Source organism: Vicia villosa, unplaced genomic scaffold (assembly GCF_029867415.1).
Source record: "Vicia villosa cultivar HV-30 ecotype Madison, WI unplaced genomic scaffold, Vvil1.0 ctg.000150F_1_1_1, whole genome shotgun sequence".
NCBI classification, from domain to species: Eukaryota; Viridiplantae; Streptophyta; class Magnoliopsida; order Fabales; family Fabaceae; genus Vicia; species Vicia villosa.
In genome coordinates, this window is record NW_026705040.1 from 1,883 (window position 1) to 73,971 (window position 72,089).

At 35.1% G+C, this 72,089-nt stretch overlaps 4 protein-coding genes across 4 annotated transcripts; all 4 read right to left on the minus strand.

Moving 5' to 3' along the window:
• Positions 1 to 20,293: 20,293 nt before the first annotated feature.
• On the minus strand, positions 20,294 to 21,166 carry LOC131624712 (non-specific lipid-transfer protein 1-like). Its single transcript, XM_058895633.1, has 2 exons — positions 20,801 to 21,166; positions 20,294 to 20,432 (listed from the first exon to the last, which is right to left on the minus strand). The coding sequence occupies exons 1-2, from the start codon at positions 21,136 to 21,138 to the stop codon at positions 20,423 to 20,425; spliced, it is 348 nt and encodes a 115-aa protein (XP_058751616.1). The 5' UTR covers positions 21,139 to 21,166; the 3' UTR covers positions 20,294 to 20,422.
• Positions 21,167 to 25,789: 4,623 nt separating this feature from the next.
• LOC131624723 (probable serine/threonine-protein kinase PIX13) lies at positions 25,790 to 27,328 on the minus strand. Its single transcript, XM_058895642.1, has 5 exons — positions 27,035 to 27,328; positions 26,807 to 26,942; positions 26,563 to 26,705; positions 26,345 to 26,468; positions 25,790 to 26,252 (listed from the first exon to the last, which is right to left on the minus strand). Exons 1-5 carry the CDS (start codon positions 27,326 to 27,328, stop codon positions 25,912 to 25,914), a joined length of 1,038 nt encoding a protein of 345 aa, XP_058751625.1. The 3' UTR covers positions 25,790 to 25,911.
• A 6,156-nt stretch (positions 27,329 to 33,484) lies between these two features.
• On the minus strand, positions 33,485 to 34,532 carry LOC131624713 (non-specific lipid-transfer protein 1-like). Its single transcript, XM_058895634.1, has 2 exons — positions 34,177 to 34,532; positions 33,485 to 33,658 (listed from the first exon to the last, which is right to left on the minus strand). The coding sequence occupies exons 1-2, from the start codon at positions 34,512 to 34,514 to the stop codon at positions 33,649 to 33,651; spliced, it is 348 nt and encodes a 115-aa protein (XP_058751617.1). The 5' UTR covers positions 34,515 to 34,532; the 3' UTR covers positions 33,485 to 33,648.
• A 16,301-nt stretch (positions 34,533 to 50,833) lies between these two features.
• On the minus strand, positions 50,834 to 52,457 carry LOC131624724 (uncharacterized). The gene is made up of 5 exons (XM_058895644.1): positions 52,425 to 52,457; positions 52,090 to 52,239; positions 51,796 to 51,951; positions 51,054 to 51,152; positions 50,834 to 50,842 (listed from the first exon to the last, which is right to left on the minus strand). Exons 1-5 carry the CDS (start codon positions 52,455 to 52,457, stop codon positions 50,834 to 50,836), a joined length of 447 nt encoding a protein of 148 aa, XP_058751627.1.
• Positions 52,458 to 72,089: the final 19,632 nt, after the last annotated feature.

The following is a 72,089-nucleotide window of genomic DNA, read 5'->3' on the forward strand; positions in this document are numbered from 1 at the left end:
ATATATATAAAAATATCCTGGTAGATTGAAAACCTGAAAGGGCAATCTAGGCAAAAATTAGGGAGTAATGACAAAGTAACTGCATCAGTCCATACTTCGTCACCTGAAGAGTCTGTACTTCATCAAAGGATCTTCGATCAAATCATCGCCAATCTGAAGCGACAAGCACAGTTGGAACTCAAAGTTGTTAGGGAATAGTGGTTATTGCTTTCAATGTAGCCTTTTCCGCATAATTACCATTTCCAACTTTTGTAAATACTCCATGGAATCACGCCTTTAGCGGGTTTCCATCCTATTAAATAAATTTGAGCCTTGTGCCCATTTGTTTGCAATCTTTAATTTCTTTCAGCTTGCAAAATGACGCTTTAATTGTGTTATTCACTTTTGAAACAAAAAGAAAAAATAAGTTTTAAATGAATTTACTTCACTTTTCTTTTTCAAAATAAAAGCGAAATTTTCCTTTGAGTTGTGAACAACGGAAGGAACATCAGCAGTCGTCTCCATAGGATGAACAAAAGGATTCTCCCTGAAAAATTGTTGAGACAACGGTATTCTTGTCCCAGAAAAGAATTCTTGAAGCAATTATCCCTCGAGGTAAAAAAGCTCTTCTATCCCCAGTGAAGAGGATCTTTTATCCCTAGTGACGAAGATTTTCCATCTCCAGTGAAAAGGTTCTTCCATCTCAATGAGAAAAGATGATCATCTTCCCCAGAGAAGCTAAAAGCACGCAACACCATTCATCACCTGTGTTATCTACACCGTATTGAAAAACATTTGCCAAGTATCTGGTTGTATTGCGACGTCGGTCCCTCTCCAGTATACTTCTTTGTCTGTCAGTATTGTCGGCATGCATACTACATTCATGACATTCATCATTCATACATATTTGCATCATTTATGCATTCTTGCATTTTTCAATAATTGCTTCGAAATCACTTGTTCAGGATATATCTATCCCAAATAAAAAAAAAGAAAAAGAAAAAAAAAAAGAAAAAAAAGAAACAAGTATGGGCGTGTCATCTCTCCAATAGGTTGTCACCCATAAGCAGAAATAAAATTTTCTTTCTCCAGTTCCCCGCTGAGATCATTCCTCGTGGAAGAAGGTTTCTTTAGTTTTTCCTCTCAAAACAAAGGAGAAAATTCCCTTTCGAGTTCATTCCTCATGGGTACAAAGTCTTGTTTGACTATTTCTTTCCAATTCATTCTTGGTTAGAACCTTGTCTTTACCAAAGATTCAAATTCCGATTCCTCAAACAGAGTCGTGAAAAAACAGACCATAAACAATAGCCTCATCATCTGAGCAGTTTATGTTTCTTTCAAAAAGATTTTTCCTCTTAAGGAAATCAATCATGAAGACCATTTGACAATCAGGGCCTTATTACTGTTCACAAGGCTGAATAACCAGTAATGTCCCTAACAAAGTCTCCAGAATCATTTTATCACTCGGCTGATAATTGATCATGTCTTCAGAACCACTATCACGAGGCTGGTAGTCGGTAACCCTTTTGTTCTGGTTATATTATTAACATGTCTATCACCATGCTGATAGTCGGTAATCTAGTTTCACACCCTTCACCTTCGCATTATTAAACAAGTCTATCCCCATGTTGATAGTCGATAATGTCGATAGGTAAGCTTTTCTTACAAAGCTATCATTCCCCGGTGAAGCATACACTTGCTTTCCCGATAAAACGGATTCTCTTCCTAAAAACGGATTGAGATATCCTTCCCGATCTCTTTTCCCCAGTGGAGTCAGTTCTTGATATCCCTCGGTAAAGATATCCTTGCATCATTCGCAATTTTGGTATCTTAGGTCCAAAATTTGCGTCTTCTGATATTTAAGTCTCTTCCACCCTATCAAAACGAAGATTTTCAATCTTCATGTCTCAGGTTGAAGAAACTTAAATAGGGGCATCTGTCATACCCCAATTTTTGACCTAAGATACCACCTCATATCATTGCATATGCATCATTTGCATCTCTAACAAATTGCATAGTTTGTGTTTGCTACTTGTGACTCAGCAGGGTTAAATCAAGAAATCACTCATCAATACAAGTAACAATCAATTAGGGTTTTGTTCTCCCTCCATCTCAAAAGAACTATCTTCATCAACAATCAACATTTGGTCCTCAGAGATTCACTTCACAAGCTCAACAGCTTTGGATCGACTGAATTAGGGTTTTGACTGAAGGCAGCACACTCCTGGCTTTTGCTCAGAATTTGACCTAATGGCTTGGGACATGATATCAAGACCTCAAGTGCATTATCTTGATCTAATTTATTGGCTCAAGATACCTCCTACACAAAGATTGATCAGACAAATCCTCAGATCAGGGTTTTGAACTATCAGGGACTAAAATCAGGGATCACATTTGGGAAACCCTAAAAATCTCCAGGAAGTCAATCAAAGGTTTCAATCATCCTCAAATGATCCCTATGACAACATACAATGGAAATTACACCTCAATTCAAGACCTACAGTCATCAATTTCATCAGGTCGACAATTAGGGTTTTTTGACCTAATTCACTGAACAACTGACTTTTTAATCAGGACATGGTGCCACAACTCAAACCATGGCTCAATATCCTCTAATGCCTCAATGTGATCCATTCATACCATTCATTTGGTGAGGATAGCCTGTTTCAGTTGAAATCTCCAGAAACGCGATTCGTCTGAAAAAAGTCAACTGTACAAGATCACCATTGACTTTTGGGGAATTTTGGTCAACCATGACTTTTGAAGTTTTAAATCATCAATATATGATATGAGAAGTCATTTGATCAAGAAAAATCAAGAAAATCAATCAAGAATCAAAAAGTCAAAAGTTTGACTTTCATACTTGAAAAATTTTTCTAAGTGTTTTTCATGGTTTTTTCCAAACTTTGGAAGGGAATAACTCAAAATTTCACCTACAAACTGAAAAAAACTTCCAACATGAAAGTTGTAGATTTTGATCCAATAAACAACTTTGACACATATAAATTTTTTCCATAAGATCAACCATTTAAGAGATATGGAGCTTCAAAGTTGGTACTTTTTGAAAATTTCACTTAAAACTTCATTTTCTTCAAAGTTCATGGATCTTTTTCACCCATTTCCTTAAAGGTCTTGAAGAAACTTTCAACTAGGGTTTTGAAGTGTGTAACATGAGCTTTCTAAAATGTCCAAGAGCATGAAAAAATATGGAGTGTAGCCATGGTTTTGAATTTTGACATTAGTGAACTTTTCACTTGAAATTTCATGCCATTTTCACTAAGTTATGAACCAATTTGCCAAATGATCCAAGTAATGATACATAGAGGCAATAATTGGAAGATATTTTCTGATTTGAGATAGATGGGAAAGAGATAAGAAGCATAGCCAATTTTAACCATGGTTTGGTAACTTTAACCATATGCATTTAATGGTAAGATTCCTTTCTATCCCTTAAGTGCCAAATCACCAATTCTTGATCAAGTTGCAAAGCTCTGAGTTCAGACACTTTGGCCTATAAATAGAGGTCCAAACTTCATTCAAATTCACACCAAAACCTCACAAATTATAGGTTTTCTCTTTCTTTCTTGAATTGCAAGTTTTAAGTTTCAAAGAGAGGTAGAAAACTCAACCTCCAAACCCTTGAAGTTATGGCCAAAGTGATGGTTCTAGCAACTCATAAACATCATATGGGATGTGTTTGAACCACTCATGTAACACCCTTCTAAACCCCGCGGAAATTAATAAAATAATTCAGAGTAAAACATGAAAACAAGGGTGCCACAATTCAATTTAAAACAAACTATCATAAATCAATTGTCATGCTTTCACTAAGGAACAATCTGTCATAATACATAAACATCTCATGTTTACACAACGGAAAATTAATCAACAGATAAGCATAACATCATCTATGCAATATCTCACAAAATTACTCCAATAACAACAAAATAGAGTATCATCATCAACTCTAAACTAGCGTTCCCCCAGTGTTACAATATCAGAGCATGACACCGACACTATACTTAAACAAACTGGCCTATGAGCTATCCTCACCAAAGCCAAAAGCCGCTACTCGCCAATCTGAAATCATCAAAGTAAGGGTGAGTCTCATTCACAATTAACAAATGTTATCGAATCATAAACAATAACACGTCATAGTCACATTATTCATCCAATTTCATTATATTCAGATTGTCAGGAAGTACTCATCAACACATAACAACAAATAGAACACACTACCAAGAGACAACACCATAATTCATCCAAACAAACCATAACCATTACACATTCATCACATATTATAACATTGGACAATCTTCCATTCATGTTATAATAACACAAGTAGCCTAATGCAAATGCAACTATATGCATGTGGTACCAAAATCTGGGATAACCCAACTCACCGATCCACCATCGTCAAGGATACGGCAACACCCACTCACTAATTCCACACAATGGGAATTAGCTACCACTGATCCACCATCGTCAAGGATCAGCCACATAATGATTATGAATGCATGTATCAACCATAACATGCTCATCACCCACATAAATCAGCCAAATGTCATAATCATCAACCACCACAATAATCAATAGCCATACACAGTTATGCTATTTCTCAACCACAATAAAATACATATTTTACATCAACAATATATGTATAACAAACACCAATTACAACCACACATCATAACAGGTAAATCATTCATCATACAGTGCAACAACAATAACACCCCTCACAATCGTGTACCAAGTACGACAAAGCAACTCATCAATTTACCTCATCATTCCTCAAAACACATGATAACTACATTTACCATGAACAACACCCATTTGCACAATTAACAGAAGCAACCACATTATCACAACATACATCATTGCACGTATTCAATTATGCACACAACAACCATTGCACCTCATCAGCTATGCAAAATCAGAATAACCACATTTGAAGAAAATGATACTTTTTAAAATAAAATCAAGTTGTTATTGTTTTATTCATTTCATATGGTAGAACATTCAATTTAAGGAACAACGTCCAAAACGGCGTCTAAAACGGACTTACGGTTTGAAAGTTACACATCTTTACATTTTTCAAAGAAAACAATTATCGCTACAGCACGCGGCGCCACCCACAGTCCGCGGCGCGTAACGAATAGAAAACACGCCTTCGCGGCGCAAACACAGGTTCGCGGCGCGGAACGAGAAAAAGTTACGCCTTCGCGGCGCGCACCCACCTTCGCGGCGCGAACTGGCAAAAACCAGAGATCTCACATCGATTGACAGCATTACGGGATTCATCCCAAAATCCCCAAAACCCAAATCAAGTTATATCATGAACCTCAAATACCACCATATCAGCCACATACATGTTATAACACAAATATAACACACAAAGAGGATCATTTAATCATCATAACAGTCATATAATCATACAATTCATCACGTCAAACAATTCCCATCAAAATCATCCCAAAACCCCAACCTAACATATAACCAATTGACACAAACAATGCATCTAAATCAGTCCCATCATCTATAATACGATAAAAGATGTTAACCGGAAGAGTCCCCCCCTTACCTTAGCCAAAGATCTTGATTAGCCCTCTTCCTCTTCTGTTCCTCTTTCATGTATCAGCTTTCCAAACTCTCATCTCCTCTGCTCTGCTTTTCACGTTCCTTTTTCCTTCTTCCCAATTTTCCTTATTTCCTTTATTTTATGAAAACATAAAATAATTAGTAACGGGCTTACTCCCTTAGCACCCCCATACTACTAATCTCACCATTCCAGCCCAACTCCATAAACCATCCTTTTCCAATTAAATCCCACAAACCACATATAATTCTAATTATTAATTAAATTTCCATTTAAATTAAAAATTAAAATATACGGGTGTTACAACTCTCCCCCACTAAAAGAGTTTTCGTCCTCGAAAACATACCTCAAGTAACCAGCTCGTATAAGAGTCCTTTACCTGAGTCTCCAGCTCTCAATTAATATTACCATCGGTCAATCCTCAAAATCCATCTGACATCACCAACAGGGAACATGTTTCATACATTCAAATCTCAGTTCTTACGTCGCATTTGACCATCAAAAGTTGTACCACTCATTAAATCTCTAAAAGGTTAACAACAACAGAACATTGAGGTACAACCTATACAATACGCTCAACAACCGAGTAATACAATTACACAATGTATAGTATGATCACACTTGATCAACAATACAGTAATGGATCCCTTCTACCGAACATACCAACCTTAGACACGCTTTTCCATCTGAGCGATAAGGTAATACTTACACTTTTCACCAACCGCTTCCTTCAAGAAACTCAATACTCATATTCCTTTACCATTGAATTCCAATTATCTGACTCCTCTTAAGTCACACCAGTAATTATCCAACACTTTACATTCTGTTTCTTCCGCACTACTCTGACTACTCATCACAATCATCTATACCCAATAGATTTCTGAGTTTTACCCGATTCCGACTCTCTTTACTCATTCGTTTCAAGAATCATTCTTCATCATTCATGGTACTAATCTACCATTTAGCAATCCTTACTCGCATCCAACGAAAACCAATTCCTGATTTACTTCCTCTATTTAAACATCCTAACCATCAGAACAATTATACACACAAGTAATTATAGTCACTCTCATTAGCACCAATATACTGTCGTTTACAAAATAGCTCAAACTGAGTCACGCTCTCTACTAAGAATCAAATCAACTTCGTCCTTCATAGAGTATAATTCCTCATTATATCTGGAATCTACAATACCACCTTAACAACGAAACAAAATTATTACAGCATCATATAGTATCAACTCGTCATCTTAACTTTGCCAAATACATACTTGCTAACCACGTACAACCATAATAACACATTCGTCGTCTCAACAATTATTCGAAAGATTTATAATTCTCCGACACTACATCCTTACATCCATTGGATTCTAAATCCAACATATAGATCAATACATATTCTCTATGTAGGCTTCCGACATATTAATTCCTTACTTCCAATAAGTAGTACTCATAATACTACTCCACATCGTATTTTCGCTGCGCGACTCTGATTACCCGTCTTAAGTTATTTTCCCATCATGTCGCACTCTTCCATATTCACCTCTTCATAAGTCCACACAACATAGTGAGTGATTATTCTTCACGGCTTAGTATTCATCACATCTTATACCATTAAGGTAACAAAACAAGTTCATCTCATTTATATGATTTCCGTCTACTACCAACAAGAGATTAAGGGTGATCAAGTCCTCAATTTGTCAATAGATAGTTAAAAATCATATTTAAGCATAAACTATCGTTACTACATAACAGTGTCCTTTTTCTGGAATATTCTTCCGAAGCTCAAAACATCAGTTACACAAATCAACGTCAAGTCTCAACCTATCGATCAACTCAACGTCATCTTCCTGACCTTTTCTAATCTCGTCAAGAATGCCACTAGTCATCTTTAGCATACCCAAGCTAACATTATTAGATGTGCCTTCACATACCAACTCAAGTCTCAAAATTGTCCAATTCAATCCAACTCATTCATCATTAGCACCGACATATTTAAAGACTTCCTACGCAACACAATAGCACAACATTTTCCTCATTAGGATGGTAATTCAAACCAGAATCCTAATCCAAAAAAATATATACTCTAACCATCTCTGCTACCTCATATTAAGCCCTTTCTGATCGAAGAGGTACATTCAACTCTTATGATCACTAAACACTTCGAATCTTGAACCATACAATTAACCTGCAAGACCAAGACAACATTCATAACTCTTGGTCCTACTCCAAATTTTATGACATCTTTCGTGCCTAATTATCATTCCACTCGACATCTCAACAAAGTCTTCCTCACATTCAATAGGTGTCAGAAATCCTCTAAAATTCTTCTTTTATACTTATCGTTACTTTGCCATCACAAATACAATTCCAAGGGTTCTAAAGTTTATCCCATCTTTACTACTAATTCACTCTTCACTAAAATTCATCGGCACTCAAACCATCTTTATTGCCGAACATCTCATCAACAACATATTCCACTCAATTCTGTTTCAAACAATCACGATAGTAGGCATTCCTATTCAACAAGTTTCACACTTCCTTAACCGACTTCACAATATCTCCTTATAGGATCAATCTATTGTATTTATAACTCTCCCATAAGGTAGAACATAATTTCACCTCTTCGTAGGCTCAAACGGCACATTAATCCGACACTCGGAACTCAAGATATGAATTTTCCAATCGTTATCCGAAATGCAACATCGACATCATGCAGCGACGCTCTATACGGTATTCCCAAAACTCTTCGAATGGTACATCCAATTCTTAAAATTACTTCTCAACAAACCTTCTAATTATTCCTTCGATTCATTCAACACTGACACTGACATCCCGTGCAGTACCAATAAACAAGTCTAGTTATAAGAACAAGAGTAACCGTAACTTCACCTCTTTCCAACGTAATCCTGTCACAATTAATTATGTTACAGCTGCTGCAACCATTTTTATAACAAAGTTCATCTCGTTAGCTTTCCGACGCTTCAAACGGAACTCAATTCGGATGTCCAGAACTCCAGTTATGAATTTTCGAAGTTCCGCAGCTATTCAGCAATTTTCCTGCGTTTTGCTTACGAAAATCTCTCTCCAAAACTCATTCTCTTCAACTCTATCACATTCCAAACAGCCCCTTATCGTATCTCTTCACTTCCAAACATTCCTATGACTTCAGCAACATATCCTATCGCCGAAGTGCGATTTCTGGAACATTACAACAGCAATCCTCTTTGCAAACTTGCAGCTGAATCTCTTCCAAGACGTAAAGCTACTCAACTGACATCTTCGCAGCACACCAGCAGAGCTGACACATTGCAACTTTCTAATTTTCCTCTCCTACAATAACTGTCAATTACCTCTAATCATCTTCCTTCAAGATGTTCCAACTCAATTCCCAGTGAAGTCTTAATTCCATGTCACCTTCAACTCGGGAAACAACAAACTCCAACAACGCTCGCACTGTTTCCAACAACAGCCTACTGAATCAATCTTCTCCAACTGAAACATAACCGAGAAGCGAAGCTTCTCCCCCACTTGTTTCAATCCCACACCTGCAACAAACAACCAAGTACCGACAGTGATTCACTCACATGTCGCATACCAAGGAATAAAAATGCCGACAGTATTCAACCGTCGTGCCACTCAACTGACTCAACAATTGGCCGGACGGACCGACCTGCTCTGATACCACTATTGTAACACCCTTCTAAACCCCGCGGAAATTAATAAAATAATTCAGAGTAAAACATGAAAACAAGGGTGCCACAATTCAATTTAAAACAAACTATCATAAATCAATTGTCATGCTTTCACTAAGGAACAATCTGTCATAATACATAAACATCTCATGTTTACACAACGGAAAATTAATCAACAGATAAGCATAACATCATCTATGCAATATCTCACAAAATTACTCCAATAACAACAAAATAGAGTATCATCATCAACTCTAAACTAGCGTTCCCCCAGTGTTACAATATCAGAGCATGACACCGACACTATACTTAAACAAACTGGCCTATGAGCTATCCTCACCAAAGCCAAAAGCCGCTACTCGCCAATCTGAAATCATCAAAGTAAGGGTGAGTCTCATTCACAATTAACAAATGTTATCGAATCATAAACAATAACACGTCATAGTCACATTATTCATCCAATTTCATTATATTCAGATTGTCAGGAAGTACTCATCAACACATAACAACAAATAGAACACACTACCAAGAGACAACACCATAATTCATCCAAACAAACCATAACCATTACACATTCATCACATATTATAACATTGGACAATCTTCCATTCATGTTATAATAACACAAGTAGCCTAATGCAAATGCAACTATATGCATGTGGTACCAAAATCTGGGATAACCCAACTCACCGATCCACCATCGTCAAGGATACGGCAACACCCACTCACTAATTCCACACAATGGGAATTAGCTACCACTGATCCACCATCGTCAAGGATCAGCCACATAATGATTATGAATGCATGTATCAACCATAACATGCTCATCACCCACATAAATCAGCCAAATGTCATAATCATCAACCACCACAATAATCAATAGCCATACACAGTTATGCTATTTCTCAACCACAATAAAATACATATTTTACATCAACAATATATGTATAACAAACACCAATTACAACCACACATCATAACAGGTAAATCATTCATCATACAGTGCAACAACAATAACACCCCTCACAATCGTGTACCAAGTACGACAAAGCAACTCATCAATTTACCTCATCATTCCTCAAAACACATGATAACTACATTTACCATGAACAACACCCATTTGCACAATTAACAGAAGCAACCACATTATCACAACATACATCATTGCACGTATTCAATTATGCACACAACAACCATTGCACCTCATCAGCTATGCAAAATCAGAATAACCACATTTGAAGAAAATGATACTTTTTAAAATAAAATCAAGTTGTTATTGTTTTATTCATTTCATATGGTAGAACATTCAATTTAAGGAACAACGTCCAAAACGGCGTCTAAAACGGACTTACGGTTTGAAAGTTACACATCTTTACATTTTTCAAAGAAAACAATTATCGCTACAGCACGCGGCGCCACCCACAGTCCGCGGCGCGTAACGAATAGAAAACACGCCTTCGCGGCGCAAACACAGGTTCGCGGCGCGGAACGAGAAAAAGTTACGCCTTCGCGGCGCGCACCCACCTTCGCGGCGCGAACTGGCAAAAACCAGAGATCTCACATCGATTGACAGCATTACGGGATTCATCCCAAAATCCCCAAAACCCAAATCAAGTTATATCATGAACCTCAAATACCACCATATCAGCCACATACATGTTATAACACAAATATAACACACAAAGAGGATCATTTAATCATCATAACAGTCATATAATCATACAATTCATCACGTCAAACAATTCCCATCAAAATCATCCCAAAACCCCAACCTAACATATAACCAATTGACACAAACAATGCATCTAAATCAGTCCCATCATCTATAATACGATAAAAGATGTTAACCGGAAGAGTCCCCCCCTTACCTTAGCCAAAGATCTTGATTAGCCCTTTTCCTCTTCTGTTCCTCTTTCACGTATCAGCTTTCCAAACTCTCATCTCCTCTGCTCTGCTTTTCACGTTCCTTTTTCCTTCTTCCCAATTTTCCTTATTTCCTTTATTTTATGAAAACATAAAATAATTAGTAACGGGCTTACTCCCTTAGCACCCCCATACTACTAATCTCACCATTCCAGCCCAACTCCATAAACCATCCTTTTCCAATTAAATCCCACAAACCACATATAATTCTAATTATTAATTAAATTTCCATTTAAATTAAAAATTAAAATATACGGGTGTTACAACTCACACACCCCAAATCACCCCAAAACTCAGATTCACTTTTTAACCTCCATATGAACATGAAATGAACCTTATCATGCCAAAATCCACACAAGCTCATTTCTGTCCAAACTAATGCTTCTAACACCATCCATGTACCATATATGAACTATCCCAATCATCATCCATGATCTGAAACATCAAAATCATCAAATTCGATCCTCACACTAAAGCTCTGCAGATCGGGTACCACAAACTGATCAAGAGGTTTTCAGTTCATTCCAAGACTTCAAACATGTTCCATAAGGTCCACTGAAGGTGTTCAGATCAATAAACAACATCTGAAATCCCTCATTTGCAGAATTCGATTTCCAGTTTTGCCATTTTTAAGGTAAGCTCTCTTGAACTTCAAACTCTATCATACATGCATCATAAATAAAAAACTGCCATACTATCTTGTTTCTGCACATGCATGGATCATTAACCCTCAATCAATTGCCAATTATCTTGCACAAACACGATTTCAGATTGAATCATAGAATTAGGGTTCTTCGTGTTCATCAGAAAATTAATGATCTTAGAGTGAAAATAAATGAAATTAAAGACCACCATCATGATCCTTGTGAAAAAACGAGTGAGTTAGACCCTTCACTTGATCAATTTGGTTCAGTTTTCAGAATTTTCAAAATCAAATGGGGATGGTGTTCTTGGCGCCATTTTTTTGTTCAGAAATTCAAATACTTGTTTTTAAATATAATTAAATGAACGTGTATCATTAACAAGCTGCGCGCGCAGCTCAGTTGGTTGTTGTTTTGGCTGATGAGCATAAGGTCACGGGTTCAACACCCTTAGGGACCAAAACTTTTTTTTTACAACTATTTTTCTTTCATTTTTCTTTTACAACTTCATTTAATTATTTAACACATCAAATTAATTCATTTTTCATTCATTTTTTGTACACTCTTTATTTAACACATATATTTTGTGAATACCAAAAAAAATCATCAAAAAAGATTTATTTGATACATTTTTAAATAGGTTTAAAATGACATGTTTTAAGTGTTTTTTTTAATACTTTAAAATATTGTTTTTCATTTAATTTTTAACCTAATCACTTGTAAGTATTTTTTGAATAAACCCTAATCATCTAAGTGTTAATTGAAGACAATCTTTTTGTTTATCTTGATTAATTTGACTCCTTTCAAAATTCAAATCATTTTAAAACAAGCGATCACGATTCATTTCAAAGACAATAAACCATTTCTTTTTGAAACTATTGATTAAATCTTTTTAATTGATCAATTGATTTTCAAAATGATGTGGGGCCTCTCGAATATTAGAGAGTATAAGACCCACTCCTTTTTTTTTACACAGTCTTTTTATTCAAAATAAATAAACTTTCTTTCAAAACAAACTTTCAAACCGTTTTTCAAACGACGCGTCTGTTAACAAAACAATTTCAAAGCTTCTCAAATATCATGGGCCTCCACGTAGGTATAAGTCCCAAGCCCCTTTTGTACATACCCATTCCAGTACATGAAATTAGGTATTTCATTGTACGCCTTTTGTACATATCTCAATCAATGCGGTTTTAAACTTTGAATAACAAACCAAAAATGAAGGTTTTCTTTAAATCTTCCCAAAAAAATACCATGGGCCTCCATGTAGGTATAAGTCCCAAGCCCTTTGTGAATACCTGTTTACATAGCTTTGAATAAATTCAAGTGGACCTCTCCCCGAGTGTGAGTCCCGAGCCCCCGTGTATGCAAATGGATCATGCTTACAGGTATATTTCCTTCATAAACTCCATTATATACACACACTTTGTCATATATATAATTGTTCATACCTGTTCATGTTTGTTCATACTTGTTCATGTTTGTTCATATGTGTGATATGTGTGCTTGTTCAACTTAGTACAACACTAGGTTCCCCATAGCCTCCTATTGGGCTTCGTGCAAAGAATCTCCCTAGTTTAGGTTAGGACATAGAGTATGGTTTCCCGGTGAAATCGCTCTAAGAGCTCAAACCAACTATACCATGCCTCCCCTTGGGCTTTGTACAAACGAGTGACCCTCCCATAGCCTCCTCTTGGGCTTACAATGCAAGGACCCTGGATTGTCCCTCCCATAGCCTCCTCTTGGGCTTACAATGCAAGGACCCTCGGATAGCCTCCTCTTGGGCTTCGTACAAGGACCCACGGGCTTCTTATAAGCATCCCCAATATCCAAATCAAATACCCTAGGAGATTAGACATTTTTCATCTCTATGATAGGAGTATCTCTTCTATATCATCACAAACAATCAATCAATCAAACTTTTTGCCACAAGGCTGGCTAATCAATCAAACTGTTTTACCACCGTACTGGATGATTAATCAAAGTTTTTGTCACAAGGCTGACTTCATTGAAACTTTTGCCACAAGGCTGGCTGATTAATCAAAGTTTTTGTCACAAGGCTGACTTCATTGAAACTTTTGCCACAAGGCTGGTTAAACAAAAAACATCTTTATCATTCTAAGCACCCTAAGTGGCATGGCCCCGGGCTTATAATGAAAAGATTTTCAAACAAAATCAAACAGATGTATGTGATGATATAGATTAGATACATCTAGCATTTAGACGACATTTGTCTATTTTCCTTTGCTTCCACTAGCATAAGTGGGAACTACGATTGCTCTGACTTTCTCAACATCCCTTTGAGAATACGTAGGCACAAGGTCGATCCTTGGCGAGCAAAACAAAACACAAAAAAAACCATTCAAACCTTAGCACCCGTAGACCCCGAGCTACAGATGCTCTGATTCCCTCTAAGGGATATGTATGCAGAGGATCGCGATGATCTTTGCGAGCATAATCAAACAAACACCTTAGGTCCCACCTATTTCACAAGAACCTCTCAATAACATGGAATGAAAAACAAAGCAAAGAAACCTATAGAGTACTATAGATACGTTGGGTGCTAATACCTTCCCTTCGTATAACCAACCCTCTTACCCAAAGATCTCTCCCCCCACCTTTTAGGTTATTGCAGCTTTTTTCCTTTTCCTCCTTTGGAAATAATAAAAAGTTTGGTCGAAACAAAAGAAAAATCATTTTTTATGAGCACTCGAGCCCAAAGAAGGCATCAGGTGTCTCATCCACAAAAAAGAGGAACAAAACGATTTTTCGCCCGCGACAGGAGCGTTTGTAAGCCCAAAGGGCATTACAAGGAACTCATAGTGTCCGTCGAAAGTACGAAATGCCGTTTTATGTGTATCCTCCGATGCCACTCGGATCTGGTGATAGCCCGAACGTAAGTCTAATTTGGTAAAAACTTTAGCAGAGCCAAGCTCGTCTAGTAATTCATCAATCGTGGGTATGGGAAAAGGGTCTTTAATGGTGACTGCGTTTAGAGCGCAGTAATCGACATAGAATCGCCATGTCCCATCTTTTTTTTTACTAATAGGACCGGTGATGAGAAGGGGCTGTGACTTGGGGTTATGATGCCTGTTTTGAGCATCTCATCAATGATAGTTGTCATAACAGTCTTTTGAGAGTGTGGATATCTATAAGGTTTAACACTGATTGGAGGGGTATTTGGGGAAAGTGGAATGTGATGATCGTGTGGTCTAGGAGGTGGAAGGCCAGGTTGGGATTGAAAGATGGAAGGGTACTGAAGGAGAAGTTTGGATACTTGAGGGTCAATGGAATTGGGTAGTTCGGGTATGAGAGAATCAGGTGGTATGTTAGGAGGAGATTGTGAGCAGGGTTGAAAAATCATTAAGTGAAGAGATGCGATGGAATTTGTGTGGATAAGGTGTTTGAATTGGTGAAAGGTAATAGGGCTGGGTGTAGAAGCGGTATCCCCTTGTAAAGTGATTGTTGTATTGTTGTGGTTGAATGTGATAGATGGAATGGAAAAATCAACTTGGATGGCTCCTAAAGTCCGCAGCCAAGCCATGCCAAGTACAACATCTTCCCCCTCTATTGGAAGTAGGTAAAAAGGAAGCGAAAAGGGTTTATCCTAAAGGGTTATTTGAACATTGTTGCAGATTCCCTCACATTGTAAGTGGGATCTGTTACCTACCATAACAAAAAAGTGAGGAATGGGGGTCGTGGGAAGGTTGAGGTGATGGGCTATGCGGGGCTGAAGTATATTATGAGTGCTTCCGGTGTCCACTAACACCATAACAGGCATGCCTTTAATGCAACCTTTGAATTTGAGGGTTTTTGGGGAAAGTTGGCCGGTGAGAGCTTGGGGGGAGAGTTGGAAGTAAGTGTCTGTGGGGTCATTCACGACCTCCTGTTCAGCAGTGTCTTCGTCAATGATTGCTGCAGTTTCTGAATTAGAATCGTCACATAGTAAAATTAGGAATCTGCCAGCAGCACATTTATGACCCAGAATAAATTTTTCGTCACAATTAAAACACAAGCCTTGGGCCCTTCTTTCCTGAATTTGGGCTTGGGATAATTTTTTTATGGGAAGTCGTGGTGGGGTGGGATGAGTTATGGGTAAGTTAGGGGCTGGGGTGTTGGGTTTGATAGGACTAGTAGTGGAATTGTGGGTCGCTGGTTTGTTGGGTAGGGCAGAAAATGGCTTTGAATATCTTGGTTTGGAATCTTTAATCTTTGCTTCAATTAATTTGGCAAGCCCAATGGCTTGGGTAATATCCATGGGCCGATGGATCGCCATCTCATTTCTAATTTCAGTATTGAGGCCCGAAATGAAACAATTGAGGATGGCATCTTGAGGCAACCCAATAACTTGATTTCCAAGTTGCTCAAACTTGGTTTGGTATTCAACCACAGTCCCCTCTTGCTTTAATTTAAATAATTCCGCTTGGTGGTTTTCATACGTTGATGGGCCAAAACGCAACTCTAAGGCCTTTGTAAAGGAATCCCAATCCGTTAATAAATGGCTTTGATGTAACCACTTAAACCAACTTAGGGCATCACCCTTCATGTAAAAAGACACTAAAGCTAAACGGTTTGCAGCGGGTAATTGGTAATACGTAAAAAATTGATCGGCTTGAAAAAGCCATTCTAAGGGGTTTGTACCATCAAACGCAGCTAATTCCAATTTAGGGGTGCGAATGTGAGGTAAAGGGGTGTAGGTTTGGGAGGTGTTAAAATGGTATGGGTTAGCCCACGTAGATGTAATGGGCTGGGTAGTTGTGTATATAGGAATTTGTGGGGTTGTTAAGAGTTGGGTATGTGTGGGTGTAAAAGAGTGAGGTCTGGTGGAAGAAAAGGGGGGTTGGGTGGTGTTTAGGGCAGAGGTTTGGGGGCGAAAGGGAATAAAGGCAGAGTTGTGAGGTGAAGTGAAGCTAATGGAGAATGGAAGGGTGTTAGGTGGGGAAGCTTGGGAAAAAGTTAGGTTTTCTCTAGTAGGGGTAAAACGGGTAGTGCTTTGAGGGGAAGAAATAGAGTGCTGAGTTATACCTGAAGAGTTTGGGGTTGCTGCGCTGGTTGCTGCAGATTTTGTAGTCGCTGTCGGCTGTTTGCCTTGCTGGATGGCGATGCTGTTGATGGCTGCCATCAACGAGTCATAACGAGAATCAGCCAGCTGCTTCTCCGAATCAAGCCGTGTGTGGAGCTGTCCCACCGTATGTTTCAGCTCAGTAGCAGCTTTGTCAAAGCGGTCATCAAGCTGCTGTTGGGTTTCATTCATGGCATTATCAAGGTGAATGTGGGCTGTTTGCACAGCTGCTTGGACAGCTTCTTCAATAATTTCTTTAGAAGAGGGATTGGGTGGTTTGGGAGGAGCCATGAGAGACAAGATGAAAGCACCAAATGATAGACTATGCTAGGGCTAAAGTAAGATCTAAGAGGCATAAAAGGAAATTGACATTAAAAACAATTCATACTTTCTTCATAGAAATTCAGTCAAGAGTTCTTACATTTAAATAGCTAGGGTTGTAACCCATAAATGGGCTTTTGGGCTACTATAAATAAAACAAAGCATAAATCAACTAAAAGACTTCTAACGACACCCCCTTTTAATAATAAAAATCTTTGAGTAAGATGGATGTTTTCTTATTTCTAATGGGCCTAGTGGGCTGCTTCATATCAGTTTTGGAATCGTTCCCAAATCTTCTATTTTACTATCCACTGTGTGTAATATATTTATCCAGATTGTTCCATTGTTATCTGTATGAAAGTCTATAAAAACAATTTTTTATAATGCTCATAATATTCCAAATAGTATTTGATTCGTGTTTACAGTTTCTGTTTTGTATTCCAGTGAATCATGGCATCTTTTGATTCGAATTAGAACCTTGTCAATAAAAGGAAATTGAGGATCTTGAGATGCTTCAATTGGATTCTATTAGATTCAGCGGTATAATATTATACTATTTTGTTCTTATATTTTTACAGTGTATTTATAAATCTAAAAATCATATTACAATACTTAAATAAGAAAATGAAATATGTATAAGCTTTTGTTACACAAATATACAAATATGTATTAGCTTTATTAATATATTTTGTTTTTTTTATGGTTTCATTATTTATGAAATTGAGTATTATCTTGCAGGTTTTTTCAATGGATTCTCATGGAAATGTCCCAACATCTATTGATTTATTGACAATTTCTTTCCTATATTATTGACAGTCTCTTTCATATATGCTTGATTTTGGACTTTAAATTATGTTAAAGTGGTAGATAATATAGTGATGTTGTTTCTTATAATTTTATTTGATACTTTATATTCCAATATGTTGAGAGGGAACTTAATTTACTTTATAAATATGATATATAGTGTACCTAAATTAATTATTATATTTCAGTTTCTTAATTTTCTTTTCTATTTTATAATTACTTGATCAGCTGTATCATAATTTTTACTTTTTTTGGTTTGTCTTTAAGTTGTAACATTATAGCTACTATACATATACCATAATTATTATTGGTACTCAAAAACATAATATTCAAAATTGATCTCTTCTCTATTATTAATCATTATTATAAAGATTATGATATGTAATTTCAAAAATTCTAATAATATAGTTGATAAAGCTTTATCCAAATCTTTTTGGTTTTTAAATGGTTACTGACAATATTCATCTGTTAAAAAAATTGCACACATCTCTTTTATTTTTATTTTTACATAATATTTGTGATATAGTAAATGAGAAGATGTGAATATATGCATCCCATTTTTAACCATCATAAATGAAAGTCCCAGATGCTAAATAGGTAGTACTAATTAAGTGTGCATAATGTATCAGCTTCCAAAAATAAATTAACACTATACTTATTTGTACTATTAATTACATGTCTATATTATTTGTACTATTAATATTACTCTTCATATTTGTATTTATTTTCATTATAGTATTTTATAAACCTTTATTTATTTGTTATTCATTTAATTTAATTTTGTTTATAAATTTTAATTATTGTTTAATAAATAAATCATAATAGCTTTAGATTTGGTCTTTTATTTTCCTTTTAAAAAAATAATAATAAAATAATGATTAAACTTTTTAGAACCCTGAGCGCCCCTTTCCTCTTTTGTCCCGTGCCTCGCACGGGTATACACACTAGTATGGGTAATGACAAAATAAAATTCAAATAACGTGTTTCAAAAATATTATAAGATGGAAAGTATCTTATTGATAATTAATTAATTATGATTTGAATTATGTGCAACCAATGGTCCAACTCACAAAATATTGGGAAAACCAATGATTCAAAGTAACAATAAAATCTGCAAATTAATTATTAAGTAGACATTATCGGAATTTTGTTCTAAAATAAAATAAAAAATAATTAAAAAATAAATTATAACAAATATAGTAAGATTACCTAAATTAGAAAATTTTCAAATAGTAAGGTGTCTAAAATATTGACACTTGGCAAACTTGCCCAAATTTTTATTTTGCTTTTTTCTATTGTATGATATATTATTTATTAACTTTTTACTTATTTTCTCGATTTTGAAGCCCCCAATTTTTTGAGGCCGTGGGCCAGGGCACTAAACACTTTGATGATTTTGAATTCAGTTGATCTTGGCTTGATTCAATGCTTACAATTTGTTCTTCTCCTCTTTCTGTACATTACCATCTAAACTATTATACTTTAAGTGCTCAACAAGTTTTATGAAACTTTTGAAGGAATTGAAAGATATGCAAAAAGTTTCAACACTTAAAAATGAATCAACACTTAAAGAATTAGTTTGAATTGAAATTAAAATAATTTTAGAAAAAGGTAAAATAACCTTTTGAAATGATTCATAAGTTTAAAATTGAACCATGAAACATTAGAATGAGTTACATTCATTTTGACTTTAAAAAAATACAATGTTTCATGCTGATATAATCGAATATCAATATATGGTAATCGAATGATGTTCATATTTTTTTAAAAAAATTACACAAATATGCGAATACTACAATATGATATTCGAGTATTGATAAATAAAATTCTATTTCTGTACAAATTAGTTTTTAATTATTACTGTAATAAACGAATAAATAATATTTGAAAGTATTTTAATTATTTTTAACAAAATAATATACAATATTAATATATAAAAGATTTTACTCCTAGTTGTCAATTACAACCGTTTGATATTTTAATATGTTCGACTTCATATATATATATATATATATATATATATATATATATATATATATATATATATATATATATATATATATATATATATATATATATATATATATATATATATATATATATATATATATATATATATATATATATATATATATATATATATATATATATATATATATATATATATATATATAGAAAGAGAGAGTGCATATCTAATATATAATATCTTATTAAAGTTAAGAAACATTACATGAAAGCACTTATAATAAGTGTTTAACAACTTAGTGATACTCTTAAATAAAAGACGAAACTAGCTAGCTCGGACATAACCGTAGACCTAGTTCCTCTTATTATTCTCATTCGTAGTAGTTGATATAACATAAAATTTCTTGTCGAAGATTCATCATTCATAACATTTCGCCTTACCTAATACTGCAACAACAAAATACCTATGTTAGTTTTATGAAACAAAACCAGAAAAATAATTTCTTTTTTGCCATCAAATACATTAATTTTTTTATTTATTTTACAAATCAAAGGCAAAACAATAAGATATACAAATTGAAATAATAAAGAAATGTCAAAAATCGTATTAACATATTAATTTGTTTTGCTGCTTCTAATATGAATTTTTAAAAATATTTAAAAGTGGTTTTTTTACAATTTATAATCAAAATTAATTCTATTATAAATAAATGTAAAAAAATATACTATTAACTAAAAATATTAAAAGATAGTAAGATCTACCTTTAGATCTTAGATGGATTTAAAATTAGATAATGAATATGTAAAACATATACCTAGCACAGTTGGTGGAAGCACTAATCTTGTAAGGGATATTAACCCCACATTTTCCAGGGAGTGCAGCAGCATAGCCTACATTGATTCTTTTGAGAGAAGCAGCAGCTGACTTCAAACAAGCACAAGCTGCACGACGGTCAGCCGTGGTCCTAGCCCCGTTAACTAACCCTCTAATGCCATAGCAACAACGCGGCGAAACAGCACCACCATTCTGAACATAACCCATGCATGGCACAAGGCTACTAGTGACTTGTCCACATGAAACTGCAGCACCATTTTGTACATACAGCAAAGTGATGAACATCATAACAACACATGCTAACTTGAAGTTGCCCATTGTGGTAAGAAATTAAATTGTTTAATAGAGTGAATGATATAGGTGTGAGTTTAAAGCATGGTGGTGGGGGTTTATATAGTAATTTTGAAGAGTGTTGTTGAGTTTGGTGGTGGTTGTGTCTCATTTAATGGGGAAACACCCTAGACTATTATGTGACACTTACACCATGCTTTCTTTAAAGAAGAACATGTATATAATAATTCAGTATGGAATTTGTATGATAAGAGAGAAGATACACTTAAATGCAAGGTTATAGAGAACGATGAATCTCATTGAATATTTTTATTTAAATTTATATTATAAATTAATACATATACATTGATATTATAAAGAGTTTTTATTTTAAAATATTTGATTTTTATTATTTTCATTATTTTATAGTCATGTCTTACAAATGATTATGATATATGAAAAAGTAAAACTTTCAACTATGCTACTGTTAATTTAGAAAATTCATTATGTTAGCTCGACAAAAAAAAGACCAAACATTTGCACAAGTGTGAGTTTTTATACTTTTCGACTAGAAGTAAGGTTCAAGTCAAAGTACAAATGCTCCGCATAAGAAGCCCCGAGCAAAATCCTCCAAGCGATAAGAAGCCTTCTTAGCAACTTTTTGTGGTGTGGGAATGCGAAATCTAAATGCATCCATTGGATAAAATGGGAGAACATTTGCAAGCCCAAAGGGAAAGGTGGGTTAGGTATTAGAGATGTGGGAGAAATGAAAAAATCTCTTCTCCTAAAATGGAAGTGGAGAATTTTAAAGGAAGATAAGGCAATATGGAGTAATTTCTTACGTTTGAGATATCATAACCCGAAGATAAAAGTGTTAGCCGCTAGCAAGGATCTTATAAACCGGGATGATTCTAGATGGTGGAGAGACATTGTTCTTAATGACTACAAGGAGGAGGCTTTGGGCGATGGGTTCACCGATCGGATCAAATGTGACATAAAGCAAGGTAATAATGTTCTCTTTTGGCATAGTGTTTGGTTGGTCGATCAACCGCTCCGTGTTTTCTTTCCACTCTTGTTTGACCGTACAACCAACAACTTATGCACGGTGATGGACATTCTTATTCCGAACAATGGTGACATTTTGTGGATTTGGGAAGCCATCTTCGGTGATGAGGTTTTGATTCATTTGGAACCGAACGCCAACTTAATCAACTTACACTACAGGAAAAAAGGCCTCCTGCCACGCCCAGAAAACCGAGGCTATATGCAAAATAACCGTGGCGTAACGCTGAGGCCACGGTTTGGCCACGAAAATCCAACTGTGGAGTATACGGCCGTGGCCTAAAGTAAAGTCCACGGTTTTTTGGTATAGACCACGCCTTTTTTACAACCGTGGCTTTTTTAGGCCACGGTTTAGGTAGCTTGATTAAGGCCGCGGTTTGTACTTGCCATGACTTCAAAACTGTGGCTATATGGTAAAGCCACGGTTTCAATTTAACGTTTACAATACAGTTTTGGTTCAATATATAACCACGGTTTGGTTATGACCACAGATTTAAAACCGTGGTTATATGTTATGCATTCTAAACCATTAATATTGCCACAGTTTATTCCCTTAGTTTTCTTATTTTTGTCATTAATCAGTTTAATATTCTTAATTAAGAAGAAAAAAATTACTTTAATCATGATAGGAAGATGTGTAAATGAAAGGAAAATACTAATTGGAATTAAATAAACATTCAATGTACTTGAGTCTATTCTAAAATACATATAAATAAAAAACTGTGATAGGAAATATCACCTCATTTTCTACTGCTAATTAAAGCCGGGTTCCTTAAAATTTATTCTAAAGCCGGATTCCCTAAAAGATACAACACCTAGTATGAAATGTGAACATATTGGAAAATGAACATATTATAGATGTCAAAGCACCATTACCACCATTCATATCTGTTTTGATATAACCCGGAGAAATAGCATTTATACTAAAAGAAGGATGTTTCTTAGCCAAAACTCTTGTGTAGGCATTAAGAGCAGCTTTAGTTTCATGTGAACCCTCTTTATAATCCTTTAGAAATTCATTCATAAGTTCATCAATCTTTTCCGCGGTGAGATTTTCGACATCACTTAGTATTTCTTTAGGTCGTCCATTAGGAAAAATCTGCAGAAAAAATTACACCAGATTAATTTTAAATATATAGTACGATATATCATCTCGATTAGTTCATTTCATAACAAGTATCAATGGAAAAAAGAAGAAGCATTGACTAATTCGTACCTCTAATCTTCCGATAGATGAAGATTAACCCTAAACCCTAAACATAATATAAGTTGGACCGCAAAATCGTTGTGTCCATGCATAATTTTCAATTTACCAAAGATTATAAAATAATATTCTATTTTTCATTTAGATCAATGACATAAACATAACCACTGTTTCAATGATGTACTAAATTACCAAAACATAATCAAATGCTAGAAGGAAATCAACTTGATGAGTCACAAGCAAAACTCTCTTCTCAGCAAGTCCTTCTGTAATGTATTCCTGTCCAGTTAATAGTGTCATAACTCATAAGCATAACAAACATAGTATTTAAAGAGACATTGTGAACACACTATATGAAGTATGTTATCAATACATTAAACAAATTTGTGGCAGTGTGTGCATCAACATCACTGAATGGATTATCAAAGAGATATATCAGCATTCTGATAAAGAGCACGAGCGAGTTGAATTCGTTGCTTCTAACCACCACTTATATTAACCCCTCTCTCCCTCTCTCTCTCTCTCTCTCCTATTTCAGTTAGATCACCATGAGGAAACAACTCAAGATCTTATATATACATAGAGTTTTAGATTGTTGTCTACAACCATGACTGCAGCCGCAACGTCAAAGTTTTATATTGGTCACCCAACTGCAACACAATTCAATTTGCACTTGAGATATATCGAATATGCTCTTAATTTACGGATGATAGCAAGTTTGTGTTGCATGACGTGAATCCCATGCATATATGTACATAAAATAAAACAACACACATGTATGTCTATTTGTAATTTGCTTCCTTTATCGGGTAAAGGAAATAGAATAGGGGACAACGTATCAGTTCAAAAGGACAACAATAAGCAACAAATTTCCTCAAGACAAACACATTGATCTAATATATATGTATATGTCATTCCTAAATCTAGGTGATGCAAAAGGCCACTAGTAAATGCAAATGTCAATCCAGAGCAATGAAGTTACAAGCAGTTGACAAGTTTAGATCAAAAGCTAACTGCAGCCGCTTCTAAACCAATGTACCTCTAAATCAAAGAAACACCCATAGCTACTTATATATGAAAATCTCATAGTACTCACTACCACGCCGTATGAAACAAGTGTAGCAGCTTCTAACTTACACTTTACATAACTTCTACATACAAAAAACCTAGGTATAAAAGCTTGGTGTATCAGTGGTACTCGACATTTCCAGATAATAAAGAGAGCATTTGCATAAAGAGAGCATTTCCATAAAACGGTTCTGCTATTTTTAGATAATGGTATAATGACATACAACTATACTATAAAGTTTAACACTCTACAAGACATGTTTGACCATTTTGATGGAATATTGGAGTTGATTGACTTACTATAGGTGAAGGAGTGCCAGCCTTCAAAAAGGCCATGTTAATAGAAATAACTTCCCCATCAGCCTTCAAACCATCCTTGATCAAGTCGAACTGCGAGGCACGGTATCTTCGGATGCTTTCAATACTCTTCAAAAGATTCTCCATAGCAGAGTTATCATAAAGCTTGGCACCATGTCCCGGAATCCCAACGGCCTTGATTTTCAACCACCATGAACTCCTCTCCGCATAGAACGCCCTGTAATGGTCATCCGGAGAAGCCAACCCTGTGTTTTGTAAGTGAATACAATGTTGAATTGAATTAAGAAATGAGTACAAATTCAAATCAATGCTCCACAAGTTACAAACAATTACATATAAAATAACTTATAAGTGCTTATCAGTATAAGTGTTCATTAATACTATACCTTCATCAAGCACTATACCAACATTCAAATCCTGAAAAACACTAGAAAAAAGAAGCATTGTTATGGTAACTTAACACAGAGATAGGCATATAACATGGTCCAATATGCACTCCCCTGATTATAAATTTTTTGGTGTGAAGTGCATGCACAAAAATCTCTCAGTCAGTCCCATACACAAAAATACAAGTGCATGCACATTCAGTTTTAAGGGAGCATTTTAAGACAGATATACCAATCAACTTAACAGCAGAAAAGCAGAAAAATAAAATTCAACATAATCCAATTACCACTAACTGTAACACATCCAAACAAAAAGTACTCCCAGGGATTATAATTTTTTTTTCATACTCAAATTCTAGCTCAAATCTGAGCCATTGCCACGACAGGGCAATGACAAGCTACATTAAAGTTCTAACATAATATAAGACATCATTCTCAGTAAGTTTTCAGATTTCAGAAAGAAATGCATACTTTTACATACCCAAAATTCTCGAATTTTAGAGGAAAAACCGTGAAATCGCTCGCTGTCTCTTAACTGCTGAAGTAGAAAAAACTGAAGCACTTGTTTGATTACTAGTTTGCTCCAGAGATGGATTTTCCTAAACACAGTAACAAGGTTACTTTGGTTAGTCTCGACAACAATATCAACAATAGCAAGCCGTCACTGAAATGCACAATTTCTTTGCTAGCTACTTGAGTTCAAGGAAAATACAAAATTAACAACCAATAGCCTCTCAAATCTCAATCATTCCCACTAATTCACATATAAATAGGATTAACTCATTAATTTTGACCCCTAACCTCGACGTCTTTGTCAGTGGAAGCTTGAGTTCCTTTCAAGATCTCCAAAACATCCTTCATGGATGGGCGCATTTTGGGCTCGGGTGCAAGACACCTAGAAGCAACCTTAGATATAGTAAGTGCAGCTTTGATTGGATACTTTCCTCCTAATTGAGGATCCATAATCTTCTTCAATTTTCTTCTTTCCTGTAGGTGCGGTTTGATCCAATCCGTTAGACTGTGATACCCGCTTGGGCGGTTGAGATCTATCGCCCGTAAGCCCGTCAGTATCTCAACCAAAACAACTCCAAAACCATACACATCACTATTTACATATAGATGCCCTTCATTTTCAATTTCAATTTCAATTTCAGCCTACTTTAACAGCAACAAGTTCATTTTATAGTAAAAAGCAATGAAGAGATGTATTACTTACCTGTTTGCATATATTCAGGAGCTGCATAACCTGGTGTTCCCATCACCGTTGTAGACAAATGTGATTGACTAGCCGAAGGACCCAGTTTTGCCAACCCAAAATCTGATATCTTGGCATTATAGGACTGCGAAAGCATCATAATTGAGTCAAAATGAAAGGCAATTAATAAAGATTTATGATAACAAAGAGGTAGATTAGCAAAGTGAAGAGAGACTGACCCCATCAAGCAATATATTAGAGGCCTTAAAATCTCTGTAAATAATTTCTCTATCTGGTGTATGCAAGAACGAAAGTCTGGTAGCTGCTCCGATTGCTATCTTAAGCCTCAGCTCCCAAGGAAGTGGTTGAACAACAACACCTCCTATAGTATTTAATTTCAATGATTGAATAAAAAAAATACAAAAATATATATAATCTTCACAAAACATTAATTAGTTGCAGCAGAAACAAAAAAACACTTACTTCCAAAGAGGTGATTTTCCAAACTACCCTTCTGCATGTATTCGTAGACAAGAAGAAGCTCTGTATCCTCATAACAATATCCCAAGAGTTTAACAAGGTTAGGATGGTAAAGTCTACCTAGAAAATGTATCTCTGACTGCAAAAACCACAAATCAACCATTAGAATGAATAATTAATCTAACATAAATTAGGTTAAGGACATCAGATACAGCTTCAATTATTCATTACCTGCCATTCCTGGAGACCTTGTAAACTTTCGGAGTTCAATTTTTTGACGGCAATGGTGATTCCATCAAGCCAACCTCTGTAGACTTTTCCAAAACCTCCTTCACCGAGAAGTGTTTCAGGTTTGAAATTCTTGGTAGAAGCTTTCAATTCGGCGAAAGTGTAGACTCTCAGATTAGAAGTAGGTAAGATCTGACCACCGATTGAAAAATCAGAAGAGGAGAAATTGGCGCTGTTTATGAAGGAGAAATTGGTCGTGAACAAGATGAAGAGAGACGGAGACGGCGATTGAGGCATGAGAGGGGGAGAGGAAAAATTAGGTTAAAATGGGAACTTGTATTTATATTTTTAATGTTTTTTTAATTAAAAAATATTATAAAAAAAATTAATTAAAAAGAGGGAAACGAAAAGAAAAGAGGGAAAAAATGGGCGGGATTAATTTTTTTGGATTTGGGCTACAATTTTTAGTCAAAATTTTAAGGCCGCAGTTTTCCTTTGTGGCTTAAAATATCCGCAGTTGTATAACCGTGGCAATTGAAGTAAAGGCCACAGTTTCATACTCCGGATCCAATATTTTATAACATAATTCTACGCTTTTAAAACCATGGCCAAATCATATATGTGGCCACAGTTTCTGAGCTGTGGAAAATTTTAGCGTGGCCGTAGGCCAAATTTCTAGTAGTGTTATCCGATACGAGCAAGGCAATTGGTGACGAACTTAGGGATTTAATTGTGCTCTTACAAGGTGTTGTGTTGGACATAACATCTAGGGATGATTTTCATTGGAATCTCACCTCTAACGGAGTCTCCACGGTGTCTAGTGTCTCGTACTTAATGTCTAGTGCAAAAGAGATAGCTTGGCCAAATTCCACCATCAAGCTATTGGATGTTATTTGGAAGACAACCATTCCGGCAAAGATCAAGATTTTTTCGTGGAGATTCTTCATCAAAAGACTACCGCTAAAGGATCAACTTGTTAATAGAGGTGTGTCTATCTTAACTTCCATTGATTGCCCTTTTTGCTCTAATTATCCGGAATGTTTGGACCATCTTTTCTACCAATGCCAAGTAACAAAGGAGGTTTGGAATAGAATTTATCTATGGTTGGGGGACGATGCAAATTTGTCTCAAGAAGAATTCAAGCACTTCGGGAGTATCCAAGAAAAGGTGATAAACAACAACATCAAAGCTATTATTAACACAATATGGTTAGCTTTTATTTGGTGTATTTGGAACATGCGAAACACAATCATTCTTTATAGTGGCTTTTTTACTCATGATGAGGTGATATCAAATATTATGTACTTTTCATGGAGATGGATTAGTAGGAGGGAACCTTTGAGTAGGATTGATTTTTACGATTGGTATAAACTACCATTGCTTTGTAACATCACTAACTAGTGTGTTTTCGTTGTAAGGGTTGCACCCCTAGTGCGATTTCTTATATTCAATTGCTTATTAAAAAAAAACAAATGCTCCGCATATTAAAGGTTTTGGTATGGGACTAGCGAAATTTTCAACGGTTTAAAAGATGTTTAGTTTGACAGATTGAAGGATGTTTGACCAAGGCAAATTTCAAATCAAATCGAGTAACGATTTTTTAATCTTATCTAAAATCACTAGAGACACGTGGATGTTGATTGAAGGCAAGTACAACGTGCAAAAATGACGTGTCGAATGGAGGATAATTGAAGACAGTTATGTTACAAATATTATAAATAGAGGTTCTAGTAAGGACAGTTATGTTACAAATATTATAAATAGAGGTTCTAGTAAGTACTATTAGAATTGGAGGTGACAAAATCATTGTAAACTTCAATACATACTCAAGGTACCTAAACATAAGCGAGAAACGAGTGACTGAGGAAAATGTATGAAACTGCCTATCAATTTTATTTATGCAAATAAATTTTTTTCTTTCTTTCTAAATTTATTTGTTTGTTTTCGATTTACATAATCAATTCAATCTAGTTGAATTATTATCTCTTTAAACATTTACATTATACTTTTACTTAATCTTTTTTTTCTTCCAACACCATTGATTATCAATTTCTGACAACTTTAATGCACACTTTTTTCCAAGAGGAATAACATAATGTGGCCCAGGATTTACTAGTTTGGTCATTCAAGCAATAAATTTAAAACTAAGTGAATATTTACCAAAATAATTGGTGAACAAATTCGCACGCCCAGTAGAACATTTGTGCGATTTCTTTTCTTTCATTAAAAAAGTAGTGTATTGTTCTTTTTGTTGTCATTTCCTTTATGTGCTGAAAAAATGTTTTCGGTGTCTGAACTTTTATGCGTTTGAGGAGTAGCAGAACTTTAGGCGAAATGGTTCATCATAAGAACACTTCACTTCCCCTCCAAACACAAAACAGCCTATCGGGATCACCGTCGCAGAGATGGGGACTTAAAATTCCCACAAAACCAATGAACCTATCCTTACCCCAGTATCGAATGAAACCTCTTTACTAGGAGTGATGGCTTCATTTCCTATGGCAACAAGCATCACGACCACTCCCATGGCCAAACATGCGGTCATAGGAGATCTTAGGCCCCCTTGGATGGCTAGTTTGATATTACCACAAGGTTCTAAAGATTTCCCCTATGGGTTTCCAAAAACAATGATGACAGGATAACAGAGGCATGCGTTTACATACGCAGATAATAATGCAACGATAACGTCTTCTTTGGAACCATATACAACCTCAAGGTCTTCTATCAGCAACTCTGGTTAAATAACACAACAAAGAGGGACTAGGATTGCCCCTCTAAATATGCATGCTTTAAACACATATTCCATGATGCCCGCTTTACCCAGCAAATTGGCACAGTGTTCAACCCTGTAATATAAAACAACAACCAAGGTTACCAGCTATTGGCTACCCAAATGAGTCAAATAGATGATTTTTCGGTACTCCTCAGACCCAGGCGCAAATAATTCCCCAAAATATGCAAATTAGGAAAATGGAAGTGCCTGACAATAGATAAGAGAGGCATTTGTAGTTAAGAGAGGCATTTGGCCCGATGGGTCTATATTCTGTGCGCTTCGACCTACTAAACCAGCGTTAGGCGAAAATGTCGTCGCACTAGGTTGAGTATATGTAGGTCCTGCACCATGTAATCCTGCCATATATGAAAATAGCATTCCATAAGGATTTCCAGGTCTCCAACCCTCGAATGATGATGACGATGGTCTTGGGGTTTGTTGTTGATTTGCGAAATTTGCCGCAAAATGTGGTATTTCTGCCGTGCCTGTGAAGTGAGGCACAGTGGTCGAACTGGAAACTGGGATTGTCCCTGTTGGCACTGATGTATTTTCGGGCATGGCCTGGGAACTAACTATGGCCGCAGACCCTGTCGAAGCGGGTATCTCCTGTGCTTCTGACGTAGAAGTCAAAACATTTGTAGTACTTGCTGCTACTGTTCCTGACCCTTGTGGGGGATCTTGATTTCCCCTTCCACTGGTCGAATTGACCATTTTCTTGTTGTACCTTCGTTTAGGAATCGGTTGTGCACTGTTGGTTAATTTACCGTTCCTAAGGTTCATACAATGTCTTGATATATTCTAGACAAAAACAAAACAACAAATTAATGACAAACTGTTTGACACCGTCCCACTAGGCGTGCCAATTTGTTTACGGTGATTTCCGGTAAACAACCGATAGTCCTCCAAACTATAAATATACTTTGGTTACTCGCAGGATCGACTAGATTGATCCTAGGACATAGTCAAATAGTTGTCTCTCAAGATAATTTGGGTCATGTTTGTTGGTCTTTTGCTTCGAAACTTGGTTATAGTATGAACATGTAAATAACTTGCGAAATAAACTAACAAAGAATGTACACAACTGAAACATAAACTGGTTATAAATGTAAGTAAAAACTTTGACGAAAAGATAAAGGAATGTAACTTTCAGAAACGTAAAGTACAGAAATGTAAAGTGCAATAATGTAAAGACTTTTTGAAAAGAAAACTAGAATTGAAGGAAAAAACTGGGCGAAAAGTAAAAGAAACTTAAAGACACTTTGATTCTGTAAATAGAAATACAAACATATTAAAAGTGTGGTGTCATACGTACATTTCTCAGCGAACTCTTTCTCTTAACACTTGATACTTGAGTGATTTGTGAGTGACTTGTACAAAATGAACACCCTGGATCCTGATACTAAGACCCTTATTTATACTAATTCGACCCTAACGGTCCTACGCTAACGAAATGCCACGTTGCTCACATGCATGCGTTTCGAATCCCTAGGGCGCCATCTGTCCTTGTTCGGTTATACAAAATATTTCGAAATTCAAATCCTCCCGCCTGAATTCTCTTTCGATACGTGGCAACGTGATCTTTAGCGAGAATGCAACGAAATACGCTAAGCTTCAGTACCCTTTGTATTTTGAAAAACGCTTAAGTCTCAAAGACAATCTATCTCGATTCAGCTTTGATTTCAATCATCTTCATCATAAATAACATCCTCAGAAATGGCCTTTAAAAACCATTTATTCTCAAGAATGGCCACTGAAAGCCATCTTCTTCTTCGAACTTTAATTCTTCAAGAAGCATATCCTTCAATCGAAATTTCCAGCTAACAATGGGGCAGTCAAAGATCAGCCTCAAAGAGTTGGCAATCGTTAAGCGGAAAGAAAGTGAGACGATAGATGATTATCTAAATAAGTTCAGATTGGTGAAAGCGAGGTGCTTTGCCTAAGTGCCTTAGCACGAACGGATCGAAATGGCTGCATGAGGTTTAAATTATTCTATTTGAAATAAACTAGATACCCAATATGTGAGATATATGGCTCAGTTGGCAGGTAGGGTTAAAATGGTCAAACGCTTAACTGCCAAAAAAGCCAGGTCGACAAGTTTCTTAAAAAAGAAAAAGTTCAGCCAAGACCACCTTACGTCTGTATATTATTGAGACCATCCAACGGGAAAAATTCAGCTGAACCAAAGGATGACAAATTTGTCGCTAAAACATACACTTTCAACGCGACTTAGTGCGACAAAATTTTTGACCTCTTAGTGCGCAAAAAATACTCGAGCGTCTATACGCTCAAAATATGAAAGAGTCTCCACCGAAGTTTTATTTTTAAAGGGAAACTTCGATAAAACCCTTTAAGGTCAATAAAACCCTTCGAAATCCCGTGCCTACGTATTCCCATGTGCAATGAAAAAATAAGAGCCTCATAGTCCATAGGTATAAACATTTCCTTCAAAGAATAGTCCTTTTAAAGTTTTCAGTCCACACTTTTGGTCTGTCACGTCTAACGCCATTATCAAAAGCTGACGTGGCATGCTAGGTGGCAAGAAGCTTACATGGCATGCCAGGTGGCAAGAGGCTTACGTGTCATGCTACTTGGCCAATGTCAACATCTCACTTGATTTCATAAAATTTTGTAGCTAAATAGTAGCTAAAATCGTAACTAATCTGTAGCATATTTATTTCAAAGAATTTTGGGTTTAAAAGAATACAGTATGTTTTAAAAGAAAGTTCTACAACCCTTTTAGATTTCCATGTTGTTGTCTATTCTTGTATGGTCTACTCATGTTATTGATTCTTCATATAATTGGATACGTAACTCACGCACCCAATGTGAGGCGATCATTTCATTTACTTTTCAACATAGTGCAAATTAGTTATTAACTATAGGATGTGATATTGCATTGCAAAATTAAATTCTCATGTTTAATTTCAATGTTGTGGTTGTAGTTTCTCAGCTAACACCACTGTGAACTGATTTATATAGCCAACACCAGTGTGAACTTATTAACACGACAATAAGAAGTGATTTATGAAACTTGTACAGGATAGGAAAAAGGTTAGGATGATGATTTAGTTATGAACAATATGAAACGTGATTGCAAATCCATTGGAACTCCAACTCTACACTCTTATTTACGGGCTCAAGTGTGATGTTGTCCTTTGGCCATGTGGCATGACACGTCAGCATTTTGCCACCATGACATTTCCACGTGGTGTGTCACGTCCGCTTATGTTAATGGTGTTAGACATGAGGGACCAAAAGTGTGAACGAAAAATTTTTTGAGGACTATTTTTTGAAAAAAAAATTTTGAAAGACTAAAAACGATGTTTAAGATATTTAGAGGGACCATAAACTTATTTAACCCTTTAAAAAAATATTTCTTTATGTAAAAACTAGTTTTTATTTATTATTATGATAAATAAATAAATAAATAATATTCGAAGGTATTTTAATTAAAAAAAATTGATATACAATATTTATATAAAATATTTTAACATTGGTTGTGAATTACAACCGTTTGATATTTTTAATATGTTCGATTTTTATTTTATATATAAAAAGAGAGAGAGAGAAAGAGAAAGTGAGAGTGAGAGTGAGAGTGAAAGTGAAAGTGCATGTCTATTATATAATCAAACTATTGATCTTATTAAAGTTAAGAAACATTACATAAAAGCACATATAATAAGTGTTTAACAACTTAGTGATACTCTTAAATAAAAGACGAAACTAGCTTGGCCATAACCGTAGACCTAGTTCCTCTTATTATTCTCTTTAAAAGTTTATACTAGTAGTTCCTCTTATATAATTTCTTGTCGAAGATTCATCTCATCATTCGCAACATTCCATCTTACCTAATACTGCAACAACAACAAAAAAATACCGAGATCATTATTGGTATGAACAAAATAGATATACTTATTTGGAATCACAAATAAAATGATATACTTTTGTCCATGCAACAACATTTTCTCTAGCTATCACATATTGTTAAGAAACGTGTTTATGTGTTTATGTCATATATTGATTGATGTGAGACTCTTAATACATAAAGTTTATTAGAAAATAAAATTTAGTATTTTTGTAATATCATTTGTTTTAATTTGTTTGATCCAGTCATATGATACTTTTATGAATCTAACATGAAATAATAATGAAGAAACAAGATATACCAATTGAAAAAATAATGAAGAAACATCAAAACTCATATTAACATATTAATTTCTTTTCTGCTTCTAATATGAATTTTTTGAAAATATTTAAAGGTGGCGGGTTTTTACCATTTATAAAAAAAAAATTACTATAATAAAATATGAAATATATATAATATTTTACAAAAATATATTATCTTTAGATAATAGATATGTAAAACATATACCTAGCACAGTTGGTGGAAGCACTAATCTTGTAAGGGATATTAACCCCACATTTGCCGGGGAGTGCAGCAACATAGCCTACATTGATTCTTTTGAGAGAAGCAGCAGCTGACTTCAAGCAAGAGCAAGCGGCACGACGGTCAGCCGTGGTCCTAGCCCCGTTAACTAACCCTCTAATGCCATAACAACAACGCGGCGAAACAGCACCACCATTCTGAACATAACCCATGCATGGCACAAGGCTACTAGTGACTTGTCCACATGAAACTGCAGCACCATTTTGTGCATACAGCAAAGTGATCAACATCATAACAACACATGCTAACTTGAAGTTGCCCATTGATGGTAAGAAATTAAATTGTTTAATAGAGTGAACGATATAGGTATGAGTTTGAAGCATGGTGGTGGGGGTTTATATAGTCATTTTGAAGAGTGTTGTTGAGTTTGGTGGTGGTTGTGTCTCATTTAATGGGGAGACACCCCAGACTATTATGTGACACTTACAACATGCTATCTTTAAAGAAGAACATGATATAATAATTTAAATATGAACTTTTTATGATAAGATATTAAGAGTTGAGAAGATACACTTAGAGAACGATGAATCTCGTTGAATATTTTTATCTAACTTTATATTATAAATTAGGTTAAATTACTCCTAAGGTCCTTTAAATTATTTAATTGTAACAGTTTGGTCCTTCATGTTATTTTCGCTACAACTAGGTTCTTTATGTTATCAAATGTGTGCACCATTATCCTTTTTTATCCGAGAAAATATGTAAATTGTGGATGCAATTATTTTGAGGGATGTAAAAATAATGAAGTGTTTCCAAAAACACAACAATCAACATTTCTAAATGATTAAAATGAGAGAAAAAGGAGGTAGATATCACCCAAAAGGACCAAGTTGTTACAAAAAAAATTTGAAGGACTAAACTGTTACAGTTAAATAACTTAAAGGACCTTGGGAGTTATTTAACCTATAAATTAATACATATACATTGTCATTATAAAGAGTTTTTATTTTAAAATATTTGATTTTTATTATTTTATCATCATGTCTTATAAATGATTATGATGTATGAAAAAGTAAAACTTTCAAGAGATGTGCTATTTTTACCCTCTTTTTATACACATGGTATCCTACACCGTATAAAATTGCAAAGCAAAATATAATTGCAAAAAACCAAAGAATGATAAATTATTAAAAAATAAAATTGGTATCATGTATAGGTACTATTATGGTGAAGGGTGTTTGAAATGGTGTCATCATATCATTTATGAACTTTCAACTATGCTACTGTTAATTTAGAAAATTCATTATGTTAGCTCGAAAAAAAAAAAGGTCCAAACCTTTGCACAAGCTAAGTGTGAGTTTTTATACTTTTCAACCACAATTAAGGTTTGAGTCAAAGTACAAAGGCTCCACATATTAAAGGTTTTAGTATGGGACTTAGCAAAATTTCCAAAAGTTTAGAAGATGTTTAGTTCGACAGATCGAAGGATGTTCGACCAAGGCAAATTTCAAATTAAACCGAATAACGATTTTTTAATCCTATCTAAAATCACCAGAAACACGTGGAGATTGACTGAAGGCAGGTACAACGTGCAAGAATCACGCGTCGAATGGAGGATAGTTGAAGACAATTATGTTACAAATATTATAAATAGAGGTTCTAGTACTATTGGGATTGGAGGTGGCAAAATCATTGTAAAATTCAATACACACTCAAAGTACCTAAACATAAGCGAGAAACGAGTCAAGGAAGAAAATGTTTGAAATTGCCTACCAATTTTATTTATGAAAATACTTTTTTTTCTTTCTTTCTAAAATTTTTGTTTGTTTTTTATTTACATAATCAATCCAATCTAGTTGAATTGTTATCTCTTTAAACATTTACATTATACTTTTACTTAATCTTTTTTTTTCTTCCAACACTGTTGGTTATCAATTTCTGACAACTTTAATGCACATTTTTTTCCAAGAGAAATCACATAATGTAGCCCAGGATTTACTAGTTTAGTCCTACAAGCAATAAATTTAAAACTAAGTGAATGTTTAGCAAAATCATTGTGAACAAATTGGCATGCCCAGTGGAACATTTGTGCGATTTCTTTCATTTCATTAAAAAAGTAGTGTATTGTTCTTTTTGTTGTCAATTCCTTTATGTGCTGAAAAAATGTTTTCGATGTCTGGACTTTTATGCGTTTGAGGAGTAGCAGAACTTTAGGAGAAATGGTTCATCCTAAGAACACTTCACTTCCCCTCCAAACACTAAAAAACATGTTGGGGTCACCGTCATAGAGACAGGGACTTAAAATTCCCACAGAACCAATGAACCTATTCTTACCCCAGTATCGAATGCAACCTCGTTCCTAGGAGTGATGACTTCATTGCCTATGGAAACAAGCATCATGACTCTCGTAGCCAAACACGTGGTCATAGGAGATCTTAGGCCCCCATGGATGGCTAGTTTGATATTACCATAAATTTTAAGGATTTCCCCTATGGGATTCCAAAAACAATGATGGCAGGATTACAGAGTCATGCGTCTACATACGCAGATAATAATGCAACGATAATGTCTCCTTTGAACCCATATATAACCTCAAGGTCTTCTATCAGCAACTCTGGTCAAATAACACAACCAAGAGGGACTAGGATTACCCCTCTAAATATGTCTGCATTAACCACAGATTCCATGATGGCCATAAGGCAATAAACATATGACTGTAACCATGAGATGGTTAATATGTTTATCCGGCAAATTGGCACGGTGTTCAACCCTCTAATATAGAACAACAACCAAGGTTACCAACTAATGGCTACCCAAATGGGTTGAATAGATAATTTTTAGGTACTCCTCAGACCACTATGCCATAAAAGACCTACGACAGCGTTTTTTTTTTGGCTTTAAAAGCGCTGCTGTAGGTGGCGCTGCTATAGGTTTTAGCAGCGCTTTTGGTTTAGGCAAAAGCGCTGGTGTAGGTAGGCTTAAGGCAGCGCTTTTTCTTAAAAAGCCTTTCATATATTGGCATAAGGCAGCGTTTTTTCTTAAAAAGCGCTTTCATATCTAAGCATAAGGCAGCGCTTTTTTGAAAAAGCGCTTTCGTAGGTGTTTTTATAAAACCTATTATTTTTATAATTTCTAATATTTTGACATATCTCAAATTCTCACAAATATTTTGAGAAATATATTTATTATATTAAACAAATAAAAATTAAAAAAATATACATTTAATATGAAACATTTTATGAATTGAATCTATAAGTATTGCATATTGTAGCAACCTGCCCTAAAAATAAAAGATTTAGAGTCGCCACCTATTCTACCAAGGCGAATAGGAAACCTCGCGCAGTTAAGAGATCAGGGTAAGATACTATATTCAGGTCGAGGGAAGGTGTTAGGCACCCTCAACCCTTTCCAAAGGTTTGCATTATAAAGCTAAGGTTTATGGCTAACATAAAGAAAGATGACAGACAATTAACAGGGTTAAGGCAAATAATTAAGATTAAAGGTTTATGATTTAAAGAAGTAAAATCGGGAAAAAATAAGATTTGTGGGGAAGGGGACTCGACTTGTTACCAAGTGCCTACGTATCTCCTTAGGGAGAATCAGAGTCAACGTAGTTCGGGGACAGCATTGTACGCCTTAGAATTAGAATTTGATTGTATTTGAAGTTGTTTTGAAATGCCTATGATGCGTTAGGAATTTGAAAGGTTTGTTTGGAAGTATTTTAAGATTTGGGCGTACAACCCTGGTTTTAATTTGTTACCATTAGTTGCGATAATCAATAGGTTTGATTACTACGGCTAACGGATTAAAGGGAGGATTGCTAACCACTATAATCGATAGATTCGATTATCACGAATAGCAAATGTGCGTATTTTAATTATCGTTACTCCTCATAATCGATAGATTCGATTACAAATAATAACGAATTTGATAAAGGGAAATGCTAATCATCGTAACCAATAGCTTTGGTTAAAACCATTTAGCAAAATAAATTGTGTATTGATTTATATTATTTTAATTAATTAAATAATTAAATGATTGATTATTACCCATCGCTACCAATAGATTTAGTCGAAACGAATAATAGATTAAATCCTATTATTTTGGCTAAAAAACTAATGGGATTGGAAAAACCCTAAAGCCTTGGTAACAAATGATTCTATAATTTAAGTTAAATTAAAATAAATTAAATCGAATAGTCGAGATAATCGGGACAAATTCTAAACCCTAGTTAGGAGCCTAACCCTAATTTATACTTAACCCTAAAATAGATTAATTAAATTAAATTAACTTTTAATCTAAATAATTAACATAATAAAGTAAATAATAAAATAAATATATAAAGAAACCTGGCAGTAATCATGTACGTTGAGGCCTTGAGGGTGCATGATGGACCTTCAATCTCTGGAACGTTAGATCTTATACAGGCTCGATCTGATGGTGTTGGATTGAAAGTGCGTGGTAGGAGGGCATAGGCTTGTTGCGTGGGATTTGAAAACCAACTAATACATACAGTTTATTAAAAATATAGTGTGGAGGGTAGGGGTCGAACTCACTCCCTCTTGGTCCTGGGTTCACACGTTTGGCCTTCCATTCTGAGCTGCACATGTGATATTAACTTAGGCATGAATAAATAAATATTAAAAAGAATGTGAATGATCAAACAATAGCCAGGCTGGCCCACGCGCGCATTGACCGGCGAATGAGGAATGGGGAGAGAAGATTGAAACTTTGACGGCCCATTCACGCCTGTCCACGTGTTTCTTGAGAATCCTCCTTGCTGGTCTTCATCTTCTCCAATTAATAACCCAGATTTGCTAGGAAGTTGGTGCCATCTTGCTACGCCATTATCATAGCTAAATAACCTGCAAATGAAAACTCACAAAAACAGCCATGAACGAAATAGGAGCCAACCCAGATTGACTAAAAGTGACGCTACGAACTCAATGGAATACTTATTTTTTTTCCTGAAACGGCCTGCAAATGCCAGCACGAACCGACACAAGCTTGGTGCCCTAATCATGGCACATCACGATCCCTGCGTGAAAACTTCGAAACAATTGATCCAAACTCCTATTAAACATCCCAGAAACTAAAACAAACGGTTAGATTGAATCAAGACACGATAATATGCGTAAAACGAAAATTAAACATGAAGGAGCATGACTAACACGAGGAACACGTTCTGGACAGCATGGGACACATGTGATGATCAATACTTACCCTCTTTTACCTCATAAATAGGTTGGAGCAATTACTTGGTACTGATAATGGTTAGAACATGGGATATGGAATTGCACCTCTTCTTGAAAAAAAAAGTTTGAAGTTTGAATAGGGTTATGAGGTTCTAATTTTTCGTCCCCTTGTCCATTAGGTATCTTGTCCATATTTATATGAATGTAATTAGGTCAAATATTAGGCTTGGGCTTCAAGTTTTTGATGAGGAAAAAATATTGAAAATATTTGACTAAAACTTATATGAAATCTTGCTATTTTTGGTTCCAATCATTCCCATCTCTTTCCAATCACCATATATGATTTATTTGAGTTTTAAGAATGATCTTATGATTGACAAAATTAAATCATGCACCAATTTGATTTTATTTCATTTTTCCTTGATTTAATTTGAGTAAAATCAAAAAATAAATAAAATAAAGACCCAAATAATAAACCAACGAAATTCCTTGGCCCTCAAAGTGTTTCTTGGGCCCTTATATGATAAAAATAAAGCCCCATGATTTAATTCATTATTCTTGGTATTTTACTTGATTTATTTGCTATTTATATGAATAAACTTCAAATAAATATAAATAAAAATTCCAAAAATATGAGAATGGTTTTAGAGGTCATTTTATGGGTCATGGACATGTTTGAAGTGAAAATGTTAGGCCCATCAACCAAGAAATCCAAAATTCTTCACTTAGGATTTCATGTATTTCTTGAAATTTGGTCAACTTGTACACCTCGTATCTCTCTCAATTCTGATCCCATAATGGTGTTTTAGGACTTTTTGGAAAGCTCAAAGAATCCTCTAAATGACCTTTTTGGTTTCATCTCAGTTGAAGCTTCTATGCTCAAGTTATGAGCTTTGACCCAAAAGGTGTTTTTGTTGACTTTTTGGAGGACCTATAATCTCTTTGACCATATCTCTTGAATGAAGCATTTCTGGCCTTGGCTTGTGAGAGACAAAGTTGTAGAGAATCAAATTTCCTTCAAAATAGGCTTTTAGTGAGAAATTTCTGATAAAGTATGAGAGAGTTATGCCCAGTCAAAGTTGAGTTGACTTTCTCCTAAAGAAACCCTAATTTGAACCTTTTTGTATTTGTTCATTTCTGAGTTTCTATTGATAGATCATGAATAACCTTTGATCAAATGATGGATATAACCTCACATACTTGATGTTTACCAAAAATCTTGAAGTTTGACTGTACTTTGACTATAGTTGACTTTTAGGTCAACATAGTCGATTATTGATCATCTGAGCCTTTGACTGGGAAAGCCTTGGGATTGAAGTTTGATGGAGATACTTTGATATATGAGAGAGTGACCTGAATAAGCCTTTGAAACTTGAGCCATTGAAGATGCATAGGGGAGCCTTTGATTGAATATAAGAGGGCAAATTTTGGGGTATGACAGCTGCCCCTGTTCAATCTTCTTAAACCTGCAGAGTCAGATAGGCACGTCTGCCAATCGTGATCTAAAGGCAGAAGATGATTGAACACTGAGAATACCCTAAAATTTGCATTTGTCGGGAAGGATTTTCTGCAGGAGATGGGCTTAGAGATGCCATCCGAGGTAAATACCCCTCTTTTTCTTGGATGTGAAGCAGATACTTTTGAAAGGGACCCCTGTGTTTTGGTTGTAACACGGCCTAAAAAGGCAACCTGAATTTTGTGCAATGTTATGATGCATTCGATGTATGATGCAGTGAGCTTCTCAAAATAAATGAGAGCGATGTATGCATATGCATTATGTATGAATGAGGTATGTTAATCGAATGATGCATGATTGTTAGTTATGTTAGTTGAAGTTAGTAACCTTGGAAAAGACAAAAATAGAACCTTGTTTGTTATTGTTGAAATCTTGAAGAAGATCACTGCCGAGGGACTAACGTGATATGACATAACTTATTGCGCTCAGGGACTAACGCAATAAGTCATGGTTGGGATTGAAATTAAAATTGAAATTGAAATGAGTCTTGGTACTAACGTACCAAAGAACTCGGTGCCATATCATCGCTAAAGGACTAACGTGATAAGACGTAACGCAAAGGTCACGATTTAGATTGAAATTGAAATTGAAATGAGTCTCGGTTACTAATGTACCAAAGAACTCGGTGCCATATCATCGCTAAAGGAATAACGTGATAAGACGTAACGCAAAGGTCACGATTTGGATTGAAATTGAAATTGAAATGAGTCTCGGTTACTAACGTACCAAAGAACTCGGTGCCATATCATTGCTAAAGGACTAACGTGATAAGACGTAACGCAAAGGTCACGATTTGGTTTGAAATTGAAATTGAAATGAGTCTTGGTTACTAACGTACCAAAGAACTTGGTGCCATATCATCACTAAAGGATTAACGTGATAAGACGTAACGCAAAGGTCACGATTTGGGTTGAAATTGAAATTGAAATAGGATTTGAAATAGGATTGAGATAGGATTGGAATAGGATTGGAATAGGATTGGGATAAGATTGGAATAGGATTTGAATAGGATTGAAATAGGATGGGAATAGGATTTGAAATAGGATTGAAATAGGATTTGAAAAATAGGAGTTGGGAAATTAGTTTGGAATAGGAATTGGAATAGGATTTGAAATAGGATTTGGATTTTGATGTAACAGTCAGACGGGAACTGACTACCAGACGGGAACTGGATTTAATGTAACAGTCAGACGGGAATTGACTACCAAACGAGAACTGGATTTGATGGTTTTCCAGGACGAGAACTGGACTTCGTAAGGATTTGGATTTGCAAATGAAAATTGGGCTTTTATAGTATATGAATGTACCAAATGATATGCATGGTTTGATGTTGGAGTGAAGCGACATGATTAATGATTTATGATGACTTGGATGTTTTGATATATGGGATAATGCTTATGCTCATGCATATGTTGGTTGATGTAATGAGTGGAACGAAACAATGTCTTTTATAAGACTACCTGAAAAGGTTTCTAGAATGGATGTGAACAGAAGACTACCTGAAGGGATTCCTGAAAAGGATGCCAAATTGTTTTGAAAAAGACTACCTGAAAAGGTACTGTGTAATGTGTCAGCCATTGTATGTAATGAATGAGTTATACGTACTTGCATGATACTCCAATAATAGGTTGTTGATAACCAAAGCGTACATAGTTCGCTAATGTTGTAAGGTTGTTGGATGCTAGCGTGATTTCCAAATAATTGTTTTTTTGAACTTTGAAGATCGTAGTTAGGAGAAAGATTGATTCGAGGTTGTAAAGTATGAAGGCGCCTTTTCCTTTTGTTGCGCGTCTTATGGATTTGATATCCATTGCCCCAATTTCGTGGGAAAAAAATGCTTGAGGGAAGTGCCCCAGGAAATAGCCTTGTCATATGTTTCGACGTTTAGATTGAAGGGTGCGCCCTTGATTTCCGGGATATGGAGGGTTATCCATGGTGTTCTATCCTTTTGAATTTATCCCATGCTTGACATGCCCCTGATTGAGATTGCTTCGAGATGTGACCCAAGTCAATTGAACCTTAGGAAGAATGCCCCTAGTTGAGATTGCTTCGAGATGTGACCCAAGTCAATTGAACCTTAGGAAGAATTCCCCTAGTTAATAGGTTGTTTGGTTGTATGCCCCTGTTTAGGAAAACCCTCTGGACGTGGTTTCCCCATTCAAGAGTCTTTATCAGAAATGATCACCTTTGTGCTAAGTGTATATTCGTAGATGGAGTTGTACCCTTTGGGAAGTAACTCTAATGTGATGAAAATGCAAGTTTTGAAATTGAAGGAGTGGATGATTAAAAATGAATGCTTGAAGGAACGCAGTGGTTAAAAATAATTTTAACAAACCTAGGAGTCAGTATAACAAAATCCTGCTTAATATGCTTTCGTAGTTGACCTTGCCTCAATTAGGACTTTTGAATGTTGTAACTTGGCTTGGTTCAAGGTTTAAGAAAAAACGGATATAAGGCTCAAAATTTATTTAACCCACCCATTTCTCCTTGATGTTCTCCAAGTCCTAAAAATTCGCCTAATCCAATGAATGTGCTTTGTTTATAAGAGAATCGTTTCAGTTTTGATGTTGAGCAAAAGCCTTAGTAGAGATCCAAGCATTGATGGAAAAGGTTGTAAAGATCCAAGCATAGATGAGAAGCTTCGAGAATTCAGCAGTCACAAGATTGTACTTTGTTTTTTGCCTTTGTTTTGTTTTTATCCCTTATTTTTGCATGAACCAATTCCTTTGAATTTGATCCATCGGATGCCCTAATTTTTGCCTAAGTCGCTTTTGTTTTCTTTCATGGAATTTTTCCATTTTGATTTAGCGGGCGTTTTTCTCCTTTTTTGTTTGAATGCTCCTTTTGAAATATTGATCCTTGGATATTGAATGTTGTGACTGCCATGTTGACGTTGATTTGTAAGCTTTGACTTTGATATGTCCTCGATCTTGAATGATGTATTGAGGAAAAAGATGTTGTGAATGTTATCTTCATTGCTTCCTCAATCTTGGATGAACGCGAGGAAGGATATGTGCCTGAACTTTGCTTGAATCCTTGCTTGGATTGATTGATTCTCTTGACAACCAAAGTACGCCATTGAATTAATCGAAATCTACCCTGCCCCTGGTTGAAATCAAGGTTTATTTGAAAAGTAGAAACAAAATCCAACTCCTGGCTCGAGGGGGTAATGAGGGATTAACATCCTTATATCTCCACTGTTTGGGAATTGAAACAATGCCTGTACATCGTCGGTTCGGTCTTACCTTGAAAGCATACGTTTTGCGAGACTTAATTATTTGTATTCGTCATTCTCCCTTAAGTTTGTTAATAATTGAAAGTCGAGATTGAAATAGAATAGAAGGGTGCGAGTGGAAAGTCATAGTAGTGAGCGAATGAATTGATTTCCAAAACATGCATGATTATTTTATTGAATTACCATTCGAAAGGTACAACGTTTTACATCAAATAACATTTTGTGATCGTAGAGGTTACAACTTGAAGTGATAAACCTATTAATCCTAAGGGAAATCTCCTTTGCGAATCTGTCGACTTTGTTTTACTCCTTAGTTTGTGGACTTATAGAAGTGAGGGGTAATCTCGAATTATCCTTGGGCACGTCGAATTGTCGGGAATAAATTGTTAGCGGTGGGTTTTCGTCGTATCGGAACTTCATGAGTTTCCTTTGACTGAACCTCTTTTGCTTTTTCTAAGGATAGTATCATACCGTTCGCGATCCTCGGGGTTCGTAGATTGATAAAGGAAATTTAGGGCCCTTTTGCCCCTTGGTGGGGAGTCAACATATGTCACTTTCCCTCCATCGTAGTTACGCATCTTTGTTCAGGATATTGCCCCATTAGGACTAATCCTTGCCCCCAGGTTATCGTAGAGCTTCCTTGTAAGCTTTGCTATGTTCATAGATGAACCCCTTATGACTAGATACCCCTTGAGTGTATCTATGAGAGAACTTCTTTGTTGAACTAATCCTTGCTTGACAATAACCTTTGTTGTATTTATAATCTTGTTTTGAAAAGGCATGAACATGTGGTTGGCATAATGGAAGACATCCCCTTTTTTTTTGTGGTAAGGCCGAGATAGTTCTCCACGATTCATCTTCCTTTCTCTATAGTTTTTGATATTGTTTATCTCTTTGTGGGTTGTAGGAAACCGGCTAGCATGGTAAGTATGGATGCGGGCGAAGATAGAAATGCAAATGTATGAAGGCATGAAAATGCAAATGCATGCGTATGCGAGAGACTCTCTTTTATTTTGTTATTACTTCTTGTATGTAATGCAAAGCGGACGTGTGATAGATATGATCCTAAGGATATCCTATGTGGACTTAGGGATAACATTAGACCCTAACGAAATATTTGCAAGCTAGACATTATAACACGTTAATGGGAATAGATTAGGAAGTGCGCGGAAAGCAGCAGTTGATGACCGTTCAGGACAGTCACCAAGTCTCATGACATTCGAGAGGTCGTTCGACGTGTACTTACGAAGTTGTCCCTCGTGGGAAAGTTCTCGATGTGGAATGCAGCCTATCTAAGGACGATATTGGAGGGAATGAAATCCCTACAGGCTTAGGGATGAAAGATGTACAAATGGGAATTCAAAACCCTACGAGTTAGGGGATGCGCGGGAGCAAGCACGAGGTGACCGTTCAAGACAGTCACTATATCTCATGGCCATCGAGAGTCCAATCGACATGCGTTAATGAAGACGTCCTTCGTGGGAAGGACACGTGGTTGTAAAAATACAAAGGTGTAAAAGGAAAATCCCTACGGGCTAGGGAGTGCGTAGGAGCAAGCATAGAGTGACCGTTCAAGACAGTCACTAGATCTCATGGCCATCGAGAGGCCAATTGACGTATGCTAACGAAGGTATCCTTCGTACGAAGGACACGATTTTAAGAATAGGATCCCTATAGGATAGGGAATGCATAGAGGGAAACACGGGGTGACTATTCAATATAGTCACAAGGTCGCATGGCCATCGAGAGGCCAATCGACGTGTATTAATAAAGATGTCCTTCATATGAAGGACGCGATTTTTTATAGAAATAGAATCCCTACCAGCTAGGGATAAAAGGTGTAAGCACGGGGTGACCGTTCAAGATAGTCACTGAATCTCATGGCCATCGAGAGGCCAATCGACGTGCGTAAATGGAAATGTCCTTCGTGGGAAGGACACGTAGTTGTAAGATATAGAAAGGAAATCCCTACGGGCTAGGGAGTGCGTATATGCAGTCGCGGGGTGACTGTTCATGACAGTCACTAAGTCTCATGGCCATCGAGAGACCAATCGACGTGCGTGAACGACGATGTCCTTCGTGGGAAAGACATGGTCTTAGAAATTAGAGTCCCTACAGGCTAGGGAATATGTAGGGATACCTGCAAAATTGAAACGCATAGATACTCGAAGTATATAAATTGCAAACATATAATAAGCACATAATTAAGCACAAAAGTCCTAGGTTCATAGGTTCGACGTAGCGGCTTTAGGGAGCCTACCCTTTCCATTGGTATGTCCTAGACACGGGTCTCATGGGGTCGTTCGTAGCCTCCGAGACTTTTTGTCTCTTTGGATTTTAGAACAACTCATTTTATCCAATGAGGTTCGAATTTTTGGGGTAGGTTCTCGGAGAGATCAGCTAAATATCCAATCCTGCCCTCAACAAAGTCAAGCCTCGTTTTGGACATTTCCGAATATTCAACCCACTCCGAGTGGAGTTATCAATGAGACTCGTAGGCGATTCAAGTCCCCCTTGATCTCAAGGATAACTCCCACACTTAGGTTTTAACAACAATTTATATAACCCAACAGATATAATAGAAATAAAAAAATATTCACTTAAATAAATATTTAATTAAATCACAGTAATGAAATTGCAAAGGAAAATAAATAAATAAAATTTAAATATTTAAAACTAACCTCGAAATCCGACTCGGAATCCGGCTGCTTATAACTCAAAAAATGCAGCAAAGCAAATATTTGAATAAACGAATATTTATTTAAACTAATGAAATTTTAAATAAATAAATAAAAAATAAAAAATTTAAATATTTACAAAAAAAAATAAATCCTAAAAGTGGCAAATTAGCCAAACCCTAAAAAGTTTGCCAAAAACCTAAATAGTTTGCCACAAACCTAAACCCTGCCAAAACCTATAGGAGTATAGTAATTCACCATTAAGTTTTATCCCCAGCAGAGTCGCCAGCTGTAGCAACCTGCCCTAAAAATAAAATATTTAGAGTCGCCACCTATTCTACCAAGGCGAATAGGAAACCTCGCGTAGTTAAGAGATCAGGGTAAGATACTATATTCAGGTCGAGGGAAGGTGTTAGGCACCCTCAACCCTTTCCTAAGGTTTGCATTATAAAGCCAAGGTTTATGGCTAACATAAAGAAAGATGACAGACAATTAACAGGGTTAAGGCAAATAATTAAGATTAAAAGTTTATGATTTAAAGAAGTAAAATCGGGAAAAAATGAGATTTGTGGGGAAGGGGACTCGCCTTGTTACCAAGTGCCTACGTATCTCCTTAGGGAGAATCAGAGTCAACGTAGTTCGGGGACAGGATTGTATGCCTTAGAATTAGAATTTGATTGTATTTGAAGTTGTTTTGAAATGCCTATGATGCGTTAGGAATTTGAAAGGTTTGTTTGGAAGTATTTTAAGATTTGGGCGTACAACCCTGGTTTTAATTTGTTACCATTAGTTGCGATAATCAATAGGTTTGATTACTACGGCTAACGGATTAAAGGGAGGATTGCTAACCACTATAATCGATAGATTCGATTATCACGAATAGCAAATGTGCGTATTTTAATTATCGTTACTCCTCATAATCGATAGATTCGATTACAAATAATAATGAATTTGATAAAGGGAAATGCTAATCATCGTAACCAATAGCTTTGGTTAAAACCATTTAGCAAAATAAATTGTGTTTTGATTTATATTATTTTAATTAAGTAAATAATTAAATGACTGATTATTACCCATCGCGACCAATAGATTTAGTCGAAACGAATAATAGATTAAATCCTATTATTTTGGCTAAAAAACTAATGGGATTGGACAAACCCTAAAGCCTTGGTAACAAATGATTCTATAATTTAAGTTAAATTAAAATAAATTAAATCGAATAGTCGAGATAATCGGGACAAATTCTAAACCCTAGTTAGGAGCCTAACCCTAATTTATACTTAACCCTAAAATAGATTAATTAAATTAAATTAACTTTTAATCTAAATAATTAACATAATAAAGTAAATAATAAAATAAATATATAACGAAACCTGGCAGTAATCATGTACGTTGAGGCCTTGAGGGTGCATGATGGACCTTCAATCTCTGGAACATTAGATCTTATACAGGCTCGATCTGATGGTGTTGGATTGAAAGTGCGTGGTAGGAGGGCATAGGCTTGTTGCGTGGGATTTGAAAACCAACTAATACATACAGTTTATTAAAAATATAGTGTGGAGGGTAGGGGTCGAACTCACTCCCTCTTGGTCCTGGGTCCACACGTTTGGCCTTCCATTCTGAGCTGCACATGTGATATTAACTTAGGCATGAATAAATAAATATTAAAAAGAATGTGAATGATCAAACAATAGCCAGGCTGGCCCACGCGCGCATTGACCGGCGAATGAGGAATGGGGAGAGAAGATTGAAACGTTGACGACCCATTCACGCCTGTCCACGTGTTTCTTGAGAATCCTCCTTGCTGGTCTTCATCTTCTCCAATTAATAACCCAGATTTGCTAGGAAGTTGGTGCCATCTTGCTACGCCATTATCATAGATAAATAACCTGCAAATGAAAACTCACAAAAACAGCCATGAACGAAATAGGAGCCAACCCAGATTGACTAAAAGTGACGCTACGAACTCAATGGAATACTTATTTTTTCCTGAAACGGCCTGCAAATGCCAGCACGAACCGACACAAGCTTGGTGCCCTAATCATGGCACATCACGATCCCTGCGTGAAACTTCGAAACAATTGATCCAAACTCCTATTAAACATCCCAGAAACTAAAACAAATGGTTAGATTGAATCAAGACACGATAATATGCGTAAAACGAAAATTAAACATGAAGGAGCATGAATAACACGAGGAACACGTTCTGGACAGCATGGGACACATGTGATGATCAATACTTACCCTCTTTTACCTCATAAATAGGTTGGAGCAATTATTTGGTACTGATAATGGTTAGAACTTGGGATATGGAATTGCACCTCTTCTTGAAAAAAAGTTTGAAGTTTGAATAGGGTTATGAGGTTCTAATTTTTCGTCCCCTTGTCCATTAGGTATCTTGTCCATATTTAAATGAATGTAATTAGGTCAAATATTAGGCTTGGGCTTCAAGTTTTAGATGAGGAAAAAATATTGAAAATATTTGACTAAAACTTATATGAAATCTTGCTATTTTTGGTTCCAATCATTCCCATCTCTTTCCAATCACCATATATGATTTATTTGAGTTTTAAGAATGATCTTATGATTGACAAAATTAAATCATGCACCAATTTGATTTTATTTCATTTTTCCTTGATTTAATTTGAGTAAAATCAAAAAATAAATAAAATAAAGACCCAAATAATAAACCAATGAAATTCCTTGGCCCTCAAAGTGTTTCTTGGGCCCTTAAATGATCAAAAATAAAGCCCCATGATTTAATTCATTATTCTTGGTATTTTACTTGATTTATTTGCTATTTAAATGAATAAACTTCAAATAAATATAAATAAAAATTCCAAAAATATGAGAATGGTTTTAGAGGTCATTTTATGGGTCATGGACATGTTTGAAGTGAAAATCTTTGGCCCATCAACCAAGAAATCCAAAATTCTTCACTTAGGATTTCATGTATTTCTTGAAATTTGGTCAACTTGTACACCTCGTATCTCTCAATTCTGATCCCATAATGGTGTTTTAGGACTTTTTGGAAAACTTAAAGAGTCCTCTAAATGACCTTTTTGGTTTCATCTCAGTTGAAGCTTCTATGCTCAAGTTATGAGCTTTGACCCAAAAGGTGTTTTTGTTGACTTTTTGGAGGACCTATAATCTCTTTGACCATATCTCTTGAATGAAGCATTTCTGGCCTTGGCTTGTGAGAGACAAAGTTGTAGAGAATCAAATTTCCTTCAAAATAGGCTTTTAGTGAGAAATTTCTGATAAAGTATGAGAGAGTTATGCCCAGTCAAAATTGAGTTGACTTTCTCCTAAAGAAACCCTAATTTGAACCTTTTTGCATTTGTTCATTTCTGAGTTTCTATTGATAGATCATGATCAACCTTTGATCAAATGATGGATATAACCTCACATACTTGATGTTGACCAAAAATCTTGAAGTTTGACTGTACTTTGACTATAGTTGACTTTTAGGTCAACATAGTCGATTATTGATCATCTGAGCCTTTGAATGGGAAAGCCTTGGGATTGAAGTTTGATGGAGATACTTTGATATATGAGAGAGTGACCTGAATAAGCCTTTGAAACTTGAGCCATTGAAGATGCATAGGGGAACCTTTGATTGAATATAAGAGGGCAAATTTTGGGGTATGACACATATATTTATTATCAAAATACAACTAAAACATCACTAATTTTATAAGTGCTCTAGAAGCTAAGTTTACAGTCAAATTCTCAAAACACAAAATACAATACAAATATATATATATATATATATATATATATATACTGATTTGCTCCCTAAGAAAACTAATTCTCTCCAGCCGAACGTGACTCCTCGATGGCCATAATTGACTTTCCAACCATGCACAAATCAACTTCTAATTTATCTTCAGTTGTCCACGCATGCTAAAAAATTATCTGATGGGCTCTATAAGTAAAATTCACACCATGTAGTAGAAGAGAATGTTGACTGGCTCTATAAGCAAAATGCACACCATGTAGCTGAAAAAACAGATTTCTAATCCATCTGCACATGGTTGTCAAATTATGAATAAAAACATGAAGGCCTGTCATTGAATCTTGAACCAAAACTAACCATAAACTATAATATTATTCATTTTGGATGAATAAACTATAATTAAGATTCTTGGTCATGGAAACAAATGTGAAAAAATGTGTAAACAAGTAAAAAAGAATGTTGACTATCCACAATTTTGTATAATCAACCACACAATTACCTTGTTTTTTAATGTCTTATCTGCGCCTTTAATCACCAGAAGCTTTACTACATCATTTCTCTGAGTTTGAACTGCAAGATGTAATGGTGTCCAGCCATCCTAAGACAGAGCGAATGAATTAAGTTTTCAAACAGTGCTCCACAAAAGTATAAGAAATAGATAAGCTAAGTATTGGAACAATTCACCATACATTGTCCTGAAGATTTATATCCACATTATACAACAAAAGCACTTTAATATACTTGGTCCCTTTGAAAAGGGTCGCGACAATTTGCTAAAGCGGCAGCATATTCTTAGTAACTACTGTTATGAAAATTTTCAGGTTCTTAAGAACATTTCAGATTATCAAATCAAAACCATGATGATAATAATAATAATAATAATAATAATAATAATAATAATAATAGCATTTTTCGTATATGCAATTTTAGTTTTAATATTAAAATTAGTATTATAATTTATAACAATATTTTGATCATAGATTTACAATATTTTCAAATAGTCTTTGAATGTACCAAAATTATAAAATCATACATCTGTCTTTGAATATTATTTTCAATACTTAGTTTTGTCCTTGAATGAATGTTCCACTAGACAATTTAGTTCATAACATTCCTAACATAAGATGACACACTAGTGTTTGATTCTATGGTGAAAACAATTGATTATGCATGAATTGATTTTGTAAAAATGAATCTAGTTATAATTGAGTTGTAAGGTTCAAGAGTAAAAATTCTCTTACATGCCCTCCAAATTCTGTAATAATCCAACGTGGCCTTGGCTTCACTCCGAATTTCTTGAAGCAATCCTCTTCGAAAGAAGAGTAATTATATTCATATGGTGGATACATGCTGGACTCCTTGCTACAAGACATTGGCATAACCATTTCAGTACATGCCTACATCATCATGAACATGAAAAGATGGAATGAACCAAAGATTAGTACAAGAACATATAGGTCAAGGCATTTTATGCTATTGAAAATGAATACTTATCCAGGCAACTAATGAAAAAACAACAGTTAACTATTGTAAACCTGAAAGTCCCAACCACTCAGGCCATGAGGATCATCATCCAGTTCAAAACACTTAGCTTCTCCAGTATAATTGTAGTAGACATTCACTCCTTCATATATGCGCTCCAGAATACTAGTCCCAGCCGGGCCTCCGTCTATTCTTCTGCAAACCTGTAAAAGAATATATAGTCAGGTTCCTTTCTGGACTTGGGAAATGTTTGGTAACCAACTTAAATTTAATTCCTTTAATTTAGCTATGAGATCAACCATATTCCTATAAACATCCACTAGTTAAGTCAATTTATCAGTAGCATCATAAAAATCAGACAAGGAAATTATGATGAAATCAGTTTTACCTCCTTGATAGGGTGTCCAAGAAAAGGCTTCATAAACTCATAAGGGTAAGGCACTACAACACGGAAGGGCTTTAAAAGCGCTTATTTTGGGCTTTAAAAGCGCTGCCAAAGCCAGCGCTGGCGTAGGTAACGAAAGCGCTTTTAAAAGCGCTCTGGTAGCCCTCCTATAAGAGCGCTTTTTCCAGAAAAGCGCTCTGGTAGCCCCCCCTATAAGAGCGCTTTTTCCAGAAAAGCGCTCTGGTAGCCCCCCTATAAGAGCGCTTTTTCTAGAAAAAACGCTCTGGTATCCCCCCCTATAAGAGCGCTTTTCTGGAAAAAGCGCTCTGGTATCCCCCCCTATAAGAGCGCTTTTCTGGAAAAAGCGCTCTGGTAGCCCCCCCCCCCCCTATAAGAGCCCTTTTCCAAAAGCGCTTTCGTAGGTTGCGATTTTTTTTATTTTTTATGCTTTTTTTTAATCTTTGCCAGCGCTTTTACTAAAAAGCGCTTTAGTAGGTGGCCCTTTAAGAGCGCTTTTTAAAAGTGCTGTCGTAGCTAAATGAGGTATTTTAAAGTGCAACCTGTAATTTAAGCCTCCCAGTTCGACCTGTAATATTTTCTACCTGTAATATATATTTCAACCTGTAATATTTTCGACCTGTAATATATTTTCGACGATATATTTTCAACCCTAGGCAGGACAATATATATATACTAATATAATACCATTATAATATCCAAAATTATATATATAGATCATTACAAACTAAATCAGTAACATCAACAATATTATACTTCAAATCGACACAAATCCTACATGAATAGTTGCTGAATATAAAATTGACACAAATCCTCTTTGATTTCTTCCAACTTAAGTCTCGTATAAGAAGCAGCACAGAATTCGTCAAAGTACTACAGAACAAAAACATAATATGAATGATAGAATACCTAATCAGAATACCTAATCAGAATACCTAATCAGAATACCTAATCAGAAACCCCGATTTCTTAAAGAAGACATTACCTTATTTCAAGGTAATATAAGTCCACAAACCAAAAAACTGATTGAGAGACACTAAATTGAAATTAAATAGAACCATAAACAATAAACTATAAGCAGAAAACAAAAAACTATAAGCAAGAAGAAAGGGATAGTAACCTGAGTTAGACTTGATGTGGGAGATGGGTAGGTTTGAATCGGCGTTGTACAAGTAGAAACCAAAGACTTCAAAGTAACTGTAAAATTAAACACACACACGATGCAGTTAAATACACCACTACTAACAAATATCAAAATAAACCCAATCTAGAACTCAATTATTTAAAATGATATGAAATCAATTATCAATTAGCTAGTAACTACAAACAAGAGAAAGAACAGATGCATACATGTGTACCACGACTTGTTCAACATACATTGGTTCGTAAATGAGAGGCTAGTTCATTAGTCCTAACAATTAACCTCAACTAACAGTCTAACTTTATAACTAACTTACAACATAACCACTAGTAGGATTAAGTGACTTAGACTTTTAAAAGTAAAACATGAAAATTGTATTATAAAAAGAATAGACAGGTGGATTCTAATGTAAGGTAACTCTATTATAAATGCTTAAATTTTTAATAATCGGATTTAGATAAAAGCATGGATAAATTATGAAGTTAAGTTGTGCAACCTACTTAGTTGTTTTTTGTTGCTATCTTTTTAAAATAGAATCTTAATTTTTTTTTCATACATTACTTTTAATATGAAATGAAATAAATATCGAATTAGTAATACTTTGAGATTATAAGAAATCAAATTACACAAAATACATATTATCACTTTCAAACATATATGCATTTATACAATTAAACAAACTTTAGTAACAAAGGTCTCCATTTTTCAAAACTCTACTCCTTTTAAGAAATGAAAGAATCCTCACTCATATTTTAGAATCAAGTAAAACCATAAAACATTAAAGTGAACCAGTTTCTCTTAATAATCAATTGGTGTAGACAAGTTAACCCTCAATTGAACTACCCATTACAATTCAAATAACTCAATGATATGAACTGGACTTGTTGAAGACATAACAATTGTTTAGTCTATCATAAAGTCAAACCACCTTGGACTCTTTTAATCAGATTAGTATTATCAGATTGACTAATATGTGTTCTTGTCAACAACAGATCAGTTCCACTTTGTAGAAAAAAATGCAGGCTACTTCTAAATCCAATATATCAAACAATTGACAAAGAAGAAATTATGCAGTAAGTAGTTCATATCATAACATAGCCAGTCGAACAAAAACAATTACAAATAAAGCAAAAGAAAACAAGCTGACATACATGAAGATGACGGCGGCGGCGACGAGATGGTACACGGCGGCAGCGACTGTGAAGAGCTTTGATATACAGAGTTGTGGGAGACGAAGTGGGGGCGACGACGGTTTTCTGGGTGAATGGTTTTTGCAGATTCGAAGTGGGGGCGACGATGGTTTTCTGGGTGAATGGCTTTTGCAGATTCGAAGCTGAATTTGTGGAAGATTGGTTTTCTGGGTTTTCTAGGCAGTTAGCGTCAATGGGAGAAAAAAGATGAATTAGGGATTCTGAAACGCGTAATACAAAATTTTTGTTTTTAAAAATTTTAATTTAAAAAGGCTATGACAACGCTTTTGAAAAGCGCCTTAGTAGACATAGCTATACCAGCGCTTTTAAGGGGAAAGCGCTCTTGTACCCTACCCCCTATAGCAGCGCTTTTGAAAGCGCTTTCATACCCCCCCATATAAGAGCGCTTTTTGAAAGCGCTTTCGTACCCCCCCATATAAGAGCGCTTTTTGAAAGCGCTTTCGTACCCCCCTATAAGAGCGCTTTCGTAACCCCCTCTTCCAGAGCGCTTTTTTTGCGTGTTTTTTTTAGCAAAACCTATACCAGCGCTTTTTCCTAAAAGCGCTTTAGTAGGGGTGCTGCTAAAAGACAAATTTGGCATAGTGAGGGTAGTTAACCATAGCCAAATAACTATATGCAGACTCCAACCAACCGAATAAATCTCCAGTGCTCTTTAATTTCCTTCAAGCTGTTTTAACTAAATCAACACACTTGAAATAATATAGATATTATTACAATTCACAATCATGTAATGCAGAAATTGAGACACTACTCTTGGAAAAAATGGCTTACTGACAAAAGTTGAATGTTTTGCTCAGAAATTCAAGGCCATCGCTAGTTTGACCCTTAGATTCTATTTCATCCCATGACTGTTTTATATAGTTAAAGCAAGTGGAACTTTCACGCTATAATGATCGGTTGGGTCGGGTTTTCGGGTTATTTTATACTGTTTTATATAGATTCTATTCGTGAATTTTTTTCCCAATGCCACGCATAGGGCTGGACAGAATTTCCAGAATCGGTCCAATCCGACCAGCCCATATGGCCCGCTATGTAATGGATCGGTTGGGTCGGGTTTTCGGGTTACCGGATTTCTATTTGTTGGGTTCATATGGTTTAACTTGGTCAGTTTTGGATTGATGTTTTCATCCTAGTGAAAATCAGCACCAACCGATCCAATGTTTATATTTTCGTTAGTATTATTTTAAAGATAATGGGTATATGTGGGTATATAGTAGACCAGGCCCAATAATAAAAATCCAACCCAAATTTTCTCTATTACTAGGGTTTCAATTCATTCTCAGCAAAGCATTCCTTCAACACACAGCCGCAACCACACACATTCTCTCATCGCGTCAACCTTCAACCTCAAGTTGACGCTACCATAACGGACCACCATGCCACCACCATCGATCAATCATGTAAGTTTTTGATCATCCTTGTTCTCTTTTTTCTTCTCTACATCTCTCAATATCTCAAACTCTCTAAAATCATATTTTTATAGCTATTGATAAATCTCTACATCTCTCACTATCTTAAACTCTCAAAAATCGTATTTTTTTTCCAGTTATTGATAAAGGATCTCCATCTCTCAAACTCTCAAAATTGTATTTTTTTTCAGTTATTTATAAAGTTTGTTGGTTAAATATTTTGTTTGTACATGATAACACAGATTTAAAGAATATTTGAAAATATACATGGTTGGAATATGTTTAATAAAGATTTGTAAACATACATAGCTAGAGTATGGTTTAAAGAATATTTGGAATAAGTTTTAATGAAGACATACATAGTTGGAATATGTTTTAATGAAGATTTTAAACTTACCATGTTACCACTGTCAACAAAAGAATCATGTAAAAAATACAAAGTGTATAATATTTTTTTAGAATGAAAAGGTTTATTATATTAGGTTCTGTGTATAATATTTTATTTTAGAATGAAGAGGTTTATTATATTAGGTTCTGTGAATTTTTTCTTTTACATTGATACAATTTTTCACCTAAACATTCTTATTATAATAACAAGTATATTGTAAAATGTTAAGAGAAATCATATTATACTAGTTATTTCTGGTGTATGCTTATGTTATACTGGTTATTTTTGTTGCTGTGATTATCTAATTCTTATTGACAATTGTTGTTTTGTTGGTTATGTTTTGGTTGCCTTTTTTATATTGGAAGATGGAGCATGGAGAAAGTAGCATGCATGGAGATGGAGGTGCTAGCATCCAAGGAGATGGAGGTGCTAACATGCAAGTTGCTAGCTTGCAAGGAGTGGGTGAAGGTAATTCAAGTGCCATGTCTTGTTGTTGTATGTCTTGTTGTCTTGTTGTATGTTTAAAAGTATGTTTCAAATTTGCTTGTCTATTTTCAGTAACTGAGCTACCTATTCCCCCTTCTCAACAAACCCAACCCGCAGCTGCTGGTGCTGCACTTCATCCCCTACCCACTGGTACAAACAAGAGGAAACTTAATGCTAGTGGAAGTAGGAAAACTTCTGCTGTTTGGTTAGAGTTTAACATTTTACCTGATGAGCCTGAACCTATAGCCGCATGTAAGCATTGTCATAAAAGGTGTCGATGCGAACCTAACACTCATGGGACTTCTAACATGCTGGCTCACTCGAAAGTGTGTTACAAAAACCCTGCCCTTTTGTTGAAAGACCCCAATCAAACAAACCTTGTTAGTGGCGAGGGCGGGTTTTTAGTTCCGGTAGGCCAAAGGTTCAACCTAGTAGCATGTAGGATGGCCATTAATAAGTTTATTATCCTTGATGAGCATTCCTTTAGAGCGGTAGAGGGTGTGGGTTTTAAGCAAATATGTAAACAATTGCAACCTCAAATGCCTATCCCTTCAAGGAGGACTGTTGCTAGAGACTGTTATCAACTTTACCTAGATGAAAAGTCAAGACTTAAAGCTTTTTTTAAATCTGATTGTGCTAGGGTTGCACTAACCACAGACTGCTGGACATCCATTAAAAACCTTAGTTATATGGCCATAACTGCACACTTCTATGATAAGGCATGGAACTACCAGAAAAATATTATTAGTTTCAGTTTAGTTCCTAATCACAAAGGTGAAACCATTAGTAAGAAAGTCGATGATGTTTTGAAGGAATGGGGGATTAGGAAAGTGTCCACTATTACCCTTGACAATGCAACTAGTAATGATGTGGTTGTGTCTTATTTGGATAAAAGACTTAAGACCAAGAATGCTTTAATGGGCAGAGGGAATTTTTTTGCATATGAGGTGTGCTGCCCATATCTTAAACTTGGTAGTGAGAGATGGACAAAAAGATCATGAGTTGGCTATTGGAAGTGTCCGTGATGTTGTTAGGTTTGTGAGGTCTTCTCCACAAAGGGCTTTAAAATTTAAGGAGTGTATTGAAATTGTAGGGATAACATGTAAAAAGAACCTTTGTCTTGATGTTTCTACAAGATGGAATTCCACTTACCTGATGTTGGATGCTGCAGAAAAGTTTGAAGCGGCATTTGAAAAGTTAGAGGATGAGGGTCCTGGATACATGGAATTTTTTGACATTTCTTGATTGGGAAAAAGCTATAGCTTTTGTGATTTTTTTAAAATATTCTATGTAGTGTTTTCATCTTCCCAAGTAGTGTCATTACATTCAGCTTTTCATAACTTGTCTTCAATTTTGTGTGACCTTCATGAAGCGTCTTTGAATATGAATACTTTTATGGCTCCAATTTTTTCAATTATCCTCGAAAAATATGATAAGTATAGGGGGGTGTGAACAAAGTGAATCATTTTGTTTACTTTGGAGTGATATTTGACCCTAGGTTTAAGTTTAACTATATTGAGTGGTCTTTTAATGAAATGTATGGGATTGGTAGTGATCTTTCTAGGAAAAGTGTTGAGCATGTTAGAACTAGTCTGTTTAAGCTGTACAATTGCCATAAATCTGATCATGACAAACATGTTGGGGATGGTATCATAAATCCACCATCTGGGAGCACTTTACTTGGAGAAACATCTTCTCAACCTAAAAACCCATCATATTTTACAAGGACTGATGCTTTTAAAAAGTACTTGAAGGAGAAAGACACCATTGAAAATCAAAATGACATAGAGAAGTACTTAAGTGACTCATGTTGTGAGGATGTGGAAAATTTTAACATTCTTAACTGGTGGACGGAGAATTGCATCCGTTATCCTATATTAGCATCATTTGTTCGGGAAGTGTGGCAACACCAGTTTCAAGCGTAACTTCAGAAAGTGTTTTTAGCACCAGAGGAAGGATTTTAGACATGTATAGGAGCTCTTTGACTCCAGAAATGGTGGAAGCTCTTATTTGTTCTCAAAACTTGTTGAAGCCTTCTGACGACGAACTACAAGTCTTTAATATGATTGAAGAATATGAGATTACCGATTCAGTTGTTTCAGGTACTTTATTAATCAAAACATGGACTTTTTTTTAACATTATTTAAATTTTATTAGTTAGAATAAAGCCTAATTATTATTTTTGAATAAATTTTAGAGTTTCAAGGTGCTGTTACTGGTGGAGCAGTTGCTCCTAGGCAGGTTGGGCCTGTTTAATTCACACTTAGGTATGATTTTGGCTATCTTACATGGTTTTTGGTTATCTTTCATATTTTAACCATACTAATTTTATTTTTTAAATTTATCTACAGGTGCGAATAGTTTTTGAATATTTTTGAGTCACTTTGTGACTCAATAACACAAGCCTTTCTTTTTTAGTCACTTTTAGAAACTCATCTTTTGATGTATGGGACGTGTATGAATTGCTCAACTATGGTTACACTCGGCATCACTTGTTTCCTTTTGTGTCGATGGTATGACCTGCTCAATAGTTTTGTTTGTTATATTATACTTACTGCTGATGAAATTCATTATTTTATTCATAATACTTACAATATTCTCAACTAAATATCAGGTGAATTGTTCAGATAGAACTGATCTTGGTGATAAGTGCAAATTGTAGCTATTTTTGCATATACTTTTTAGTGCACTTATCGGTTCTTTGTTGTTAATTTCGGTTGAATAAACCCAACTTTTTTGTAAATACGTTTAGTTTGTGTATACTTGTATTTTTGATTCATTTATATACCTTTTGATAGTTTTCCATTCATTTTGTAGGTATTGAGGCGCATTTGGAGCATGAGCACTAAAGTGTCGAAGACAGGACTTCAAACGAGCGATTTTGAGCTACCTAATCAATTCATCAAAATCATTAATTTGGTTGTCATTTTGTCATTGTTAGATAGAGCATTGAATAAGCTTTCCAACGCTTTGAACCGACGCAATTCAGAGTTATGATTCTCAAGTTATGGCGAAAACAAAATTTGATTTTTTCTGCTATCGCTTAGTGAGATTAAGCTCGTTGAGCGAATTCGCCTGGGACAGCAACTCGTTAAAAGGGGCAAAAAACACATTTTTAGGTTATGCTATGGGGTATTTGTTCCCAAACCATCAAACCTTCATTTTTTGGTCATTAGAGCTTAGAAGATAACATTTTTGGCTTGCTCATGGATGATCCGAAGTCGGGAGCTTATTGGATCGTGTTTGACACCGCGAGAAATTGGGTTTTCTTCTCTTCCTCTTCTCTTTGTAACCATTTATGTTGGGGTTTTGTTGTAAGTATACTTTGTTTATATGTATATTTATTGCTCATGGTGTTGTTTAATGCTTCCATTACAAATCTTCATTATTGATTGCTTTCTCTATGTGGATTTGGATTGTTTCAGACATGGATGATTCGAATCCAGGTTTAGGAAGAACATTTATAGGGTTTTAATTCTAGATATAGATTAAGGCTTAGTATTCACTTGTGTATCAAAGTTTAATGCTTCCGTGTTGTTCGTGTTGTGCTGAGAAATCATTGACGCGAGCAAAACGGTTGATTTCTCACTTTGCGTTAGACATAACCTCTATGTGAGTGGTACATGATGATGTTGATGAGTAGTTTAGGTTGATTTCAACTGAGTAGTAAGTTTAAGTATTTAACGGGTATATGAGTTCCAAATCTCGAGAGTCTCTATTGTCCGAATAATGAAATTCTTTTTATGTTCATAAGTTAAATTCCCGCATTTACTTTAAACCCATTTTAACTCGAGCTCGAAACCATAGAAACTGTTGAACGGCAGTTCAATAGCACTAATCTCTGTGGACACGATAAATCCCGAATGAATATTTCCAAAACTTTTGTTGCTTGTCGCTTTACCGCCTCAACAAAACGGCGCCGTTGTCGGGGATTGGTGTTTTATTGAATTTGCATCGCAATGGTTTCTAACGTTTTGAGTTTTGTATATATCGCACATATTGTATATTTTTACTTGTTTATGTTTATACTTATAGTTTGTAAATTCGTTATATCATTGTTTGTTTCTTTTCAAGTTTGCTTGTGTGTGGTTAGGAATAACGGATAAAAGTAACTTGGAGGAACGTTCTTAAATAACAGGCGTCGAGCTTACGACGTTAAACAAGCACGTCTATTCTTTTTAGTTTTTGTTTAGTTTAGGTAGTGTGATGCAATTGTCTAAACAAATTTAGATCAGACCAGTTCTTAAATTTCAAATCTTCACTTTTAAATTTGTTTAGACAATTCCATTTGGTCTTTTAGTTTGTGTATATTAATAGTTGTGTGTTTGTCTTTGAGCTTGTTTTGAGTAGCTTGAGGAATTTGAGGTGATTTTCCAAGTTTGATCGTTTTGACTTGCGAGTGTATGGTAATGATTTTGTTAAAGTTTTGTACACATTCAAGGTATGTGTTTATCGCTTTCTAGACTTTAGCATATTAATGATACTTAGACTTTTTACAACTTTTATGTCATTCATTCTTTTGTATACTTGTTCGTTTGTGAATCACTTTAGTTCCTACCTTTTTGTGAGGTAGCTTTCCATTGTTCACATATGCTGGAGACCACAATTCTTGTTCTAACTGGATTTTATTATGCTTAATCTTTTGTTTCTGTTGATTATATGATGCATGAAAGTGATCAAGGCATTTTTGTTCCATTTTGAGCACAACTACCTTGGCCAAATATTCAATTCACCTTGTGAGTGTGTGATCATTAGTATCCCTTTTGAGCCTTTTTGTCAATGTCCATGTTGTTTTTGCTAAATGTTTGTCTATGAGTGTTTGGTTTTCATTTTTGTATGGATGTTGATTCTTTGTTTTCTTGAACCCTCAACCATGATTTTTGGTTTGAATTTTTACCTTGCCTTAGAAAGTAGGGAGTATTCACACTTTGATAATATGGTTGAATTCAAGTTGGGGAGAGAATTTTTACTTACTTTTTGGTTGATTGATTATGAGGTTATGAAAAAGAAAAGAAAAAAATGTGAAAAAGAAGTGAAAAGAAAAAGAAAGAAAAAAGAGAAAAAGTTTTGAAGCAAAAAAACAAAAAGAGTATGGAATAATGTCGTGTTAATAAGTATGTGATTGGTTTGAGAAATTTTGGATTATGAAGAAGTTTGATTGAAATTTTGTGTTTAAAATTTTGTGAGTTGATCACTCCCTTAGGTTTTGGCAAGTTTTTGTTTCGATTAGCCTTAGGAATTATCCCTTGTTTGTTAACCAAGCCACATTACAACCTTAAAAAGTCCTTTTGATTCTTGTCTTTGTGTTTTCAACATGATTTTTGGATGGTTGCATAATTTAGTCTTTTGTTTGTAAGAATGTTGAATGAGTGAAAATACCCCACTTTTATGTTTTTCATCTACCGATGATTGTGTGCTAGGTGTGATTTATTTTTGAACTAGTGTTGTTTTAGAATGTTTGGTATATTAATTGTATTTAGCATTTTTGTCATGTTTATGTTGTCGTCGTAGTTAGTGGTAAGTATATTTACTTTGTGTGTACCGTTTTGCATTTGAGTCATACATTTGTTTCTTTTTTTCAAAACTTGTTGATTCGTGATTTTTAGATTTTTGCGTTTGTTTCCTTGAGTTAGTTGATTCATGTTTAGGGAAAAACAAGTCCAAGTTGGGGAGAGTTTGATAAGTGCAAATTGTAGCTATTTTGCATATACTTTTTAGTGCACTTATCGACTCTTTGTTGTTAATTTGGGTTGAATAAACCCAACTTTTATGTAAATACTTTTAGTTTGAGTATGCTTTGGGGTATTTGTTCCCAAACCATCAAACCTTCATTTTTTGGTCATTAGAGCTTAGAAGATAACATTTTTGGCTTGCTCATGGATGATTCGGAGTCGGGAGCTTATTGGATCGTGTTTGACACCGCGAGAAATTGGGTTTTCTTTTCTTCCTCTTCTCTTTGTAACCACTTATGTTTGGGTTTTGTTGTAAGTATAATTCGTTTATATGTATATTTATTGCTCATGGTGTTGTTTAATGCTTCCATTACAAATCTTCATTAGTGATTGCTTTCTCTATGTGGATTTGGAATGTTTTCAGACATGGATGATTCAAATTCGGGTTTAGGAAGAACATTTATTGGGTTTTAATTCTAGATATAGATTAAGGCTTAGTATTCACTTGTGTATCAAAGTTTAATGCTTCCGTGTTGTTCGTGTAGTGCTGAGAAATCGTTGACGCGAGAAAAACTGTTGATTTCTCACTTTGCGTTAGACATAACCTCTGTGTGAGTGGTACGTGATGATGTTGATGAGTAGTTTAGGTTGATTTCAATTGAGTAGTAAGTTTAAGTATTTAACGGGTATATGAGTTCCAAATCTCGAGAGTCTCTATTGTCCGAATAATGAAATTCTTTTTAAGTTTATAAGTTAAATTCCCGCATTTACTTTAAACCCATTTTAACTCGAGCTCGAAACCATAGAAACTGTTGAACGATAGTTCGATAACACTAATCTCTGTGGACACGATAAATTCCGGGTGAATATTTCCAAAACTTTTGTTGTTTGCCGCTTTACCGCTCCAACACTTGGACCTGCCTGTAATTCTGCTGGAATGATCTATCAATATATTCTTCATCGATCAACATATTTTGACCTTCCTGTAATTCTGTTTTAGTCAACATGGTTCTGGTTGTCAAGTGCGTGTACTCCATCCATGTTTTACTTCTAATGGTTAGATTTTGAGTAACCTTTAAACAACCCATTCTTTGTTCAATAGCTTACAACATACTTTGACATGTTATTAATATTTTGATTTTGATTTTGTAACTTCCAGTAGTGCAATATGCCTTTAAAGTTTTTGATAGTTCATCATGGTGTCATGCCCCTTTGGACCTAGAAGCCATTTGAGTTAACTAATTTACTTCACATTTGTATTTTCAACACAGTGATACTTATATTTGTTTATATTATTCTCAAACATTTACTACAAAATCTATATTCATTATTCTTACTCCTTTTCTGTGTTTGGTTTTTGTATAGACTTAATTAAGCTTTCATGATCAAAGAGAATGGTTAGAAAATTGTGCAATGTCAAATGCATTACTTAATGAAGCTCTCATGGTCAAAGAGATTGATAAGAAAATTCTTCACTATCAAATTTAAAACTAAAGAAGGCACTACTCATCCAAGAGATGCTTTTGATTATCGAGGTTTTTATATTTTTTTTCACTCATTATGTTTCTTACTGTTTTATACATTTTGTGAATTATAATTGATGCACAAAGAGTGGACATAAGATGCAAAACAATTAAGACTAGTTTGTAATATTATCCAAACTCCCTCTGTTTTTTACACACTGTGAATATCATCAACTGATTCATTCAAATGTGTTTTCTTGTTTAGGAGGTCTTGGATTGTATATAGAAGAAGAAGCAGGAGGTCTTGGATTGGTATTAAGAAGGAGGAGGTTTGGGTGTTCATTGTTGAATTAATTCCCAAAATGCCACACTTTGGATCATGTTGCCAATCCAAATGGAGACATGGTAGGCCAATTCTGACTTCAAAAGCATGTCGCCAATCCATATGGAGACATGCTATTTTTTTATTTTTTTTCATTTTTATTATTTAAACTATTTTTGTTATATATATATATATATATATATATATATATATATATATATATATATATATATATATATATATATATATATATAAATCCAATAAATAATTTAATTAATTTAAAATTAGTTTTAATTGTTTTTAATTAATAAAAATATAAAATAATTTTTTTAAACATAATAACAATATTTATACAACTTAATATGAATAATAAATAAAAAAAAAATAATTTAAAAACAAATATTATTAAACTGAATAATATTAATACGAAATTTCATACATTTTATTTCAACCAAAAAAAATCAGTGGAAGACGATTTTCGACAAACATACATGGAAGCTTTCAACTGGATAGAGAATCTCCCAAGAGAAAAATGGTCGCGAGCTTATGACGGTGGAAGACGATGGGGTCACATGACAACCAACCTTGTTGAATCGTTGAACTCAGTGATGAAGGAAATAAGGAATTTACCTATTACAGCACTGGTAAGATCAACATACTTCAGGATGGGCACATTGTTTGGGAGGCGAGGTCATGATTAGACAAAAATAATGTCATCTAAGAAGGATTTCACAGATAATTGCATGAAAGGGATGACGAAAGAAGTAGAAAAATCTCAGTTATAATGTCCTGAGTTTTGATCGTGAGAGAAACTATTTCGTCGTCCAAGAGACAGTTAATAATAACGAGTGTCGGTCACTCACTTATTATAACATCGACCTCCAAAAACAAACATGTGACTGTGGGCAATTTCAAACTTTTCATGTGCCCTGCTCGCATGTCATTGCAGCTTGTTCTCATGTCCGACTCAGTTATCTGATGTTTATCCCTCCTGTATTTAGAGTTTGAAATGTCTTCAAGGTATACGAACAAAGCTTCATCGATGTTCCCAAAGAAGATAAATGGACTCAATATCAAGGCGATATTCTTTTACACAATGAAAGAAAGCGACGAAACAAAAAAGGCCGCCCGAACAACACTCACATTAGGACTAAAATGGACACCGTTGAGAAAGTAAAAAGACGATGTGGAATCTGTCAAGGATTACATATGCGTAAAAAATGTCCGCATCGACCAAATGCAACAGACCCTTCTAACTAGTTAGGCATTGTTGACTGCTTTAGATATGTTGTTGTATTAGTATTATTATGTTTAATAATATTTGTTTTTAAATTACTATCTTGTTATTTATTATTCATATTGAGTTGTATTAATATTATTCAGTATAAATTATGTTTAAAAAAATTAATTTATTTTTTTATTATTTAAAATTAATTAAAACTAGTTTTAAATCAATTAAATTATTTATTGGATATATATATATATATATATATATATATATATATATATATATATATAACAATAATAATTTAAATAACAAAAAATAAAAAAATAGCATGTCTCTATATGGAATGACGACATGCTTTTGAAGTCAGAATAAGTCCATCATGTCTCCATTTGGATTAGCGACATGGTCTAAAGTGAGGCATTCTAAGAATTAATTTTCAGAATGTGCATATGGGAAATTGTGTTTCACATGTGTGGCATTCCGGAAAAAAATTCACTATTCGTACTAACTTCATGGAAACAGTGTGTGGAAAATGTTGTCATCATAACAAGCACATATGCGGTTAGAGTTTTATTTATAAAAAAAAAAACAAACCAAAAACATGTCGTTAGCAACAGTCATAAAACATAGTCCTTATCTTTCAAAATGAATTTATTATTATAAAAAAAAAAGTTAATTTAAATTAAATGAATTTTTTCCATTCTGAGTATAACTCATTTTTTATAATTTATCTTATTATTTAGCTAATAAGTATTTCAATGTGAAACAGAAAATTAATGGAATATTTTGGATACGGCTGACTGGGATAGTCTCTGATCGGTAGAGAGGGATATACTTACAAGATTATCATTCTAGGAATGTACTTGCAATTAAAGAATGAATTGTATTTTGGTTAGCACACCAACACTTATATATAGATAACGGTTAAAACTGACTTTAAATATTGCGGTATGGAATGCGGGAGGTCGTTGGATTGACTCTGTTGGGATGAGCTCATTGCATGGGTTTTTCTTTTCCAACCTAACAATTAACAACCCATAATATGTAGATGTTTTAAGGGTGGAACATAAGGCTCAAAGTTATATTAGGGCACACATATGTGCTTTTGGTTGTGACCTTTATGATAATTAAGTTTTTAAATCTTGGTGTTAATACAATAAAGGATTCCCGACTCTTACATTGTTCTTTCGTCTCTTCAACATCCAACAACTTTGGTCAAGTCAGATCGGGGTCAAGATTTTCTCTTACCGAGGAAACGTATAAATATGTTTAAATTGTATGTACAGAATCCGAAGAACTTCAAAGACAAATATTACCTAGTCACTTTCTTTACAGATATTACTTACAAGAGTATTTGCAAGATTCAGATCGGGGTCACTTCTTGACGGGACCGATGATCTATCTCACAAATCTCCACCTTGGACCTAACTCTACAACATCAAGGAAAAAAACTAGCTTTCTTCATGTAGCTTTATCAACTGCATACAGTGGAAAAACTTGCAACTCGGCAATGACTTGGTGACCATATCAGCAGCATTGTCCTCAGTCGAAACCTTCAGCAACTTCTGCTTCTTCTTCGACTTCATCAGGGATATGCAATTCAGCATCAACATGCTCCACCTCAACAGGAATCTCTACCTGTTCCAACTCTTCGACACTTCGACCATCATCATCATTAGTTTTTTTTGAAAGCCATCTCAGCTTCATTGAAAACAACATCTCAGCTGGTGATACACCTCCTGTGATCTGGCTCTAGGCACCATAACCTAAAAGCTTTGACTCCTTCAGGGTATCCCATTAACATGCATTTCAGAGCTCTAGGTTCGACCTTGTCTTGGCTAATGTGAGCATAGGCTACGCAGCCAAATACTCTCAGTTTCTCGAGATCTGGTGGATGTCCCGACCAAACTTCTTTAGGTGTCTTCATATCTAACGATGTCGAAGGACATCTGCTTATTAGATATGTAGCTTTCGAAACGGCCTCAGCCCAAAACACCTTCTTTAATCTAGCACTAGTCAACATGCATCTGACTCTCTCCAAAATAGTTCGATTAAACCTTTCAGCCAAACCATTTTGTTGTGAAGTACCTGCAGTAGTTATGTGCCTTACAATACTAAAGGCAACACAAAAGCTGTCGAACACCTTATTGCAAAATTCAAGGCCATTATCGATTCTCAACCTCTTGACCTTCCTGCCAGTCTGATTTTCGACCAGAGTCTTCCAACTTTTGAAATTCTCAAAAGTTTCATCCTTAGTCTTCTAGATGAATACCCATAACTTCCTGAAATAATCAGCAACTATGGATAGAAAATATCTTGCTCCTGAATATGATGGACACCTCGCAGGCCCCCAAAGATCAGCATGGATGTAATCAAGGGATTCATGTGCTCTTTGTTTGCCTTTGTTGAACTTCACTCTACAAGATTTTCCAAGTACACAGGGTTCACAAAACTTCAGCTTTTCGACTTTGTCTCCACCAGGCAGATTTTTGTTTCCCTAACTCGACCAGACCCCTTTCACTATTTCATACCCCAAAATTTTCCCACCACATTTTATACTCAAGCTCACTTGAAAATCAAAGGCTCAAGACTTGACTGAATGCAAACTCTCCTAGTCAAAGGCTTCTGAATTAGGGTTTTGAATTTCTCGGGGAAAAAGGATAAATAAAGGTCTCCAATGGATTTCATATGACTCCTTATGTCTCAAACTATCCCTATGACAAAATGCAAGCTTCAGTTCCCAAGATAGCTCAGTCAATTGCTCAAATAGTCAACAGTCGACTAGTTTGACCTAAAAGTCAACTATGGTCAAAGTACAGTCAAAGGTCCTGATTTTTGGTCAACATCCTTATTTTGAAGTAACATTCATCATTTGATCAAGGGTTGATCATGATTCATCAAGGAAAGTTCAGAAATCAACAAAACTCAAAGTTTCTAAATTAGGGTTTTTGACCTAAAAGTCAACTGAACTTTGACCAGCCATAACTTTCACATGGAACATCATAAATTTCCCAACTAAAGCCTATTTTAATGGAAATTGAATTCGGTACAACTTTGTCTCTCTAATGTCAACGCCAAAAATGTTTCATTTAAGAGATATGGTCCAAAAGATTATATGTCCTTTTTGAAAGTCAACCAAAAGCAGTTTTTTGTCAAAGCCCATATCATCAAGATGAAATCTCCAAATGGGAAATCTTCCAAAGTGGCTTGTAGAGGACATCTTGAGCTTTCTAAGAAGTCCTAGAACTCTTCCATATCTTAAAAATTGAGGGAGATATGCCTTGTCAAAGTTGGACAAATTTGGATGAAAAATGTGAAACAAATATGGTTCAAAAGGAGTTTTCTTGCAAATGGGCCCAATATTACTTGACTCACGCTTGATCCTCAAGTTATCCAAGATATCAAATTCAATTTCCACGAATTTATAGATTTATTTGATTTATTATGAATTTTTATTTATTTAAAAAGTGATTAAATTAAAATAAATCAAGCAAAAAATCAAAGATTTGATTTGGCATGGCATTCTAATTAGAGTCAATCACCATTTAAGTCACATATTTGATGCAAATTCATGGAGATTGAGATTGGTGAAGAAAATATGCAAATTGGCCAATATTGAAAAGATTGAAAGCCAAGTTCCAATCACACATAAATCTTTCCAATTAGCAAGATTTAATCAAATTTTGTTGACCTATTTTGCTCTACTATATAACCATAACCTATTGCAAAGCATTGGACACGGTTTTGCAGCCTCAAGAATCCTAACAGAACTAAACAAAAACTTCAAGACAGGGCAAGGTCGATTTCAAGGTTGCACCCATCCTTGACCTATTTTAAGGATTAAACAAGCAATATCGGTGTTCTCTGAAGCTGTTGCCATCATCACAATCCATCATAACGCTCAGAATCACGACGGACATAGCCATAGTTTGCTTCATTTTTTTAGTTCGATTGCATCAACCCACGCATCATAAACAAGTTTTAGTGATATATTTGTGTTTATATGGATGTATAGATTGTTTCTGTATGGTTTAATTGTTGTTTAAGTGCAGGAACCACTATTTTCCATTGTTAGGTTTTTGAGGTACAATTTAGGGTTTTGCGTTCGAGGCAAAATTAGATCAAATAATGGGCACCATCATGCTCAGGGAATCCAAATGAGTCGATCCATGGTTTCGTAATTGATTTATATTGCGTATTGTGAGTTTTATTATTTGCAGGGGCTATGGTAACAAAACAAAACCGAAGGCAAAAGTTTCCAGATCTAAGGCAACGGATGAAGGAAGAAGATGACGTCGTGGCGTCACGTGATTGGTCCAATTCAAAAGAAAAGGGCGCGCGCGTCTGTTTGTGCATTCACTGATCCGGTGCGTTTCACTCAGGAGTGTATGATGTGCCACCTGTTCATCAGCCATCAGATCATTCTCCTCGCAGATCCAATGAATGCAAATGAGCAGTCCACCATGGTCTTCCAGGAACTAACCACATCAGATCACTGCGTTAGTTTAATAATTTTTTTCTTTTATTTTCTTTATTTAGTTTTAATTGTCTCCTTTATTTTCTTTTTAACTAAAACAAAAGACTTTTGATTAATTATTTTTAAAACTTAACCCTTTTTTTTATAAAAATAATAAAAATTATTCTTAATTAATAAACTTAGGTTTTATTTAATAATTAGATAATTAATTAGGTTAAATAATTAGATAATTAATTTAGGTTAAATAATTAGATAATTAATTTAGGGTTAATTAATTTAATTAGGGTAAATAATTAGGTTAAATAATTTAGAGTTAATTTAATCATGATTAGTCAATTAAAATTAATTAGGTTTATAACCAATAATTAATTTTAGGATCGCCTAGCCTCGATTTTAAACAAAACCCTAGGTAACCCTAGGAGTCTTAGGTAGTTGTCGTCCGTTAACTTGATTATTCTTTACTAACCCTTTTTTATCTATTATTATAATAAGATTTGATTTAAAATCGGGTTCGCCCCTTTTTCAAAAATCTTTTCCTTTTTTAATTTTAATTTGTGTTTTATTTACCTTTTATTTCTTGTCTAATATTCATTTACCTTTTTCCTTGCCTTGCTGGCATATTCTATTAACTGTGGTTAACGTGTCCCCCATTTGGGGTTTGCCCTTTATTATGTTTTTATCGTTTGCCTATTTTTTTGTACCTGCCCCAAAGCCATGCAATAGTTTAGGGTTTTATTTTGCTGCCTTTAAATTTCTTCCTTTTATTTTTCGCATTCACGGGTTTTTGGCTATGTAGTCCCCCACCCGAAGCCTTGTAATAACGTAAGACTTTACTTTCCGCATTTTAATTTCCGCACAACATAACTGTTATTTAACTGCGTGGTTAGTAATTTAGGGAGTGAAAACCCTGAATTGAACATAGAATCACTAATTTTACAAGATAAATATCTGAATTGAATCACCTGATTGTGACACACACACACCTTTTGGGTAACCTCTTTTGTTGCCTGTTGCCTTTCGATTAAAAAATAGTCAAGTCCCTCAAATACGAGGATACCTAAGCAAATGTCTCTCTTAGTTCATAAATCATCATAAGATCATAGTCCATTCGATGTTGCCTGTCCCTCGATGTTGCCTCGGTTAAATGATGATTGTCCCAATTGCTAAGGTATCCTCGCTGGTTGCCTAAATGACTATTATATCCTTCCCCGAGACTACCTGCCCTCTTTATGGTAGGGACAATCTTATGGCGAACGATAACCTTGATGATCCTTTTCAAATCCAATGAAAGGACTATCTGCCCTCTTTATGGTATGGATAGCCCTTTCAAATGAAAGACTTAAAGAACAAGAAAGACGAACTTAGGTTAGGTAGTTCTTAATTGCTTGCTCACAATCAATTCAAAAATCAAATGCTTTTCACACCCTTTTTTTTTCAAAACAATTTCCAAAAGGCTACGCTTATTTACAAGCTAAAGTCCTTATTCAAATCTTTTCTAAACACACACTACACTTCCTTTCAAACAACTCAAACAAACAAGTGAGCTAAGCAATTAAGAGCCCATGGATAACCATGGATACAAATGGTGCTTACACCTTCCCTTTGTATAACTTACCCCCCGAACTCAAAATCTTTCAAAGGTCTTTCTTGTTCTTTTTGCCTTTCCAATTGGATAAAATAAAAGTCGGTGGCAACTCTTGCTATCCGCAACATTGTAAAAAGTTAGTTCTCCCACCGTATTACACACTGGCATGGCCCAATCTCATGTGCCAGATTTTTGTCTTCGACAAAGGTTTCGTGGATGCAACATTTGTCGAATCACTTAAAACTTCAGCCTTAAGGGTATACAAGCC

Bases quoted from the DNA above. Each gene is read 5' to 3' on its own strand.
- LOC131624713 (XM_058895634.1), bottom strand. From the start codon at position 34,514: ATGGGCAACTTCAAGTTAGCATGTGTTGTTATGATGTTGATCACTTTG.
- LOC131624712 (XM_058895633.1), bottom strand. From the start codon at position 21,138: ATGGGCAACTTCAAGTTAGCATGTGTTGTTATGATGTTCATCACTTTG.
- LOC131624724 (XM_058895644.1), bottom strand. From the start codon at position 52,457: ATGAAGCCTTTTCTTGGACACCCTATCAAGGAG. The intron at 51,952-52,089 runs GTTTACAATAGT...ATGATGATGTAG, and splicing joins TGAGTGGTTGGGACTTTCAG to GCATGTACTGAAATGGTTAT. The intron at 51,153-51,795 runs GTAAGAGAATTT...GCTCTGTCTTAG, and splicing joins TTACAGAATTTGGAGGGCAT to GATGGCTGGACACCATTACA.
- LOC131624723 (XM_058895642.1), bottom strand. From the start codon at position 27,328: ATGCCTCAATCGCCGTCTCCGTCTCTCTTCATCTTGTTCACGACCAAT. The intron at 26,943-27,034 runs GTAATGAATAAT...TGGTTTTTGCAG, and splicing joins AAGGTCTCCAGGAATGGCAG to TCAGAGATACATTTTCTAGG. The intron at 26,706-26,806 runs GTAAGTGTTTTT...TAAATACTATAG, and splicing joins GGAAAATCACCTCTTTGGAA to GAGGTGTTGTTGTTCAACCA.